Below are 72,089 nucleotides of genomic sequence, written 5' to 3' on the forward strand. Positions count from 1 at the left end.
CCCAGGCCTTGAAATATAATGAATAAAACATAAAAGGGATCCTTGATCAAGTAAATGTGGGGAAATGAGATTAAACAATGCTACTAATGTCTTTACATGAGGACTTCTCAGTGGGTTTAATATGATAATGTGAATTGTGAATCTCCACGGGAAGGATATAATATGCAGAATTTTCTTAATTTACCCCATACTGGAGCTTTGTTTTCATGAAGCACACTTGGGAAATGCTGCTTTAAAGAAAATCTACAGGAACAAAGTCATAAAATATAACCAAACCATTTTGGCACCTTAAAATACCAAAATATCAACTGTGTGCCAGCATGATAAAAAATAAAATGTTTCTCCTATCTATCCCATATAAAAAGGGAGGAATATAATAATATCAGTAAAATATCCAGTATTCATAAGCTATACTATATGTACTATACTACATAAAGTATACTTTATGTAAACCACTCAAGATTTTTTTCCAATATTCTTTTTGAAAAAATCTAATGATGGTGGAAAGTCCCCAAAAAGGTTTGTACTAGTCAGAAATTATACACGTATGACTACCTTATAATTTATTATGCCAGCTTTAAAGCAGACTTTAGAGACATTGGCACTCCATCCTTAGGTATAATTCCTATTTCTACACTGACTTGATTTAATTATAATGCAAGCTATTCATTTAAATATTGGAATGGACTTTCACCTCCAGTTTTCATAGAGTAATAGTTATTGGAATAGCTCTCATGTCATAAGCAACTATAAAAATAGGCAAAGTGTATAGAGCAAGTGTTTTCAGATTTACACAAATGTAATACAGAACAGTAATCATTAAGGCAGGGAAATCTATGAGTTGAGTCCCATAGCTGTCCCAGCTTTCAGCTTGGAGTCCATTTCCACCCTGCAGCATGAGCAGGCAAAGTCCATGGCAGACCTCCCTAAGGTGAGGAAGTAGAGATCTGACTTAAGGACTGTTAAGGTAACTATAAATTATAGAACATAGTACCAGAGAGAAAAAAGCTGTGTATAGAATGAGCCCCAAAATATCTGCATTTGCATCCCTTGGTATCTTTAGCCACTACTAAACTGTGCATGCTTGAGGAAAGATACCAAGAGATCTGTCCGGCAAGAGCAACTGAAAAAGCTCTGAGCTGAACAACTATTCCAGAGACTGTGTAGAGTTTGAGATCTTGGAGTTCTGACCACCAGAATGGAGAGATTTTGCTGACCACTATGATCATTTGGTTGATATGCTCTAATGGACCTGTCTTAGTTGTAGTACAACATTGTATCTAGAATAAGGATTATTTTAAAAGCTCCCTAACAAAATGTAACATTTTTGAATATTATGTTTTGAATGAAACATCTTTGAAAAAAGTCATTTAGGCTGAAGGAAAGGATTTACATCTGAGAATGCTAGTCCTGGTTTCTATACAGGCCTCAATAGAATCAAGCAGAATCATCAATAAATTAACTAACTGAATAAAACTCAAAACTATTTAAAGAAATAGCACATAAGTCAGACTCTCAACAGTATAGCATTCAGCTGTCTAGCATTTAATTAAAAAATACTAGATATGCAAATAGGCAGGACAATATGACCCATAAAAGAGAAAAGTAGGGGGAGCAGGGGAGAGAGTTGAGAAGCATGGAACTGATGGAATATTTTTTGCTCATTATCTCATCCAGGTCTGTGTTCTTGTCTCACGACCAGGAAGCAGCAAGCATGCAGACACCCGAAAAGTGAGAATCCTGGGAAGTGTTTTATTGAGTGATGAAACAGTTTTTAGTGGGAAGGGGGTGATCCCCTACCCAAAGGCAGGAGAGTTCTCAGTATGGCTGAGCCCAGGGCTTTTTATGGGCTCAGAATAGAGAATGTGTGCTGATTGGTTTGTGAATATGCGAAAAAGGTTAAAGCGAAGACACCACTCAAAGGTGGGCATTATGGTATAGAAAACCAATTAGGAAAGGCTAGGTACATGTAAAATAGGTGAAGGATGGAGATCAGTAAGAGGAAAGCATGCCAACTGGGAAGGTGGGTTCTCAATCTGGTCCGAGGATTTAAAATCCAAGACTGTTTCTGGCTTGAAGGCTGGATTTCACCAGGGACCCACCCCTATCTGCCTAGGCATTTGTCTGCCTCCTGCCTCTGTCAGAATGATGAACAGAAATAGACCTGGTGATAACAGAGATGTTGGAAATAGTAGACAAGAATTTTAAAATGATCTTACAAATTGGTTCAAGAACCTAAAGAACAAAAAATAAATATAATGGGGTATACCAAGTGAATGGATAAGGAAACTCAGTAGTAACAAAAAATAAAAGAATAAAAGAGAGGAATAAAAAAAAAATATCTGAAATTAAAAATGCACTGGGTGGGCTTTTCAGGAGTTTAAATATTGCAGAGGAAAACATTAATAACTCAAAGACAGGGCAGCAGAGTACTATACAATCTGAAGGACAAAAAGAGAAACGGCTGGGGAGAAAACAAAATGAACAAAACTTCAGTGCATCTATGAGAAAACATAACGTGATATAACACCTATGTAATTGGAGACCTGAAAGGAGTGCGAAACTGAGGCACGTCCCACCCATAGAGAATGAAAGAGAAAAAGAAAAAAATAACAAATAAATGTTGTCCCAAACATGATGAAAAATAGCAACTCAAGATGCCAGAAATATAACAAATCTCAGGCAGGATAAATGGAAGGAAAACCTCCTATGTAAACCATAGCCAAATTGCTGAAAACCAGAGATGAAGAAAACGTTAAAAGTTTATCCAGATGGGGGAAATAAGCACAGGAAGAAATACCAGCGAGAAGACAATAAATGACATTTTAAAAGTGCTGTTAACTGTGATTTTTATGTCCAATAAAAATATCTTTCAAAAATGGAGGCAAAATAAATAAACTTTCAAATAAATAAAAGCTAAGATTTTTTTATTACCACTGGATTTACTCTATAAGAAATATTTTTGAAAAATGTCATTTAGGCTCATGGAAAGGATTTACATCTGAGAATTGAGAATAAAGAGCTGTGAAATAATAGTAAATGTGTGGGTAAATATAAGATTTTTATTCCTCATTTTTAAATGTATCTAAAAGATAATGTTATTTTTAAAGCAAAAATAATAGCAATATATTTTGTGGTTTATGGTATATGTACATATTAAACGTAATACAACAATATTTAAAAGATGGGAGGGTTCACTGGAATTATACAATTATAAGGTTCTCAATTGTACATGAAGTGGTATAATATTAATACATGGTAAACTGTGATAAGTTAGGAGTGCATATTATAATCCCTAGAGCAAACACTAAAAGTAAAACACAAGAGGATAGCTGAGAAGACAATAGAGGAGATAAAAATGGATTGCTAAATTTCCTTAATGAGGCTTCCCGTTTCTTCACTAGGGGAATAATACATAACAAACAAAAATAGCAACGTAGACATCTTAAAGTGCTAATCCTGGTTTATATATAAATTTGCTATTGTGTCTTTTTTATTTTTGAGGCAGGAAGTGGTTGGAGTTTATGGGCATTATGTTTGTTTTTTTAATCTAAAATTATTTTCTGTTGCTTTTCAAAAGCATTTTTATTGAACTAATGTTATCATAATCCTAGAAACTATACTTAGCGATGAATGAACCAAACAGGTTGGGTATAAAGGGAAAGTTTTAGGACAAATGGACAGAATTTACCATATAAATCTCTACTTCAAATCTTGATCATACATTCAAATAGTCAATGGCCCATTGTGCTAAATACGACTTAAATTTTATTTTTAAATTTTGTTTAATCAAGTAACTACCATATTTCCATATTTCATTCCTTTGGATGATTAATGTGATCGGATGTCTCAAACATTTGTTTGTCCAGTCGAAGGACTGGAACCATTGTTGTTTTGTTTTGGCATTTTGACTGTTGCAGCACACACACAAAAACTGTATAAGCCACCTGTGGGTAATATTTACTTGGCTATAATTCCCCAGAAGTGGAAATTGGCTACCTTTACCAATTTGTCTACTGCATCACGTTTTCATCACATGCTTTCTCTTTTTCTCCACCATTTTATTCTTTGTAAATAAAGTTTATTTACCTTATTAGCACCAATGTACAGTGTCAGGTAATAGTCCTGAAATAATAAGAGCAGTAACAATGCAAAGACCATTCCGGAGAGAAGAAAGTGACCAAGAAACTTATCTCCAGGGAAAACTTGTATTGAACATGATTAAGCCCACCACCTATTGTAATAATGGTTTGTTAATCTTCTCAGTCCAAAGATACAACATCCAAAAAAGATTTCAGAGGTGATGGACTGGAGAAAAGAATGTCCATGAGATGCTGTCCAGTTCTGAAAAGAGAGCTTTTTGAAGAGTCATATAGCCAGGGCCATCAAAGAAAGATTAAGGAACAAGCAGCTAAAACCTTAGGGTTTTCCTAATTGCATAATCACCCGAGTCGTGTAGAGGTTGAATTACATAATTGCACAGTGAGACTTGACATTTCAAGACAGAGCATGCCATTCAAAAAGGGAAGAAGAGAGGGAGTTGGAGATAGAGTTCACAGGGAAACATCACTGCCTGGCCAAACACTGTATATATACCAGGGAAAGCAGGAAATTAAGCTCTTGCTGCTGAATACTAGCAGAGCTTTAATCACAGCTCCTGACTTCCTTTTTGCCAAGTGAACAGATCACCACAGCAGGATGTTTCTCTCCTTAGTGAACTTCAGAAAGTTAACTGAACTTTGGGTTTCTAGGGAGTTCTGGCAGTTACAGAAAGAAATATACAGATCACATAGATATATTCTATATACAGCTCCTTGCCACTATTAAGCCTCCCAATTGTGTTGAATATAATTGATGAGGTACTTAACATTTTGTACACTTTAGAAAATAAACTCATTTGTGTTCTCTCCTTCCTTTCCACATAATTGCTCTCTCTTTACCTTTTCTCTGTCTTCCAAATGGCCCTCTCTTCTGACCATATCACACTGCCAGTAAGTTGAAATAAGCCACAGTATGCGACTGTTTGGGATTTTAGGATCAAATTTCTTCTTTTCAGGGTCTTTGATTTTTTTGAATGTTTTATTTTCACCTGTGTATGCCATGGTGACTTAAAAAACCACATTATATGAAATGTGTTTAGATTATTTGACTTTCTTCCAACAAATTACTGTGAATCTTAAGGGTATAGGTAAATTATTAGTTCCCAAGAGAGAATTCAATTTAAAAAACCCCACTTTTCCTTTTTAATTAATACTGAAATACAACTTCTCTCAATTTACTCTCACTCCCAGTAGAAAAATCTTGAACAAAAATGAGCATCTGTTATTGTTGAATAATACCTGTAAACCATATTTTTCTCATTTGCTTCTGTGTTTTATGAGATTTAGGTTTTTAGACTTTTTCATAAGCATGTTTTATACCCAATAAATATTTAGTTGAGCAAAGACGATATTTTTTCTTAACGGGAGCTCATAATTATTGGTCTTTAAAGAATGAATTATTGGAGTCAACTTTACGTTGCTAATTTGAGAATCTCAACTGCTTTCAGTTAAATTTCTGAGCCAGACATCCTCAAACATACACACAGATACACCTAAAGCATCATAGGCATATCAGTTAAGATGCTTTTGCCTAACAGGCATATGAAAAGGTGCTCAACATCACTGATCAACAGAGAAATCAAACCAAAACTACAATGAGATATCATCTTACTCCAGTTAAGATGGCTTTTATCCAAAAGACAGGCAATCACAAATGCTAGTAAGGATGTGGAGTAAAGGGGACCCTCGTACACTGTTGTCAGGAATGTAAATTAGTTCAACCACTATGGAAGTATCTCAAAAATAAAAATAGAATGACCATGTGATTCAGCAATCCCACTGCTAGGCATATACCCAAAAGAAAATAAATGAATATATCAAAGAGATATCTTCATTTCCATGTTTACTGCAGCACTCACTATTCACAATAGCCAAGGCTTGGAAGCAACCCAGTGTCCATCAACAAACAAATGGATAAAGAAAACTTGCTACATATACACAATGGAGTACTATTCAGCCATAAAAAGTGTGAGATCTTGTCATTGGCAACAACATGGATGGATCTGGGGTTATGTTAAACTAGATAAGCCAGGCACGGAAACACAGATTTCACATGTTCTCATTTATGGGAACCAAAAATTAAAATAATTGAACTCATGGAGATAGAGAGTAGAATTATGTTTACCAGAGGCTGGGAAGGGTAATGGGGTGGGGGGAAAGGGGGAGGGGAAATAGTTAATGAGTACAAAAATAGAAAAAATGAATAAGATCTAGTATTTGGGAGTACAAAAGATGACTATAGTCAATCATAATTTAATTGTACATTTTAAAATAACTAAAAGTTATTTTAACTTTTAACAATCCAAATACTTGGATTGTTTGTAGCATAAAGGAAAAATGCTTGAGGTGATGGATACCTTATTTACCCTAGTGAAATTATTACATATTATATGCCTGTATCAAAAGATTCCATATATCCCATAAATACATACCCCTACTATGTACCCACAAAAATTTTAACATAATGTTTTGTTTTTGTTTAAAAAAAGTTGCTTTTGCCTGTGAAGGAAAATCCCAACTCAAACTGAGTTAAACAATAGAGGTAGGCCGGGCGCGGTGGCTCAAGCCTGTAATCCCAGCACTTTGGGAGGCCGAGACGGGCGGATCACAAGGTCAGGAGATCGAGACCATCCTGGCTAATATGGTGAAACCCCGTCTCTACTAAAAAATACAAAAAACTAGCCAGGCAAGGTGGCCCGAGGCCTTAGTCCCAGCTACTCGGGAGGCTGAGGCGGGAGAATGGCGTAAACCCGGGAGGCGGAGCTGCAGTGAGCTGAGATCGGGCCACTGCACTCCAGCCGCCTGGGCGACAGAGCGAGACTCCGTCTCAAAAAAAAAAAAAAAAAAACAATAGAGGTATTTACAGCATGAATATATGGAAGGAGTGAGGAAGTGCTGACTCTAGGCATAATTCCTCAGGCTTTAATCTCTGTTTCACTGTGACTTTCTTGAGTTGGTTCCCCTACTGGTAATGACAGATCATGCTGAAGTCATGAGTTAGATGACTGCCTCAGTACTATTATCATATTCAGATATGACAATGTCCAGAGAGGGGAGGAAGTGAGCATTTCTTATTGTTTCCTTTCTTAGTAGCACTAAGCCTATTTTCACGTGGACTTGATTAAGCTTCATGTCCCATTGTCGAGACATACTTCACATGCCCATTCCCAATACCTTCAATACCAGAAGGGATGGAATTATAATATTTGGCCTAACATGTCAGGATTTATTATTAGTCAGGATCAATAATAAGATCGATGTCTCCTGAATCACATAGAGAGAGGATGAATATTTTAAGAAATTCAGGGTTAACCTAGAGTTGGGCAGAGGAAGAGAGTAAATTTTGGGTAGATAACAAATAATGTTCTACAAATAAGACAAGAAAAAATAATCTGTGAATGTTATTCCATTCCATTTGAGAGGCAATCTTAGGTTTTTTATTTTTTTAGAGGGAAACATTGGGTTATAGAAGTTCTTTGCCTAACCTCATTATGAATTAAGCAAAACAGAAAATGCAAAGAGACAAGAGAAAGAGGAGAGTCATGTTGATACCATTTGAGCTCTGAATGCAACCAGGTCAAAAGTTAGCTTTAAATCTAGATTTCCACATAAGTTAAACAACAAATAATCTTTTTTTATTGGACTCTGTTTGAATCAGATTTCTGCCAATTGTAACCCACCCCCACCCAATTATTTCTAATGGACACAAGGTTTAAAAACAAATTATATTGTCCTTTAGAATGGGTCCCAGTACCTTGACTTTAGAACCAGGCTTAATGTGAATTGTATTATGGCAAAGTTCGAGTTTTTGCTCTAATATTGAGAGGCTTGTCATGATTTTCTAGAACTAAAATAGAAATAAGGCGTCTGTACTATTTTTGTATGTTTTTTGTGGGGGTGGGCAAAAGGGAAAATTTACCACAAGTTTAGAAACAGGAGTTGAATTTTCAGACTCAAATGGGGAGAACTGATCCAAGACAAATAACTAAATAAAGGTGAGGCTTAGCAAAACTAATGCTTATATTTATTGCTACGTGAGCAAAGGACACAATTGAGAATGAACCAAAAGAAGACATACCTGGAAGCATTCTAAGCCGGGATTCTGATGCTGAACTTGTTATGAATTTAGATGCTGACAGTTTTGAATGTGGACATGCTATTAATAAAACCATTTAAAGCATTCTAGACTAATGGAGCAGTGGAGAATTACCAACATAATCCAGATTTGATTTAAGAAAAATCATTCCGGCGGGGTGCGGTGGCTCACGCCTGTAATCCCAGCACTTTGGGAGGCCGAGGCGGGCAGATCACGAGGTCAGGAGATCGAGACCATCCTCGCTAACACAGTGAAACCCCGTCTCTACAAAAAATACAAAAAAAAATTAGCCGGGCGAGGTGGCGGGCGCCTGTAGTCCCAGCTACTCCGGAGACTGAGGCAGGAGAATGGCGGGAACCCGGGAGGCGGAGCTTGCAGTGAGCCGAGATCGCACCACTGCACTCCAGCCTGGGCGACAGAGCGAGACTCTGTCTCAAAAAAAAAAAAAAAGAAAGAAAGAAAAAGAAAAGGAAAAGGAAAAAAAAAAAAAAAAAAAATCATTCCGCAAAATTGTTTAAGATTAATTACAGTAGGAATAGACTACAGGTAAGAAAGCCAGTTAGGAGATTTGGGTTATTCCAGCCAAGCATGATAAAGGCTGACACACATACTTAACTGATATACCCATCATGCTTTAGGGGTATGTGTGCGCATGTTTGAAAGTGTATAGCTCAGAAAATTTAGCTGGAAGCAGTTGAGATTCCCAAGTTAGCAACTTAAAGTTGACTCCAATACTTTTTTTAAAAAAGGAGAAAATATCATAAGGGTAAAATTTATACAATTTATTGTAATGAGAAAAACATTCAAATTATTGCCAGATGATCCGGATTTTACTTCTGTTTCTAGTGATAACTATTGTGATCAAATGCATATGGACAAGAAATCGTTTGTAAATATCCATCAAGCTACCAAATTTTAAAATTCTTAAATTTTTATTTTTCCCTGCTTATTATGGTCTTTCAAATGGAGAGTAATTGTTATACTTCCTGCACAGAAAATATAACAAAGAACTCCAATATTATGGCCCAACTGCTTTCCATCTAGAGTGGAACAGCAGAGCAATTAAAGTCACCTCATGTTACAGTGGCAACTACAACTATTGAAAAACTTTCAGTGTACTAAGAATAAATGCTGCTAAAATAAAAATACTTAAAAGAAAAACATGTCGTTAAATGAGTTCATTACTACTACCATATTAATTTACATCTGTCAAATCTACAATCAGATGTATTCCACAGAAGCCAAATGTAATGTGACTCCATGGAGACTGTTATTTTTAAAAATATTTATTGTTTTTCTTTTTGTTCACATGTGAAATGAATAAGCTAGCAAAAAGCAACCCTGCCAAAATTAATCGAATAAAAACATGAGGGATGTGCCTTTTCCTGGCTTCTCATAAACTAAAAGCTGCCATCTGATCTTTAGAAACTTAGATATCATCAAATATGTGATAGGAAGTAGAAAGGGTTCTCCAGCATAAACTGGAAAGCCTTAATGACAGTAAAGAAACAGAGCATAATGAAAAGTTATGAAGAAAGCAGGAACAAAAGTATAAGCCAAGGGTCAAAGCACTCCATCAATATCTTGTGCGGTAAATGGAGGATACTTGTGTAATCTGTTCCATTTAAATTAATTTATTAAAATATTACTATTGTCTTCTTCAGAATAGTCATGCTTATTCTAATGAAGTTTTCACTGCTCACACAAATAAAAAATTAGTTTTGAAATTGTTTCCAATGCCTTCACCACATCCTTTTGAATGTCTACAGAAAAGGTCAATGATCTAAATATCTCATTCAAAGGGAAGGATGATCAGAATAGTCAAAAGGCAGAAGTCAAATATATACTACCTATAACACAATATAACAATAAAGACATTGAGTGAAAGTAAAATGATGGAAAACTTCTACTATGCAGCCATAAGCATAACAAAGCTGATACAGTTAAATTAATACACGGCAAAATAAATTTCCATACAAAGAGTATTATAAAAGATAAGTGGGAACTTTACTTAATGATAAAATTTCACAAGAAAGACACAGCAATTCTTAATATATAAGCACCTAATAAATAGGTGTTAAAGCTCAAGAAGCAAAAACTGATATAGCCAACAGGGAAAAGAGACACATTTGCACAATCAGGGATTAAACATCCATTTCTCATCCATTTCTTGACAAAACAAGCAGATACAAAAGTGGTGAGGATGTTGCAGATGTAACAACACTATCAATCAACTGGACCTAATTGTCATTTATAGAGCATTAAACCCTCAACTATTGAACACACTTGATTTTCAAAAGAAAGACTTTACATAGCTACTTTACCAAGATTGACCACATGCCAGGTCATAAAAAAGCCTCAATAAATTTCAAAAATAACATTTTACAAAGTACATTTTCTGACCAAAACACAATTAAATCAATACCAATAAGATACTAACCAAAAAATCCCCAAATATTTAAAAATTAATTCATTTATTTTAAAATAACCTGTGGATCTAGAAAAAAAATCAATTTAGAAAACATGTTAACTGAATGACAATGAAAACCCAACAAATCCAAATATAGTGGGTAAAGCTAAAGCAATACTTAGAGGAAAATACATAACTCGAAAGGTCTGTATTAGAAGAAAAGAAAGGTATAAAATCATGATCTAAGTTTCCATCATATGAAGTTAGAAAAAGAACAAGCTGCATCCAAAATACGTAGAATTCAGGAAATAATAAAAGATAAGAGCATACATCAATGAAATAAAAAACAAAAAGTAGATAAAATTAACAAAGCTAAATGTTGACTCTTGGAAAATATTTATAATATAGGTAAGCCCCTAGAAAAGTTATTTTACAAAAATCATGAATAACCAATGTCAGGCATGAAAGGAAGGACTTCATTACAGACACTAAAGGTTAATAAGGGAGTTTTATAAACAACTCTATGCCAGTAAGTGCAACAAAGCAGATGAAATAAATACATTTCTTGAAAAACATAGTTTACCAAAACATTCAAGATTTCCCTCAATATTACCTTAGGATAATATTCATCTTTAATGTAAGATTCGATTGTTACCTGAAGCACATCAGAGGAATAAGGATAATTATTATTGATACTAATATTTTATCTCAAAATAGTATGATGTTTATTAAATAAAAATACTGAATTTCTTATGAAACTCATTATGTGATTTCTAATTGAAACAAATTGTTTTGGTAATATTTAAACAATAGTATTATCAATGAAAAAAACACAGCATTTCAATGTGATTAGTTTAAGGACCATGACTTTTTTAGTCTGTTATGTTTTAATCATAATTATAATTTTGTAGTCATGAAACATGCACCATTTATTTCTATTTTTGCACTGAAAGTTCAGCTTTAATGTACAAACGTTCTCTGCAGAATTCTTAAAATAAATTCTTTCCTTTTGTCCTGAAACCTCCTTAAACTTCTGCTCTTCCCTTGTATCATCAGGCTTGGGGAATTAGTGATAACATACTAATTCACTGATACAAAAGATGCACATTCATGGACGGCAGATGTGTTTTTCTTTGCCATCCCAGTAATTTAAACACATAGAATGCACTTATGGAGTGTGCAGTCTTCAGCTTGTCACAGTTTTTACCATTTGTCAATGGTACATACAATCCGGTATGCCACACCCTTTAGTTAACTGCCTGGTATGTGTAGGTATTTGAGTTTGAAATAAGTTTCTTTCCATATCACTGCGCTGAAACTGATCACTCAAGTATTACTAATCAGCACCTATCAAATAAAATAGAATTTGCTTAGTCTTTATACTCAAGCATAACTCTACAACATTTAGCATTCTTTGACCATTCCCATCCTTTTGAAATAGTCTGGTGTGTATGTGTGTGTGTGTATACGCACGTGTGTGTGTGTATACATGTGTGTCATCCAATAAAAATCTCTTGGTTTGCCTTTTGTATTCATTTTATTTTTATTTGTTATTTTGAGACACTCTCGCTCTGTTGCCCAGGCTGGAGTGCAGTGGCGCGATCTTGGCTCACTGCAACTTCCGCCTCCTGGGTTCAAGCGATCTTTCACTTCTCAGCCTCCCAAGTAGGTGGTACTACAGGCACACACCACCATGATAAACTAATTTTTGTGTTTTTAGTAGAGGTGGCGTTTCACCACATTAGCCAGGATGGTCTTGAACTCCTGGCCTCAAGTGGTCTAGCCGCCTAGGCCTCCCAAAATGCTGGGATTACGGGCATGAACCACCGTGCCCAGCCAGCCTTTTGTATTAGTTTTCTAAGGATGCTGTAGCAAAGTACAAAAACTGGGTGACTTGAAACAATAGACATTTGTCTACAGTTCTGAAGGCTAGAGGTACAAAGGCAAGGTGTTAGCAGAGCCATGCTCTCTCTGATGGCTCCAGCGGTGAATTCTTCCTTGACCCTTGTAGCTTCTCGTATTTGCTGGCAAGTCTTAGAATTCTTTAGTTTGTAGATGTCTCATGTCCAGTCAAATGGTCATCTTTAAATTGTCTCCCTGTGTGTGTCTGTGTTTAATTTCCCCTTTGATGAGGACCTCAGTCATACTGGATCAAAACCTACCCTAATAACCTCATCTAAACCTAGTTTGATCCGTAAAAACCGTATTTCCAATAAAGGTCACACTCTTAAGGTACTGGGGGTTAGGACTTTAACCTATCTTTTTATGGAACACAATTCAATCCATAATATCATCCGTCTTTTTGCTACTCCTTTGTTCTGTTCCCTTTTTCTCCTTTTAATCCACGTAGGCATTCTCAAAGGGTGGGTCCTTGGCCCTCTGTGCTGATTTTCTACACTCTTTGTCCCGACAATAGCATGATTTCAAATATTTCCTCTGTGCTAACACTTGCTAATTCTCTACTTCCAGACTGTCTTTTGAGCTTCAGTCTTACATTTCAAGTTGCTTGCTAGAACTCTCCACCTGGATACCCCAGGAATCACAAACCCAATATATCCTCAGTCTAAACACAAACTTTTCCTTCTATTACTATTGTAAATTTGAAATCATATAGGTAAAATAGGAAGAAACCCTCTTCCTTTATACTCCACATCTGGAGAGTTACTCAGGACTTCAGAATTAACTTCTGTATAGCTAAGAGTTGCTATGAGCTTGGATTCAGGAGTAACATTATCTGGGTTAAAATCTTGGCTCAGACAATTGCTAAGTGTGATCTGGTGCCTTGGGATTCTTAAGTGCAAAATAGGGACAATATTATATACTTAATAGAGTTGTTTTGTGGAAACAATAAAATAATACATTAGTGCCCCTACAGAAGTGGCGCAACAGTAAATAATTGATTGTTGCGGCTGTAATAATTGTTAATAGTAAGAAAAAGTACCATATGCCACTTTATCTCTAGTCCCACTTCTTTTATTCTGTTTTCAGACTTCATTGTTATTCACCTGCAATTTATAGCTAACTTGTCTCCTTACCTCCAATCTCTCCACATTCTAATCCAGTCTGCAGACATCTTCCAGATTAATCACCCTGTACCATGGCTCTGTTCGTTCCCCAGGGCACTATCCTTCACTGACTCCCCATTGTCTACGAAATAAAAGTAAAACTTCTTAGATTGAAATAAAAGACCCTCTGGTCCCAAACCTGCTTTCCAACCTCATTTTCTACCACTCCCTTCATATATCAAATACTTCAACCAAACGGAGCTGTTTGACATTCTCCATACATGCTGCGTATTCTGACACCTGTGTGCTCCTATTTATGTAGCTCCCCTGCCTCAAACCCAGTCTTGCTCAAATCCCAACCAGTCTTGCCGGCCCAGATGAAATGCTGTCTGCTAGAAAAAGCTTTCCTTAATCATCTCAGCTAGAAGTAATCTTGCTCTATTTTAAAACCGAGTAGTGTCTCTCATTTACACATTCACCTCCCAAATACTTACTGAATGCAAATTATATATCAAAATTATATATCAAGCACTGAAGTAGGGACTGGGAAACAGTAGTAAAGAAAATGGACATGGCTCTTGTCTTCGTGGAGCTTGTGATCAGAGAGACATATATTAAATGAGTTAATTTAGAAGTGAGAATATAATTTTAATCTGTGATATCTACCATGAAGTACCAATTTTATATTAATTCCCTTATGTATCTTATTTCTCTATACATGACACCTGGATATTAGAACTATCTTTTGATCCTTTCTACCTACCAAAATATTTTGATTGTCAGAATTTAAATTGCTGTTATTATTGATAAGCTAATTTTGGTGCATTTTAATGACGGTAAATAGAAGTACAAAAGGGAGTCAAGTTGGAATTCTCTAGTCAATAAGAGAATAATGTAGACAGTTCTCCTATGAGTCATTTTTATTCTATAAAAAATATTTTATAGAATAAAAGAACAAAATTGCCAAATCAGCATATTGAAAAAGTTCTGGCAACATTTATGTAACTTGGCTCATATTGTTTAAATTGTTTGTGTCATAATTTGCTCATTTGTAGATGAAGGTGATCACATGGTTCAGTGGTCTTTCAAAAGTATGACTAAATGAAGTGGTCCATCTAACAGTACTATGAAATCTCTAAATAAAATCTTTACATGTTATTTTTGAAATTTTTACATTGGTTTTAGAAATAATAAGTTGAGAAGAAGCCTCTGGAATGTATGTCATGAGCTAACTTGATAGTATAATGGAGTCATCAATCTAAATATTTTATTGCTGATAAAGAAAGAAGGTGTAGGAATAGTCAGATCTCGAGATTACAGGTGACAGCACCCAGCTCAAACTAGTTTAAGTCTTTCAAAACAAGGGGTGGGGTGGGGCCAGCATTCAGGTTTTCCCCTCTTCTCTGTTTCTACTGGACAGATAGGGAGATTTAACTTTTCTTCTCTTTATTCCCTTAGGCTATGTAATTTCCAGGGAAAAGCGTTAACAATACTGGCATGGGTCTCATAATTGCACCTTTAATTGAGAGATGGGGCACTATGATGATCTAGGCCGAGTTCCCATGCCTATCTCTGTGCTAACACCTCTGTCGAAATAAAATAATTGGATTGGTGAGGAACAGCTCTCCAAATAGATGCAGAGGATTTATTCTAGAATGAGGGGTGGAAAACTGTGCTGTCAAAACCAATAGACATCTATAACATTGACTCATTTTCCATTTCATCTTCATATATTAAATACTTCAACCTAAGTAGACTATCTGACATTCTTCATACACACTGCATGTTTCAGCATCTGTGAGCTTTTGTGTTATTACCCTTCAAATATAGTTAAGTTCTGCCCTCGAGCATGGCTGAATTTCTTATCTAACAATTAATAAGGAGTGACTGCTACTTTTAGTTAGAATGTAGAAAGTTTCAAGATATGATCAAAATTGCACTAACAATGATAATTATCCAGACGCGCTAATAAGTCACAGCATTTTAGAAGCCCATCTCAGAGCAGAGAATACAAAGAAGTGTAAATGAACACAAATGCAAACAATAACAAATTACTCTTAAAAGGCAAAGACTCACAACTGAAAGAGATACCCTATGAGGAGAACTGGCCTTCTTGGAGTGTGAGACAGTGACTAATGAAAGCTCAGGCAAGGCATCAGAGCTAAGAGGAAGCCTCTTAAGACCACCAGGTTCTCACTGAATGTGAGGCAGTGGCTTCCAAAGAGTGGGGATGGGCAAGTGAACTGAGAGATATCCCACTGAGGTTCTCTGGGTCTTCATCAAGGGTAATCCCAAGGTCTTCCAAAGGTTGGCAGCAAGAACCAGGGTAAACAGTAGTCTTTCCAGGCACAGAATGCTGAGTGTGGGCCTGGAAGAAAAGAGCATTAACTTTCCAGTGAGCCTGAAAACATTTCAAACTAATAGTGGGCTGAAATGTATTTAAAGCTGCAACAAAGCCTACACCCAGTTCCGTTAAAGTTTAGATTGATTCAGCACCCCCAACACTATGACCTGACAGAGGAGACATGCCATTTTCTAAGAGTAAATATTAATGAAGCTTTACTTCAGTCTCTACTGCATATATATATGCAGAGAGAGAGAGCACATAGCATATAAACCAAAAATTATGAGGCAAGTGAAGAAACAAGAAAATGTGGACTGATGGTCAAAAGAGGAAACCATCAATAGAAGCAGACCCAGAAGTGGCCCAGATATTGGGCTTATCACACAACAATTTTACAGTACCTATGATAAATATATGGAAGGATCTAGTGATGATAAATATGTTAAAGGATTTAGTGGAAAAGATGAACAATGTGTACTAGCAAATGGAAATTTCAGCAGAGAGACCAAAACTGTATTAAAGAATAAAATGAAAATGCTAGAAATGTGAAATGAAATGTGGAAAATGAAAAATTTTTAATAGACTTACACAGCAGACTGGACTGAGAGTAAAAACAGATTTAGTGAACTAGTATGCAGAATAATGTAAACTTCCAAACTGAAAGCACATATAAATACCATATTAGTTTGCTAGGTCTACTGTAACAAAGTACCCTAGATGCGGTGATTTGAAAATCAGAAATTAATTTATTGCAATTCTGGAAACTAGAAGCCTGAGAACAAGGTGTTGGTAGGTTTGGCTGACTTTGAGGTCTCTCTCCTTGGCTTGTAGATGACTGTCTTCTCTCTGTGTCTTCACATGGTCTTCCTCCTATACATGTCTACATCCAAATTTCCTCTTCTTATAAGAACACCAATCATATTGCATAAGGACCTTCCCCAATGACCTAATTTTAACTTAATTACCTCTTTAAAGACACCATCTCAAAATATAGTCACCTCAGAAGGTACTGGAAGTTAGGAGTTCAACATATGAATTTTTGTTGAACATAATTCAGCTTAGACACATGGGAAAAATATCAATAGTCTAATATGCATGTAATTGGAATCTTAGAAGTAAAGACAGACAGTGGCATATAAGAAATATTTAAGGAAATTATGCGAGAAAATTTTCCAAGATTCATGAAAGCCATTTGTGTTAGGCCATTCTTGTATTGCTATAAAGGAATATGTGAGACTGGGTAATCTATAAAGAAAAGAGGTTTAATTGGCTCATGGTTCTGCAGACTGTACAAGCATGACACTGGCATCTGCTTGGCTTGTGGTGAGGGCCTCAGGAACCTTACAGTCATGGTGGAAGGCAATGGGGGAGCAGGTGCATCACATGGGGTGAAGACAGGAGTGGAGGTTGGGTGGGGGTGTCACATACTGCTGACCAAACAGATCTCATGAGAACTCACCACAGCACCACACAGATTGCACTAAACTGTTTATGAGAAATCTTCCCCCACAATCCGAACACCTCCCACCAGGTCTCACTTCCAACACTGGACATTACATCTCAACATGAGATTTGGAGGGGTATCTAAACTACATCAACATCAACATTCAGAGAATCCCCAAGCTGGATGAGTCCACCCAGACATGTCATTGTCAAATGGCTAAAAGCTGAAGATAAAGAAGTGATTTCCAAAGAAGTATCTATAAAGCGGAGGTGGGGTGGGTGATGCGTTTCATCAGGGAGAACACTTGGAAAAGTGACACAGGATGCCTACCTTCTTATCAGAAACAATGAAGACAGTGAATCAATATCATTAAAAAGCTGAAAGGGGACGGGGAAACTGTCAATTTAGAATCCCCAGTTCGCAAAATTATCCTTCAGAAATGAAGCTGGAATAAAATATTTCCAACAGACAAAAGATGGGAGAATTTGTCTCAAGAAAGCTGCACCACAAGAATTGTTAAAATAAAATCTTCAGGCCAAAATGAATTAATGGCAAATGGGGCCCAGGTCTGCAGAAGTCAGTGAAGAGCATCAGGAATAGAAAATACGGGGTAGGCTTAAAAGTTTTCTAATTATTTAATGTAATAACAATAGTGTGTTGTGGGTTTATACTACATGTAGAAATAAGCAAACGAAAAGCAAGTCATCCAACATCAAGGTTAATTCTTTCAGTACTAACCATCCTAGTTTCTATAAGGAAGATTTTATTGCAAACTACTGAGCATACATCTAGAGAAGATTTAGCCTTCAAAATTAGTCAAAAAGAAAAAAGGCATTCATTGGCCATGTCTTTATTTCCTTCTTTTAAAATGTCTCCCCATTTTCTATCCTCTCATTTTGCTTAAGCTGCACATATTGTATATAATATATAACCATATAGAATATTAGATTGCATATGTAAATAGACACATATATTCTATGAGCAGAAACAAACCGATACTTTAGAAAATGCCCTGTTCAATAAGAATTTAGGGGGAAAAAGGTATGAAAGCAACATCAACACCAGCTTGAGAGCAGAATTTGTGCACACGCAATTTGCTATAGAAGTCTTCTGTGGAAGCACTAAATTTCTTTGAATCAATTATCTCTCCCTGAGCCATGGGCTTTGCCTCGCCTTGGCGCAACAGAGGCCTCATCATCCTTCCTCTTACACTGGGCACTGATTATCAAACATCCTCTGTTGTGCTGCTTGAACTACCATCCAATTCCCCTGCAGTCAATCTCAAGTAAAACTGAAAGGCTATGTTAAAAGAGCACCAACCTTCAAAGTTGCATGTGGAAAATATTCATTTTCGCACTCTGTGATTGAAGTCAGAGATGTCTTACTGTCAGAATTCTCAAATGTCACTCCTTCTATGAGAGCATAGAGGCCATAGGAAGTGTGTGAAACTTTCCTTTTAAAAGAACTCCAAGTGAATACTTAGTGGCAACAGAAGGTGCCAGGTTGAAAAATGAAAGCAACAGGGCCTTGTGAAAAAACTGAACTCTAGGATCTCAGCTGGGATGGTGCTAATAATGATGACATCACTGCATAATGTGGCATTAATTTCCTGATTCCTATTTCTAAATTGGAGGGTAAAATGATGACCTGGCTCAGGGGTCACATGTTGAAAGACTTGATCGGTTAAGCACTATAAATTAAGAGATGATAACTGGCGCTGGTACCCAGGAGATTTGGCTTCCTGTTTCAGTTCTTTCATGATCTGTCTCTATGCCAGTAGGTATTTTATATCTCTGAGGTGCCATTCCCTTGTTGCAAAATGAGGGGTTGGAATTGATGAGGCCTGAGATTCTTTTCAAGGCGGAAATTTTATGAGTGAATGTTCTGAAGTCTCTTCGAGTAGGGTTAGTTTTCCATAGTAAGTTTTAAACAAAGCAAAAAAAAAAAAAGGCTTATGGTCAAAATTAACCTTGAAAATTCCAGGCTGTACACTAATTTACAATCTATTATTTTTATTTAATGTCAACACAGCCAGGTTTTTCTTCAGTGTCTATGGGAACACAAGTTAGGATAGTTGACTTGTGTTTAAGGACCTTATTGTGTGGAAAATGCTAATCTTTATATATTTAGTCCCCAAATATCATTTTTATGTGTCAAATTTGTGGTTTTGGAGTATAAAAGTAATTATTCATGGGTTTACTTCATTTAAGTTAATATGCAATGCTCTAATAACAAATCTGTAAACCTAGTTCTACCTTAAGCTTTTCAATTCAGCATATAAAAGTTATTATTCTATTTATAAGTACAACAAATTTTAGTAATTATCTTTAAGGAAGCGTTTGATTACTGTTTGATCCCACTTACAAATTTAGTTAATTAAACAATTTCAAACTTTTAAATTGCAAATATAAATTTAATATACTATATTTGATTTCCTTTTAATTACTTCAATTGTTGGATGAACCTTAACAAGAAGTAATGCTTATATGTTTTATAAATACAACTTTGTATAAATCAACTGAAAATTTGATTATTTTTAAGATATGCTCTATGTTCCAATACTTCATGGTAAGATATCAATTTTAAACACACATCCAAATTTATTTCTGAATTTTACATTTTAAAGTGGAACTGGAAGACTCTCTAGTTATTAGGTAAAAATCTTGCATGTGTTATAAATATAAGAAAAAACACAGTTATCTTAATACAAAACTACTCCTATTATAGTTTTTTTCTTCTAACTATTTTCTATATTTCATTGCAAATGAATATGCCTGAGGTTAAAAACAATACCCATTAAGAAGTTAATTATGTTACCTCATGCAATTTAGGGGCATATCTCTTCAGTCAGTTGAAATCAAATGAGTAAAAACATACTAAGCAATAGAGATATCTCGATATGCAGACATATATCCAGATGAGCAAACATCCATGTACTTGTGCAGATGTCTAGATGTGCAGTCCATCCTTGATCCCAATTGCTGAGCTGAGCCCCTTCCCACAGTCGTCTGTCTTCAACTCTACAACTTAGAAGAAAAGGTACTCACTGACTCCCCTTCCTTCAGTTTGAGACAATACTACCTAATTAACCTAATCATCTCAAAAATCAGCTATTCTACCCAGGCTACTACATTATTTGATTAAATTTGCACCCTTATGACTCTTAAGATGTTTAAATATTTGTCTATATAGTTCCAAAACTACATCTGAAATAATGGAATCTTGGATTTTTAAGAAATATTTTTCCTCACTGATCGGACCACATAACTTGGAAAGATACTTCAATAACTCCTGACTGATTCTGTGGGTCACACATTTTGACAGTCTGCCAAACACAGAGAAGACATTCTCACTATGAGAGCCCTGTTTTTAGACCGACCAAGGGAACATCCAATTCATACCATACTTACCCTGGCGACTGGGATGTATACCTACTGAAGGCATGGAAAACCAAGTCACCTGTGTCAGTTATTCTTTATTATTCTCTCTTTCTCTCCCCACCTCCCTTATCTAAAGCACATGAAGTTGAATCCTCATAAGATAAATGCACTTGTGATGCAGGTCCTTGATATCTTCTTTTACACGATGCTGTAGTTCCTAATGCTGTTCTAAGAACTGCAGGGCTTTAGAGAAAGACATGCACCCAGGCTTTTCCTCCAAAGGTTCAGCTTTACATGATCTCAGTTTGACCAAATAATCTATGTTTGTTTGTTTGTTTGTTAATGATATAAGAGCAATTCAAATAGAAGTTTAGAGTCACTAGTCAGGAGCCAGAAATTCTTCTACTGGTGTTTGGCAACTATCTAACTATACGACACTGTGCAGTTTGCTTTGCCTCTCTGGGCATAACATAATCATAGTAGACTTGAGGAAACTGAGAAGAAGGTGTCGTTATGATGTGAGCTCAATATCTTCTCCCAGTGTCTAAACTCCAAACTGATTGTAAGCAAGTGAATTAGGAAGTTATCTATCTCAGAGAGGAAATAAAAGCAGGGGATTGAATTGAAAAGGTATGGAAAGGTTAGGAAGAGTAAAAGAAGTTTAATGAGAGCAAAGAGCAGAGGGAGGTTGTGAGGAAGTTGATGTGACTCCAGGGCCAAAGATGATATCTCCCTCCAGGAGTCAAGAGGGCCAGAGGGGGACCCCATAGTCATCTAGTATGTCTATTCCAACATGAACCCAAGAACTGGGGAAACAATGCCAGGGTGGTCTGTGCCCCCACTAGGTTCACTGCAAGATGGAAACAGGCCAAGACTCTATTAATCTTCTAGCTTCCCCTCTAATTGGTGACCACAGCATTTAGGGTCCTCACAGATTAACATCAACTCAGCACCCACATCTAGTAATTCCCTGAAGATCTGAGTTCCCCCTTTCCCAGTACACAGTTAATCTGGTCAAGTAGACATAGGCTGCTTTACAGAAGGTCTATGGGAATATTTTCAGGGTATACTAAGGCCAAGTCACTTTTTACAAAAACCTAGTCTCTCTTTATCCTAAGAGATTCCCAATTCTGCTAATTGGTTCAGATTTGGGAATTAGGGAAGAGGCCATTATTCTCCATTATAGTGATTCCAGTAAGGTCTCTGTATTCCAGACCTAGATTTTTGGTGTACATACCTCAGTATCTGTGGGGCATTGGTTCCAAGATTCCCTGCAGATACCAAAATCCTCAGATACTCAAGCCCATTATGCAAAATGGTGTAGTATTTGCATATAGCCTCTGCATATCCTCCCACATATCTTAAATCATCTCTAGATTACTTATAATACTTAATATTATATAAATGATATATAAATAGTTGTTATACTGTATTCTTAAAATTTATATTATATTTTATTGTTTCTTTCAAATATTTTTGATCTGCAGCTGGTTGAATCTATGGATATAGAACTTACAAATATAGAGAGCCTGTACAGACATCAATACAATAGTTGGTTAACCAACTAATTCAGGGTTAGCAAATGCTTTTCTGTAATGGTCTTGACAGTAATTATCTTAGACATTTCAGACTATATGATCTCAGTTGCCATTGTAGTATTCAAACAGTCATAGGAAGCACACATATGAAAGGGTAAGAAAGTATTCCAATAAAACTTGATTTATAAAATAGATGGCATGTTGGATTTGGTCCTTGGGCCATAGATTTCCAACCTCTTATCTAATTTTATCTGAAGGACCTTTGATCAATTAGCCAGTACCAAGAATGCCTTCCTGACAAAACATTCTAACAAACACTCCAGGCCTGATGCCCATTGTTGTAACTGCATCCTCCTTGTCATTGGACCTCTGCCTCTTCCTTCTTACCACAGAAATCAGACAGCCCCTTTTAATGACATCCTTTTCCATCATAGTCTCCTGCAGAGGAGAGCCACCATGAAGCTATTCAAGGATCCTAGTTTTCCTGTCATTCAGGCTTTCTCAGTGCCATGGGGAATGAAGAATTGTCTAGACAATACCAGGGAACGTGGAAGCAAGTGAGTAGCACATGATAAATATACTGCAGTATTCCTATCTTCCACATCCTTGGATTTCTTTTTAAAAATTATTCCAGGGAAGTTCTGTCATCACAAATTCATTAAATACCTATCACTATTGAGTCAATGTTTTAATCAACCAAGGAAGCTGTGAGAGCCACTTCTGATCCATTATTTTGTCCTCTTTGGCATAAAAGATTATGTAACAGATCCAGGCGCATTGGCTTGCATCTGTAATCCCAGGTCCTTAGGAGCTTAAGGCCAGAGAATTGCTTGAGCTTTGCAGTTCAAGACCAGCCTGGGTAACATAATGAGAACCCTCAATCTCTAAAAACAAAACCAAACATATTATATAACTATAATTCCAGATTTCTTTGTTTATAACAACCTTGCCATCCTTTCCTACATATAATATCCAGGGTTTTGCTAATATAAATTATCTGAGCCTTCAGAATAATTCATTCAGTATATAGGCTGTCTTCTTCTAGGTCAAACTTTGCTTTTACATTCCTGGACCTACGGGGATCTAACTCTGTCTTTGGGCATGAAGGCAATGAATTGGAATGAGCATATATCTTGAAAATAATTGACATCTTGCAAAGTAACTGCTTCAGTTGAGCTCATTATAGTTTCTCAAAGCAAAGGAAGACTACTTTCCTCTTCCTTTAGAAACAAGGGCTAGATTCTTTGGAAAAGAAGGCTGAGAGGGATTAGGATTTTCAAAGTTTTTAGATTAATCTGTACCCACTCACAGACCTTCATTCCAATTTTCAGATTTCTAGTCCATATTAACCAATGCCCTGGTGCTTACATAAGAGACATGCTGAAGCTATGAAGTCAACTTATGTTGCAGTTCTGCAACTCATGGGATCAAATCTGGGGTCTCACTCTCAGCAGCACAGTTCTATGACCTCATGAGATACTCTATCAGCACCATTCACAGAACCTCTCCATCCATATTTTAAGGTGAGAATGTAAAGCCCAGAGATTGGCCCTTTCTGTCAGTAAGTTCTCTATTGTAGTCTGAAGCTACTCATCACCCCTCAGTCCCTGTAAACATGTTCACCATGAAACAGTCACTTGGCAACCTCAAGCTTACCCATTAAAAGGTACATCATCTCAGGCAATGACAGGGAATAATTTTAGTTACTGTTTTGCCACTGCATGACATGTACAAGTTTTCCATTTTCTACTGGCAGTGGGATTTCAACTGTATTTAGGCCCGAGCAAATTACATAACCAATTCCAGATGTATTTGTTTCTGGGGACACTCACTGATAATGCTGAATCAGTGAGTTTCCAATAAGGAAAACAGAAGCCTTTCTAGATATTTCAAGAAGAGGTTTAGCACAAGGAACTGTACATGAGGAACTGGAGAAGCAACAGAAAGAAGAAAAAGGGCTGGAGCAACAAAGGGACAGATTGGTAGCATGTGAAGTTCAAGGAGTTGCCCCGTGTCTGGCTGGAGCCCAGCAGCCTGCTGCTGACATGCTGGAGCAGCTGCTGATAGAGCTACACCTTTGCTGCTAAGGGAGCCTGCACTCCATGAGGTTGCTGAATTTGCCACCTATGTTGCTGCCTGTGGTCACATTCCTCTGCTGTCTGCTCCTGCTGTTGCTTCCAAAGTTGCTAAAATAAGAAGAAAAAAGGCTTCTCTTTTGCTTTGGTTTTTTTAATCTCCAAGTGATAACTCCCATTGGCAGACCCTAATAGGAAACCAGTTGATAGGGAGCTTGAAAAGAGTTTTCAGGCTTCTAGCCCCAGGGATAAAAAAGGATACTACCAAAGGGTAGGTGAGAAGCCAAGAGCAGACAATGTCAAGACTTAAAAGTAGTCTTCAGAAGTTGTATGCACTATACCTAGCTGCCTAAGATGCTAGAACAGCCTGTACTGTTTTATATGCGTTAACTATTGCTGGATTCTGTTATCTCAACATTTTTGCTTTCCACATGATATTACCAGTGACTTTTGTTTTATATGTGTAAACTAAACCTTTTGGCATTTCTTTTGTGTGGTAACTGAAGCAATGAATTCATTATACATCCTCTAGTTGGCTTTGTGGAATTCATTTTCCTATTGTAACCAATCACCACAAATCTTCAAATGACAGACTTCTTCACCATTTCAGTCCCCTGAGTCATTTATTATAGCTGCAAATGAATAGATTGCTTGGGGCCCAATTCTGCTGGTGATATGTGAAAGAGTTAGACTACTGAAAGTAAATCCCTCGCATACTGACTTAAAAAAAAAAAAATTGATCCTGTTTCTCTTTAGCTCTTTGCACTGTTAATCAAAGCTAATTAAAATGCAGTAGATTTTTAAAAAACATAGCACCAAATTGGTCTTTTGTAATGGAGAATATGTAGCTGTCTATACAGGAATTAAGTGTGTGTGGTCCAAAAATATAATCTTACACCATTCCAATATTCTCACTTTAGCCTGAATTTGTTAGCTGCCTAATATATACAAATAAATTTTCTATTTTCTAGAGGATTTTAAGAATTACAGGGCATATTTTCTGACCTTAGAAGCCTATAATTAATTTTGAAAGGCAAAAATGTACAAAAAGTGGTCATAATAAAATATAAAAATAGCTGGTATTTCCTGATATCAGGGGAGGTCCTCAAACGCTAGTGGGACCCTGACCATGGCTAGTGTCTAGGCTCTTGAAAACATCTCAAGAAGGAATCCAAGGATGAGTCAGAAAATTGTGAAAGTATGGAGATTTACTGCAAAGAGAAAAGTATACAAGAAAAGCAAATGCAGGTATACTCAAAAGAATGAATCACATGATAGAGTTTGGGGCTGCTACTTTTATGGGTTTCTTTAACCAAGGGGTGGAATATTCATGAATATAGGGGAAACGTGAAGATTTCTCAGAACTGTGGTGCTACCCAATTTTACACCAAATATGGATGTTCCCAGAAGTGTTATGATGCTGGTGGGTATGTGATTTAGTATGTTAATGAGCATATAATGAGGTCCTAGGTGACACTTAGGACAAATCCAGCCCCATATTGGGTCCAGTGGGTCTTAGCCAGTTTGGCCCACATCCTGTTTTTCTGGGTCTTATCAGCCCCTAGCCTCTGCAGTGATTTCAATAGAATTTTTTTGTTAGGTATGTGAAACTGCTGCCTGGAATTATAATAGCTTCATGAGAACTTAATGTATTACCACCATTCAACACTTGCTCCTCCACCAAACCCCACTTTAGTAGCTCTGACCCCTTGAATCCCTGAGATTATATTGCACAGAGAGAAACCCATGTGGTGCACAAAATCTTAGGATATTTCATTGGATACATGTTTTGCTTCCTCTGGCCCTACTAAAAAATATAATCTTTCTCTTAAATTTATGTGTTAAATTATTTTTCTAAAATTATTATATTTTCTCTGAACCCCACCTTCAATTCAGGCTCTTCCAGCACGCACCTTCATAACCCACCGTTTTAGTTTGTTAGGACTGCCATAGCAAAGTGCCAAATACTGGGTAGCTTAACACAGACATTTGTTGTTTTACAGCCTTGGAGCCTAGAAGTCTGAGATCCAGGTGTTAGAAAAAGCATGCTCTCTTTGAAGGCTCTAGGGGAGAATTCATGCTTGCCTCTTCCAGCTCCTGGTCTTTGTGACAACCCTTGCCATTTCTTTACTTGTAGATGCATCACTCTAATCACATGAGCTCCTTCTTCCTGTGTCTTCACATGGTATATTAGACTGTTCCCATGCTACTCTTAAAGACATATCCAAGACTGGGTAATTTATAAAGGAAACGGGCTTAATGAACTCAGAGTTCCACATGGCTGGGGAGGCATCACCCTTAAGGCAGAAGACAAAGGAAGAGCAAAGACACATCTTACATGGCAGCAGGCAAGAGAGCATGTGCAGGGGAATTCCCCTTTATAAAATCATCAGATCTCTAGAGACTTATTCACTATCATGAGACAAGCACAGGAAAACACCCACCCCTATGATTCAATTATCGCCCACAGGGTCCCTCCCATGACATGTGGAGATTATTACAATTCAAGGTGAGATTTGGGTGGGGACACAGAGCCAAACTGTGTCACATGGCATTCTCTCTCTTTATAATAATGTCCAAAGTGTCTGTCTATGTCCAAATTTCATAAGGACACAGGTCATATTGGCATAGGTCCACCCTCACGACCTAATTTAAAGTTGATTACCTCTGTGAAACCATATCTTTCAATAAGGTCACACTGTAAAGTACTGTGGGTTAGGATTTCACATATCATTTTGGGAAAGACAAATTCAACCCATAACATTACCTTCCAAAATAAGCACTCAAAACTGTAATATTCTCATGGTCTTTGTCATTTTGATATACTGCACCACCAAAAGAGAAGTCTAGAACACAAAAGGAAGAAGATCTAGGCAGATTAAATATTTTTTTCTACTTGTCAAGCTGGATATTCAGCAAAGCTTACCCTGATTCTAATCATTCTCTTTGTAATCACCCTCATTCACAAAGTGATTGTTATTGATATTAAGTAGCAGGAAAGTCAAAAGAGATGGAAGTGAGCCCTCTCTCCTTTCTAGCCTACCCATTATAGCTGTCTCAATTATGAGCAGCCAACTCTCACTTAACAAAAGTATCTACGAAAAGGAGCTCCACCTAATTCTAGTCCCACAATCTCTTCCATAAAGCAATGACAAGAAGCAGGAAAGGTGAAGTAAAACAGATTTACAAATGTGAATGTTATCGGTTCATTGAACAAACATGATTGGTAGGATATAACCATATAGCAACTTCAAGTCTCACTTTTGATTTAAATTTGCTCAGTGGATTTACTTCTTCTCTTGCCCTTCTCTGAAAATGTAGTTAGGCACCACAATTTTTCTGCTTATTCTTGGTTAATGAAAAACCCTATGGTCACTTAAAGTTAGTGAACGCAGACTTCATTCAGAAATTGGAATGAACATCCTCTTACAGTAACACAAATGCTACATTTGACTAAAGTTAAAACTTCCCTTTTCCAGAATGAATATTTTATGGGAGGAAAAAATTATTATCTTACTGATAAATTTAAGAAGTGGTTTTGTGTTTCCTGGTTCTCCAGAAATTTAAAACTGTATTTTTCTCTTACAAGGTGTTATTGTGAACTCTTTACAGAAACCCTCCTCTGCCCTACCACTGACCTTTCTCACCAGCAGATTCTTTGAAACTGGAAGTCCAGCCTGTCTTTTATTGTGTCTTAGAATCAATATGTGATTCCTACAGTTTTATTGATGAGCAACACTTCCCATTCTAACTGCCCCTATACAATCCTTTCGGACACCCATGGTGGTTCTCATACACATGGATCCCCTCTGATCTGTAGGACAAATCACATATTCATTACTTCAACACACCAAGAAGGCAGGCTCTTCTACACCATCACCTCTCTTTGGTCTATCAGTTAGCAATAGCCATTCCCATTTGTCAGCCTTTAGATATCTCATATATGACTCCAACCCCAATTCTCATAGTCCCTAAGCATAAGGGGCACATATCAAGCTCCCTAAATTGGTCTTATTGAAGCATCTCTTCATTAAGCACAAAATGAGAGTCACTTCACCTCGTGCCTCTCACTGGTGTGGGTGGGACTCATCAAAGACCAATTGCTCTCCAAAACTCAAGTCACAAATGCACCTGGTACTTTCATACATTTGAATGGATAAAAGGATTTAGTCTGGTCTCACAGATTCACAAAAGTTTATTTTGGAAAATAAGCATCTTTATTTAACACCTCACTTTGGAATCTGCTATTGATTTATAAGCTTTTTGGCTGAAGTTTCCTTCTTCATATCCTGCTATACTCCTATACTATATACTGTAGAGACTATACTAAAGGGACTCTATACTATTGAGACTACATCACTGGGAGAAGGAGATGCAAGAATAGTGGCCAACAAATTCTTGAACTTGTAGGCTCAGCATTTTCATTTTCTTTGCCATCCACAACTTTCCCACTTTATTTCACACTTAGTTGCTGACTCAAACACCTTTCAAACTCTACCCCATCCCTCCCATAAGATACGGGTCTCAAGAGCCCCCATAAGATGCAGGTCACAAAAGCTCATGACTGTCTGTATCTGGTTACTACCAATATTTATTTGAACGTTGATATGTCTTTTAGTATCAACAGCACAATGAGGGAGTCATTTCATAAAGGACAATGAGGGGGTCTCTTCTTTTTTAGTTGAGACTTTTACCACTCTGTCTTTGGCTGACTCTATATTCATGATCATGAGTTTGGATTCGTTACACCTCTGCCTCATATAGTTCCTATGTCTTAATATGTCTTTTGATCAAGTCAGAGAAGTATCATGAGTTGGCAGTTGGCATAATCTTCACTTGCTACAATAAAGGGGTGATTTTCCTATAGAGAGTTTTATAACCACTAAAAGTTAATTTGCGTTGTATTATTACCATATGTCAACAATTCTAAACAGTGCTGTGTGGATTGAATTGTGTCCCTGAAAAAGATATGTTGAAATTCTAATTCTCGGTACCTCAGAATGTGACATTTGAAAATAGGATTATTACAGATGTAATTAGTTAAGATGATGTCATATGGAAGTAGGGTGGGCCCCTCATCCAGTATATGTGTTCTTAAAATAAAACAGCTATGTGAAGACACAAAGATACAGAGAGAATGCCATGTGATGATGGAGGCAGAAATTGGAGCAGTACATCTACAAGTCAACAGAATCTAAGTACTGCTGGCTTTCGCTAGAAGCTAGGAGAGAGGCATGAAACAGATTCTTCTTCAGAGCCCTTAGAAAGAATCAGCCCTGCCAATAACACCTTGATTTCAGGTTTCTAGCCTCCAGAACTGTAAGACAATATATATCTGTTGTTTCAAGCCATGCAGTTTGCTGTACTTTGTTACAGCAGTCCTAGAAAACTTATACAAATGATGATGATAAAATACTCCTCCTTGTCTCCTAAAAAATCACGAATTTAGTTGCTACTGTAACAAAAAAGTTAGTAAATATTTATAAATTGTGCAACTAAGTATATTTTATTTCTGAACCTAATAAAGTTCCCTAATGCTTTCCCTTCTGATTGAAACTTCACATTGGGTTTGGATAGGAAGGCTAAAGATGGAAGAGAAATTTGACAAACAGGAAACAGCAAGTAGACCATTGGAAAGTCATGCATGTGATGTGCTAGTGATGTTTTTTTTTTTTGAGACAGAGTCTCACTCTGCCGCCCAGGCTGGAGTGCAGTGGCCGGATGATGTTTTAAAGAAGTAAATTAGCTTATGATACACAGCCTGGCATTTATATTATGATGTCTCGTCCCCACCAACCATAAGCATGGTAAGAATATCTGTAGCTTGTCTTCTCCAGTTTTTGCTCTGCCTTATCATGCACTTCTGCATGTTAATTTCCATCCCCAGTTCCCCACTTCATAAACTCCTGGATAAAATCAGGTTCTGCTTTAACTTACTACCTTCATGTCTAAGAATCTATGAACAGTCAGTCTGGACCACCATAGAGCGATGCCAGCGTGACTCAAAATGTCACATGAAGTTTTCTGATGCCAGAGAGAACAATTTCTCACATGAGTTACTGCAATTTATAAATCACCAGTTTGCAAAATAAAACAGAACAATTTTAACAATAAAAAAGAACAAAATGTAAATTAAATTTTTATTTTTCTGGGTTTTCTCTTTCATTCCAGTGGCCACTTTTGGCCAGCAAACACCATTTGCCCCATAGTTTTCCCCACATTCAAAATACCTAGAATGGATATTATGCATTCCCAACCTGTCAGCCTTGGCTGAATTACAGAGTGCTCAATTATGCTCTAATCAAATAGCTGCCCAATGCAGGCCACGTAATGACTTCCTGATTATCTGCCTTTAAATGATGAATGAAATGAATATGTAACATTCTGTTCAAATATAGCATACTTAGCATGCCAAATGAAAACTGATTTTGTGCTCCTCTCTGTGAAAAACGTATATTTTATTGTAATTCAGTTCAATGGTTGTTCGGTTGCTTGTTTTCTAGTCATCAAGATAAACATTGAATGAGCTATCTAGGAGAACATTAGTCTTCATATTTGCTTTCCAACAGATGCTAAAGGTGTTAAATATTGTTTAGATTATTAACGTTCCTCTCTTTACATTGTCTCTTTGGAAAAAAATAACAAGGTCATATTTTTATGAACAATTCTTATTGGCAATGTTCCACTACATTGGTGAAAAAAACCCTAAAATCCAAAAAAAAAAAAGGGGGCACACAAATTGCCATGATAATGTATTGCAAAGACAACATTAAAATATAAATAAATTATTTATTGTCAAGAGTGCTTTTCATAAAGCAGCAATTTATGATATTAACACTGAAAAAGGGTACATACTTCAAAACTTGATTGTATGTCTTCTCTATAATAAGATAGTATGCATGACTATAATAGTTCGTTCTATGAGCTTTTCTTCCCAATTTTACTCTCAATATACTGATTTTCAAAAACCAACTCAAGAACTTGTATGGGTGAATTCATTGTATGTAATATTTACTTTTAAGAAATAACTTTTCCCTCTTGAGAGAGAGACAGGACAGGCAGACAAGTTAGAAGAGGTAGGGAAAGAAGAACTGTGGAAGGAAAAGAAAAAAGAAGGGAGGCAGAGAGGAAGGGAGGAATTAAAGGAAGGAAGGAAGGTTTTTTTTATCCTTTCTAGCTACTATATTTTTAATGTTGCAAAATTAAATTAATTGTTGCTTAAGCAGTGGTCTTAGAAAAGGTTTTCAGACCGGGTGCAGTGGCTCACGCCTGTAATCTCAGCACTTTGGGAGGCAAAGGTGGGCAGATCAGCTGAGCACAGGAGTTCAAGACCAGCCTGACCAACAAGGTGAAACCCCGTCTCTGTTAACTACGAAAAATACAAAGAAAATTACCCAGGCGTGGTGGCACGTGCCTGTAATCCCAGCTACTAGGGAGGCTGAGGCAGGAGAATCACTTGAACCCAGGAGGTGGAGGCTGCAGTGAGCCAAGGTTATGCCACTGCACTCGAGCCTGGGCAACAGAGTGAGACCCTGTCTCAAAAAATAAAAAAAAAAAAAGTTTTCAATAATACATATCCTGGATCAGCTTTCAATGAAAGGATGTCTGAGATTAACAAGACAGCGTCATCTAACATCTTTTGAAATTTTTCCTTAATTACCCCTTTATGGGAAAAAAACTTAATTAAAACAGAAAAAAATTAAGAATTTTTACATATATTTATTTCAAGATATTAATTGATTTAGCACTTTCCTCAGAATATATTTATTTCCCCTTTATCCTCCCTTTTCCTTTTTCCTCCCCTTTCTCTCTCCTCCTTCCCTTTTCCCTAGCCTTCCTTTCCCCCTTCTCCTTCTCTTCTTCTTCTTTCTTTCTGTTTTTTTTTTTTTGTTTTTTTTTTTTTTTTGAGACAGTCTTGCTGTGTCACCCAGGCTGGAGTGTAGTGGCTCAATCTCAGCTCACTGCAACCTTCGCCTCCCAGGTTCCAGTGATTTTCCTGCCTCAGCCTCTCAAGTAATTGGGACTACAGGCGCTCACCACCATGGTTGGCTAGTTTTTGTATTTTTAGTAGAGACAGGATTTTGCCATGTTGGACAGGCTGGTCTCGATCTCCTGACCTCAGGTGATCCACCCACCTCGACCTCCCAAGGTTCTGGGATTACAGGCGTGAGTCACCGCACTGGGCCTCTTCTTCTTTCTTTTCCTCTTCTTCTTAGCCCAACTTATCCAGATCTTCCTCTTCTTTCCTTCTCCTCTTACTCCTCCTTCTCTTCTTTTTCACGTCCTCTGCTCATTTTTTTTTCTTTTTCCAATATGTTCTCTTGTATTTCTAGCTATAAAAAATGAACTAGCAGCCCCATGGATAAACATTGAGTGAGCTATCTAGGAGAACATTAGTCTTCATATTTGCTTTTCAACAGATGCCAAAGGTGTTAAATATTGTTTAGATTATTAGTTTTCCTCTCTTTATATTGTCTCATTGGAAAAAAATAACAAGGTCATATTTTTATGAATAATTCTTATTGGCAATGTTCCACTATATTGGTGAAAAAAACCCCTAAAATAAAAAAAAATAAAAAAAAAAAAGAAGCACACAAATTGCCATGATAATGTATTACAAAGACAACATTAAAATATAAATAAATTATTTATTGTCAAGAGTGGATAAAGCCACTCTTAAGAGAGAGTGATAAAGGCATGGATAAAGCCAGAACACCCAAACATATACATACATTCACACACACTTAGATGCACAGTTGCTGAGCTTGCATTAAAATCTTCTGAATATGAACCTTTAGTGTATTTTTAAGTCACTTGTAAAAAAATTGTTAAATGCACCCCCTTCTGAGAATTTGCAATTGCAACACCAAAACCTTTTAAATTGGTGGGTGGGATTAAAAATTTTATTATTAAAAAACAATCTTATGTTTTTCTTTTATTTGGAGATAACATATGTGTCTGTGTGTGTTTATAATATATATGCAAAAAATATATATTTGTAAAGTATCTTTATCATAGCTATAGCAAACACAAAATCCAAAATTGGAATTAAAATAATCTTGTAACTAGGCACTTAAAATGTCATAATATAGTTGTATAATATTGTATTATGGAAACACAATTTCAGTAACAACTGTATCCAATCCGATTTTTCATTAGAAAATGTACTGCATTTCATTGATTAGAAAGTCTATATATTTTATCATTGCTAAAATTTTTAGAGGTGTACCTTATGATTGATGGGTGGCATGTGATAGTTAAATTGGCAGTGTTCATTCTTCTTTAGTAATATGTACATCTTTCATTTAATAGAATATAGCACTAACCATGCTAATAATATATTTAATGAGAATAAACCAGTTTGTACAATTATATAAATATTCATAAAATATTTTAAATTTATATTTTTTAAAAGCACACTCTGTACCTCTTATTCTGAAAGGTTTTATAATGTTTAAAATATATTGAACATTATTAAATGCATATAATGCATAAATAAATATTTATAGAAAAAATGTGTATCACAAAAAGTTTTGTGGATAGGACCATAGCTCCAGCCAGTGTACCCCATTGCTTAATGCTATTTCCCTTGCACAGATCTAGTTAATCAAGAGAAATCAAGGAAAGGAAAATACTTAGAGATAGGAATCTATGTCCTTTGTGTAGGCTGGGCCTAACTTTGTGGGAGACAGCTTTTAAGATAACAGCAATGGTCCCTTTTTAAGATGGTTGTGGCCACATGGGATTTTATTTTATTATTATTCAAATTATATGTATATGTTTTACATACTTTTTATGTGCAATATATTAAAATACTTACCAATATGTACATATTTAACAATATATTTTCTTTTTTTTTTTTTTTTGAGACGGAGTCTTGCTCTGTCACCCAGGCTGGAGTGCAGTGGCCGGATCTCAGCTCACTGCAAGCTCCGCCTCCCGGGTTTACGCCATTCTCCTGCCTCAGCCTCCCGAGTAGCTGGGACTACAGGCGCCCGCCACCTCGCCCGGCTAAGTTTTTGTATTTTTAGTAGAGACGGGGTTTCACTGTGTTAGCCAGGATGGTCTCGATCTCCTGACCTCGTGATCCGCCCGTCTCGGCCTCCCAAAGTGCTGGGATTACAGGCTTGAGCCACCGCGCCCGGCCCTAACAATATATTTTCATAAACTCTTTGCTTAAATATGCCATAACATTTAAGGCACAATGATTTTGATATTTCTCTGTTTTGCTTCTTGCTAATGGTGCCAAGCACAGTTCTATGGTGCTAGAGATAAAAGAGTGGAAAACCCTGAACCCTCTTGTCTAAGAGCTTACATTCTGTTGGGAGAGACAAACAATGAAGAAGTAAACAAGTTATTGTTATGATTGATAAAGGCTATGAAGAAAATAGAATCAGGGTAATGTGATAGAGTCGGCTGGGGTTTGGGTTTCCATATAGTTAGGGTGATCATAGAAGGCCTAAGGCTACAGTGATCTCTAAAGTGATGCTGATTGGTTCTCCAAAATATATCCCAAATCTGTCCTCTCCTATTCCTCTCCCAAGTAAGATGATGTTGTGTCTTAGAGCGCAAAGGCAGCCTGTTCACTGACATCCCTGCTACCAAAATACCTACACCTACAGTCCCTCATTCTCCACACAGATCCTTTGAGTCAGGAGATTTCAGGTTTCATGGGACTTCCTCCCTTATTTTCCTCATATCCATCTGCCTTCTCAGCTGTGGTTGGTGAAGTTTAGGTGTAACATGTGCTACTAACCCAAGTGCATTCTGATTACACAGAACAACAAAAAATTACATCTTCCACTCAACGAGCTGGGAGCTTCAATTCTGAGATCTACTGCCTTCAAAGGCAAATCTCCATGACCCTTTAAGAGGCTGCTGGGTTATGTAATCTAGACTGCAGCTTTTGAATGTTCTGATAGAATAATTACCTATGTATTAAGAATGGGAATGGGGTAATCTTATGTTTGCTCTGACATTTTGGCTTTAGATATGTTTGTTGTTTTCTGAAGTGATTGCTAATGAAAAATATAGGTATCTAATTTTTAATCAACAAGCTTTCCTTGACATCCTGCTTCCTGATGTGAGGCAGCACAGTAAATGGTGATGGGTTTCCTCCAACCTATTACTGGAAGGAGAGGGCAAGTTGAAATTGCTCAGCAATAACAATTTCTATTTCAAACCATGTCCTTTTTATTCTTTCATAAATTTCTCAGAGTTCCAGGCCTCTATCTATTGAAAACAGACTTGTGTCTATAAGGTTTTCTTTTGAGTAGACGAATTATCATCTTTTGTTTAACAAAGCTAAATGGAAGGCAAAAAAATGAAGGGAAAGCATTTCTAAGCAGTATTTAGCTGTGCACTTACAGCTGAAATCTGAAGCTCCTCTAATACAAAAGTATTACCTGCAGGCTAAGATATCTATGTTGTACAACTGCAAACAGCAGTTGAGGTCTTTGTTTCTATTTGTCGACTCACAAACTCCTGAGAAACGTGTTGGTTCCAACAAAGACAGCTGTCTAGCTTAGGTGTCTTAACTCCTAGGTCTTTTTCCCAGCTCTGCCCCTGAAACCCAGACTGGCCACGGGCAGGAGTGGGCAGTTTGGCTTTAGGAGTGTGACAGCTCTTCCTACCACACTAAGCTTCTTAGCATTTCATTTGTATTATTATGAAAATCCACGGCCTCCAATTTCCTCTCTCCTGGCCCTTTGTACCTAACACCCTGATGATGTACCCTTTTTCTTTTTCTTTTTTTTTTTTTTGGCGATGGAGTCTCACTCTGTCGCCCATGCTGGAGTGCAGTGGTGTGATCTGGGCTCACTGTAACCTCTGCCTCCCGGGTTCAAGCAATTCTCCTGCCTCAGCCTCCCGAGTAGCTGGGGCTACAGGTGCACACCACCACGCCTGGCTAGTTTTTTGTATTTTAGTAGAGATCGGGTTTCACCTTGTTGCTCAGGCTGGTCTTGAACTCCTGAGCTTAGGCAATCCACCCACCTTGGCCTCCCAAAGTGTTGGGATTACAGGCGTGAGCCACTGTGCCGGGCAATGTGCCCTTTTCCTAAGTATTAATGGATTCACTCGGACTTTCAAAGCCCAAAATCTAGTCATGCCTTTTTAAGGAGATTGGTGACAATGCTTATGGACTCCTCTTTTGCTGCTTCTTTCCACATTGATGGAATAGTGAAAAAGATAATTAATACATTAATCCAAATTAAATATTTAAATTTTTAAAATTTATATTAAAATAACGTTCAGTAAATAAATTTATAATTTACCGTAATAATGGCCACTCTTCCTTGAGCTTCCCCAACTTGCTGCCTTGCTAAGTGCTTTATACATTCAATTTAATGCACTGTTATGATTATGCTATGTATGAATGTATGTGTATGTGTAGACATATTATTCTGATGACATAGTACCTTATGATTTAAAGCATTATGTTATGCTGATGAAAATATATAGACAATAATGTATACATAAAATAACTTAATGCATCTTGTTATCATTCACATTTTCTTTTTGGTAAAATAGGAAAAACGCCTATCTCCCAGAGCTGTAATCTTAATACTGAGATATTACTTGTTCAAAGTGCCTGGCATATAGGTACAGTTCTACCTCAATAGAGCTATTATTGCTATGATTTTGCTCTTGTGGTTCTATCATTCTTAATTCATAGATGAGGAAACTAAGTTTCATAGAAATTAACTTGCTTCAAAAGTTCATGTATAGGACAGGGCTCAGATTTGAATTCAGAACTGAAATCCTAGTTTACATGTCCTTTTTCTTTCCACTTTACATCTCAGCATTTTGATTGTTTTGTTTCACTGAGGCATGTGCCCTTTTGATTGCATTCTTTGCCTTAAAAATGCTGTGTTTTCGTTTATTTTTCTTTCGCTATTCCACTTGTTTCTTTCCTAGCACTGTATTTGATATTTCCCAATGACTATGCCACTCACCAGCGTAACCCCTGGGTGTGTGAAGGGGGGATAAGATTAGGAAATAACCTAGGAAGCTTCTCCTTTACCTCACCTTACCTGATTTCTTACCTCCTATCCCTATCTGAGGATTTTGCATTTATCTTGTCTTATATTTACCAAAATGCATGTTCTTATTTAAGTTGCAATTGTAGAAAACATACAGTCTTACAATTCTATCAAACACGGGACAAAAATTTTTTTTTAATTTTTGTTGTTTTCATGGTTATCAATAAAACTGCAATGAGATATGATTACCACAAATGCCAGAGGACTCAGGGCTAGGACTGGAATGAAGTAAATGAGGTGCCTATGCAGAAAAATATAAGGAGACCCTTTCTCTCAATTTCATGAACGTGGACGGTCCACACCTCTGAGTGAGTGTCTCCTTAAATTTTGAACCACTGGAGCTCCACTTGCCTCTGGCCGAGGCACTGAAAGAATTCTCCAGGAATTTTTTATTTTATTTTATTTTTTAACTAGAATAAAAGGTTTGTTCCATTACTCCCGGATTCAGAAGAAGGACACTTCATTATTTTGGCTTTTTCTTAATTATGGACTTAACTGGTGGCCTTCCTGGAATTTGCTATGGTATGAGAACAAGTTCAAAATTAGGCAATGCTCTAGTAAAGGCCAGGTGTTAAAAGTATCATAAACAGCTCTCTAAAGATTGGAAAATGAATATTTAACTAGATGACTACATTTGATTTCCTTCATTCATTTTTTATTATTTCAGTGAAAACCTTCATGATGGAAATCACATTGACAGGATTTTAATATCTTCTGGTAAATGAAACCTGCTATTCTAATGGGTTTAGTATTTCTTTACAATGCCATTTGGTAAACTCTGATGACCAGTAATTTTCTCCATAGTTACAACTTAGGGAATTCTGTGCAGATTGTACATCATGGATACAAAATATGTCTTACGAGGTTGATAATTATGATGAAACTAGTTATATTAATTAGGTCCTGTTTACAAAGAGTGTGATGATTTTTTTTAAGAAGGAGAAAAAATAGCCTCAACTGCAGAAGCTTTAAGTGCTTAATTATTGTTATTTTCTTTTCAGAAGCGAAGGGAACGATCATGCTCATCAAAACAAAGTTCTGCAGAGGGTTTTAGGTTCCTGTTTGAAAAGCTAGGCCCAAGAAGCAAAGCTCTTTGGAGCTAATATTCATTAAAAATTAGCAGTTAGTACAGTTACCTTGGAAATAGTGGCCAAAACATCTGCTTTTTCATTTCCATTGTGTTTCTCTTGTGATTGTAGTTCTGGAAACTCTAATGCAGATAGAGTGAGAAATATTTTAGAGCTCCAACATCAGATTTTGCTAAATAGATATTTTCCAATTATCACAATTGACAGTTTTCATCTGATTGCCTGTCAGAACTCAGACGAAAGTCCCAAAGCAATTCAGGAACCTGATAAAATCATCAGGTGTCTCTACACTTGTGTATAGTCCTAAATATTTGCCTTGTCACCTTCATTCTCAGGTTTATACTTGGAGAAGGCCGAAATGTAATTTTCTTGTGTTTATTGTTTTAATTTGTGCTACCAACATTAAAAGAAATTCACAAGTGTGTTATGGTGGCATGTTGTAAATTCTCTTAAGATTCTCATGTAAGATTGAACCCAGTAGAAAGACTTACTCATGAGATAGTTGACTTAGAGTAAGGTGTCCTGTTTTGCAGTTTTCACAATGTTTGCCCATTGCATTTCTTTTCAGTGAATTGAATTAAGTCCAAACCTAAGACAAATAATGACTTCTGATTATCTGTCTAAATGATGAAATGACATGAATACAGCCGCTCAACAGAGAGACAGACAAATAGCTTGTGTGACCTTTGGGAATAAAGCAAAACTATTAAAAGCAGAAGTTTTTTTTTTTTTTTTTTTTTTTTAAGTATTTTCTCTTTACTTCCGTATCATGTTTGTTAATGGTTACAGTGACACACGTTGCATTTCAGAATTTGCTCGAATCCTCATGGAAGCAGCAACTGAAACAGAAGAAAAATGGCTCTATCGGGTTAATCTAGGATTTCCAAACTGGGTTTAGATCAAAAAAGAAGTCCAAGGTTTTCCAGTGAATGGGGATCTTGGTTTTATTCATATAAAGCTCTTCCATCACCCACTCCAGCACGATGCTTCTGAAATGCAGAAACCTGTCACTTCTGAGATAAACCCACTAATCCACCTATGTCCTTGGCATTCTCTGTGTTCGGTGGGCAGATCTTTGTGGTGTGGATATTTCCTATCACTTATTCTCGGTGCTACCTTTGTGTCATAAGCTGATAGCTTTAGCTGGTGCTTTTCCTCTCTTCCAGATTCAACGAAGACTTCCAGACGGCTCTGCATGGTGTTTAGAGAGCAGCCCCCTGTTGAAGCTCTTCTGTAAGTAATCCCCAGGAATGACAGCACATGTGTCATAAAACTAAAGAGTCACTACTGTGTTCACCCAATCAAAGTATTGAATTCTTGTTTCTAAGTGAATATGCAAATCGACAGTAACTTCATTTGTTATTTTACTTGTTCTTAGTCAGAATTGTAACCTTTCTTGCTACTCACATACATGAAAAAAAAAAAAAATGCATGTACTTATCAAAATACAAACAGCTGCTTTTCTCTCCTCCCAGGCTAAGTTAGTTACCCGGGTCCCTCATTACACTCTCAACTTGCCACTTATCATAATTCTCCTTACTCATCAGTTTCATCTCTAGTCCAGGAGCTGCTTGCTGATAAGACAGTGTCTTGTTCTCATATTCATTTTTTAACCCCCCATTGTCTGATGTACAGCTGCTTAAGGGAAGTTATTTAAATGACTGAATAAACAAATGATAACAGAAAACTTTTAAAAAAATTATATCAATATCCATGAGCAGACCTAGATATAAAATCTACCATCTATGACGCTGTCGAGTTTCAATTTTGTGTGTTCAGTTTTTACTAGTGTGATCTTTTTCTTTGATTTTCAATCTAAGCCATCATCATGACTTGGCTACACTATCAGATGAGCCTGTGTCGAGGTTCCCTTTTGCTTCGTTGCATCTATTGCCCTGGACCAGGAAGGGCTATCATGGAGGGAGCCCTGATGTGTTCTAATGAGCCTCTGTTTCAGAGCTGGTAGCTCTCACCCTGAGAGTTCTTCCTGTCACCTAGCGTGTTTCAGCCTAAGTGTTAGCCAGTTGGTGAATGAGACTTTGGAAAACTTCCAAGCCATAGTTAATTATGTGCTTTCTCGAAACTTGACTGTCCTTGCCATCTTCATGGATGCCTTCTCTCTATTTAGTAAGCAGTTTGTTTTGCTTTTTTTGGACATCTAACCCTATTTACAGTTTTCTTTTATAAAATAGAAACGTGCCATAGTACTGAGGCAAATTATACATTGCATTAGATTTGTTCAAGCTCCAAAAAGGCAGTGAGATAACATATGTAACAGCAGTCTGAAAAGTCTAAAAACTCTTACAACTAATGTATTATTTTTTATTAGTATTTTCTTTTTAATAAATGGCTGAGAATGTCTAGTTTTTAAACCTGTAACATTAGACATTTCTGTGTGTTTTTTTGTGTGTGTATGAGGATTTAATTAGATTTTCTATTTTTTTTAACACAAAATAGGTTGCTTGTACGTATGTATGCTTTCTACAGATTTATAGCTCCGTGTGTGTGTGTGTGTGTGTGTGTGTGTGTGTGTGTGTGTGTTTTCTTGGTGTTTCAGTTCTTTCCTTTCATTCTGGTTTTGCTTATTCATGCCTACAGAGGATAAACTTTATGATAAAACTGATACTTCAACTTAAAAAATGACAAGTCTGTGGGATTTTCGGGGGGGAAGGGTGGATGAGCAGGAAAAAGAACAAGCTGAGGAAAAATTAAATAGTTCCCAAAGAGCATTTTACGTTCTGAAATATAATCCCAAAGGAAACTGCTATAATGTAAAAGAGTTAGGATAAGAACTCTTGATGTTAGATACATATAAGCTATGGTCAGAGGAGGTAAGAAATTGATGAGTTACAGATAATATCAGCTGCTGTCTTGGAAAAAATCTCATGAGTGAATTCTGAAATGGAGTCCTCTGTTGGACATATACTTTAGCAGCCTCAATATTATTGATCTATTGAAGACAAAGTGGAAAACGTTCTGATCGGTATGCTAAGAAGAGTGTGCTTCCTGGGGAAGGCAGTCTCATGCTCCTAACTTTTCATTGCAATTCTGAAGCCCACCTGGGAAGACAGGTTTGAATTATTAAATAAACTGAGCTTTCTAGACTTGAAGCGAAATTTTCAATATTCTTCAAATTTTACAACATCTTGTTTGTTAATACACATTTCCCCCTCCTGTTTAGAGACAGAAAGAAAAATAAATCATGCAGGAGTGAGAAACATTATCCATGACACTAAAATTCAGTTGAATATATTAAGGTATAATTTAGGTTTTAGACAAGTCTTAAGAATTGGTTGCAGAATTTGAATGGCTGGCCTGCTATTTTATATTATGTCAATCCCAAAATAATCCACAGAGAAAATTAATGTTGTTGTTAATATTTTAAATCTTTTTGGCTAGATATGCTGGTATAATGATAATTAAGTTTTCAACTCATACATGGAGTCTTTTCACTTAAAACATCCTGTTTTCTTGTTATGACATGAATTTAATCTATTTTAAATCCAGGAATAAAGTACAAAATATAGCATAGAGGAATAAGTGTTTCACTTTCTTGGAAGATATTCCAGCTATTAAGGTGAGGGTTTTGGAAAAACACAGGCCTCAGATAATTCCTGACTTTTCTAACCATGTAATCTGGGCAAGCTATTTAACATCTTCAAATTATGGTCTCCCAACCTGTAAAATGGGAATAAAAATTGAATCCATCTGATGAGTTCGTTATAAAAATTGAACCAGAAAACATGCGGAAAACATGTAGCAGTGTCTGAAATACTCTAAATATGTTGGATATTCACATTGTCTATATAGGACAAAGTAAAAAAGATAAAAAATTGTTTGACTCAAATACTATGAAGCCTTGCTCAGTCAGTAAGATATGTCCAAAATAGAACCTTCTTTCTTTTATGGTGATAAGTCTGTAAACATATTTTGATCCCACTTTTCTTTGGGTTGGAAGTCAGGCCTGGCATCACATAAGTTCCAAGAGAGATAGAGGTGTGACGAGGTCTCCTTTCTGCTTTCACTGGAGTGCTCATTAGTGCCTGCTAATGAGAAAAGCTTAGGTCGGAAGCCAAAGAGAATATACCCTCAGTGTGGGAAATGGGAGAGGTCAAAAGGCCAAGTTGGGAAACCAGGGACCCAGGTCAAATCATGATGGTGGAAAACCCAGTGTCAAGAATTAGGTGGCCACAAGCAGAAGGTGCACCTTCGCAGAGAAGAGAAATGAGCACATTGTCACGGCTGGAATGAATTAAACCAGTGTGTTCCTTGACACCAATCAGAATATCATTAGAAGGGTCTCCTCTGGAGTTCAGGCAAAAAATTAATCTGAGGCATAAAAATGTTTTGATGCTAGATAATAGAAAAATATTGTTTTCAAAGCAGTATGCCTATATTACATGAAAATATTTGTCAAATGGAATGGGAAGTAGAGGTAGGATCATGTTACAAATCGTAGTTGAACTCAAAAGATCCTGGTTTAAGATAGATAGGTATTCTTTGGTGTACCCATGAATGCTTATAGGCCTTGCAAAAACAGATCCCTCAGTTCATGTCTGGGTTTAATTCACTCACTCATTCTTCATTCATTTTTTCACTCATTCCTTATTTTATTCTGTTAGATAACATGATCATGCTATGATCTTTTTCTGTGAACTTTTTTATTTTCACCTTCATAAGCTGACATATTTCTTCTGCTTTATTTCTGTTTTTTCTTGTAGCCAAGACAGAGAAATAGGTTCCCTATTCACAAACCATGTGATCACTGGTATTGGGTATATCTTTGTGCTATCACGCTTGCCCTCTGAAATCCAGTTCTTCTCCACTCAACAATCAGAAAGATATCTGTAAAACATGCACCCTGAGGTGCTGTCTGCTCTGCAGCTTAACACCTGTCATTCACTTTCCCATGGTCTCAGAAGAAAATATAGACTTATCTTCCTAGGCCCTAGACATACCTGCATGATTCTACTCTTGCCTGATTCTTGATCCCCATAGCCTACCCCTCTCCTGCTTGCTAACCACTCTCCACACAGCATGAATGAGTCTCTGTCTCTTCCTGGAATATTCCAGCTCTTCCTCAACCTAAGATGTCTGTGTCTGTCTGCTCTTGGCCTGTGCTTCCCACAGTGGACTTGTTGTCATCCTTCATTCATAGCTCAGACATCTCATAATTAGAGAAGACTTTTTTGAGTAGCGTATGTTAGTCATCACCCCATTTATTGTTTTTATAATAGCATCTATCACAATGTATTATTTTTGTTTATTGATTTAATTACTTTATTATGGTCTCTTTTGATCCCATTAGCAAGTAAACTCCATGAGATTAAAGATTTTTTCTGTTTGCATTGTGACTCTATCCCTACAAGTCAGGAAAAAAAAAATGATTGGGAGATGGTAGGTGATCAATAATATTTTTTTAACAAATGAGTGAATAAACCAACAGTCTTGTTGTCTCATTACTGTCCTTGCTCATGATCTTCCTTCATGCTTTGCGTTATTCCATGTTTATTGAGGACCTGTCATGTGAAAGGAAGTTGGATGCTGGGGACATACAGATTAATAATCACTTGGATTCCTTCCCTTTATGGTGGGGTTAACACATGGGTAGCTGCTTGCCTTGGTGAATCTCTGGAATGCTAAGTAAACAAAAATTCTGGGGCTGTGTCTCAACTCATGAAAGGATGCCAGCAGCATAAAGAGGGAAGAGAAAATACTCATGTCAGACGTACCACACCTGCTTACCAAAGTAACAAATAAGCACATTTGCAAAATTTTTTTTGTAGGAAAAAAATGACCTTTTGTTAGTTCCTCTTATGTGCCATGCCACCTTTAGCCATAGAACATTTTTGCACACATGAAAATGACTCTGCTCCCTCACCCCCTCATGCCATTTTCCCCTCTCACTCCTCCACAGGGTCCCTTCACCTAGTGGTCATCCTTCCTGTCCCAAAGAGCTCTTCTTCAGGGATTCATCCTTTGACCACCTCCCCACCCTCCCAAGACTAGCTAATTCTGTCCTACACTTTTCATGGCCCTCTGGACTTCCTGTTTAAAGCACTTAGTGACTGTACATGTATCTGTGTCATTCATTGGTGAATGCCTGTCTCTCTAGGTGGACTGTAAACTCCATGAGGTCAATTCTGTTTTTATTTTGCTCACTATGTCTAATACCAATGATATGGGCTCACACCATGTGTTTCCCTTGAAGACTCCTTGTTAATAGAATATTATATTCATCCTGAAGCACCAAATCTAGCACATTTTTTTTTTTTTTTTTGAGACAGAGTCTTGCTCTGTCGCCCAGGCTGGGGTGCAATGGCCGGATCTCAGCTCACTGCAAGCTCCACCTCCTGGGTTTACGCCATTCTCCTGCCTCAGCCTCCTGAGTAGCTGGGACCATAGGCGCCCGCCACCTCGCCCGGCTAGTTTTTTGTATTTTTTGGTAGAGATGGGGTTTCACCGTGTTAGCCAGGATGGTCTCGATCTCCTGACCTCGTGATCCACCCGTCTCGGCCTCCCAAAGTGCTGGGATTACAGGCTTGAGCCACCGCGCCCGGCCTAACACATTTTTTAACATTGCCCTTAATGATTTTGATACATTCTTTCTGCTGTGGTTTTGTGCTTGTAGCTAGAGATTTTAATTTCATCAAGTAAACAATTTTTTAAATCTGTAATAATAAATGGTTATGAAACAGTGAGAAAAACACAATGATAAATATATATTTTTACCATACAGCAACAGGTGAAATTGGTTTAGGCCCAGAAAGTTCCTACCTGTTGCTAAAAAGTGTTGGAAGTATCATTCAACTACTTTTGCTTATATTATTCACTATTAGTTCAATTTCTTTCACATCTTGTATCACGGATATTAGCAATTAAAATTTTCCTTTCCAGAGAGAAAGCACTGTATAAACAGATTTTCCCCCTCATGCCAACTTGTGTCTTCCCTCTCTCAAAATGTTTTAAGCATAAAAAATGCTTTTGTAGCAATTGAGTGATTTGGTTCACTTATCAGCTGATTTTTTCCAGCTTTTTTTTCCTAAAGTAGAATCCAAAGGCCCCTTCTCACTTTTTTTTTAATGTGAATACGTGACTAGGAGCAAGCTACTTACACTTTCAGAGCGAGCTACTTACATTTATAACCTTGAGGTTGCCTTTGATCCTAAATCAGCTTTTAATTACCATTGTAGTTACATTGGGCGAAAAAAATGATTCTATTATTTCCAGAACACAGCAAGGATGTGACCAATACTATCTCATGAGTACAGTTATTTTAAGGCTTTTATTACTAATTATAGTTGGTTTATTATAATTCATTGTTCACTGGCCTTTCTAGCTATTTACTTAAGGTTCTACTCAGCATTACAGCTGCAGAAGCAGCTGCTATTCCTCTGAGATTGTACGATTTCATGAAAGTAACAGGCCTCCTATTTGGAAGAGGGTGTAATTGGACTCAAGGGAGACACTTCACTTGGTGTCCCCTGGAATAAACTACAAGAGGGTGCATTATTCCCGACTCCAAGGAGAGGTTAAGCATGTAAAGAGGATGGTAGATGAACCCTTTAACCATTATAAACAGACATGGAAGCAATGAAATAGTTCATTTATCTATTATTCATTTGGCTAGCTATCCAGATCCAGTTTTCCCTGTGTATTAGATTCTCACATATAAATACATTTTCCTGATCGCTCAATTTCTAGTCAGGCCTCATTTCTTCTTTCGCAAGTGAGAAATAGAAGGTCTTTTAGGTTCCTATGCAATTTATTTATTCTGTAGACACTATTGAGCACCTACTAAGGACCTAGAACAAATTTTGCAACTCATGTAAACATTTTTTAGCAAGCAGACACAAAAATGGAGCATTCAGTCTTTTTCTATAAACTCGGGTAATTCGTACTCTCTGGCTATTAGGTACTTTGACAACTGGCCACATGAAAGTTTTCAACAATATTCTGATAGCATGATCCACTAGTTTTCTAATTGAATCAGATAACAGAATCCTTCAGACTGTGGGGCAAGGTGGGCAAGTGTAGAATGCCATGGACTAAATGTATTTCTCTAAATGTGTTAGGTTTCAAGAGTGGACTGATTCACCAGGGTTTACCCTGTTTATACAAGGACAAGATTTTTAGCCACCCCCATATTTTAAACTCCACACTTCACTCTTCAAATTCACCTTATCCTAGTTAGTAAGTCCTCTAGTAAAGATTTAGACAGGGATATTTAAAATGCATGTCTTAGCCATCTGTAGATCCCTGCTTGAAATCTTCAAATGCTAGCTATCCTTCATTGGACTATGCATTTCTGATTAGACTAGATTAAATGTGGACTAACTTTTCCAAGAGAATGAATTCAGTGCACAGGTCACTGTATCCCACTGTCTATCCTGATGTATTTTAAAGTAAATTATAGGCAGTAAATTATAGTAAAGGGAAGCTGGCATCTCACTCCGTGCCTGGATACTTGCTGAGTTACAGAATCAGCAGTCTTGCCACAGGGTTTCAATGGGCGCAGAGCCAAGTAAGAGGCGGAGATCTTGGGAGAGCATCCCACACATGGAAACCACATACCAGCCAAGGCTACAGCAGCAGTCAGACTATAGCACGCCAGAATGTGACAGAAAGTATGTCTTCACCAGAATCAGTGGAATTGTTTCATTAAATAAGCCCTAATATCTCTCTCATCTCTTCCTCTAGACTTTAACTCTAGAAAGCTAGAACTAGAAGAAGGTAAGAGGAGAGCCAAAATTTAAACAACCAACAACAGATACAACCTGACTTTTTCATCCCACCTGCCTCCAATTTCGGACCCTAAGTTGGAGGTTTAGTTAGTGACAGACTGAGGATCAATGTTCAGTTGGATGGTTCAGAAGAGTAAAATGGTCTGAAATAAATTTGCTTGCTTGTAAGGTTTTTGTTTGTTTTACTGTGATCAAACATACATAAAATTTACCATTTAACATTTTTATGTGTACAGTTCAATGGCATAAGAACAGTCACTCATCATTGTGCAACCATCACCACAATCTCCAGAACTTTTTTATCTTCCCAAACTGAAACTTAATACCCAATAAACACTAACTTCCCATTACCCCCATGTCTGTCAACCACCCTTGTGCTCTCTGTCTCTATGAATGTGACTATTCCAAGTATTTTATATAGTTGGAATCATATAGTATTTGTTCTTTCATGGCTGATTTATTTTACTTAGCATAATGTCTTCAAGGTTCACCCATGTTGTAGTATGTGTCAGGATTTCCTTCCTTTTAAAGATGAAATAATGTTCCATTGCATGTATAGTTCACATTTCTTTTTACCCACTTGTTGAATACTTGGATTGTTTATATGTTTTGGTTATCATGAATAATACTGTTAGAAACATTAGTGTACCAAAATCAGTTTGAGTCCCTGGTTTCAATTCTTTGGTTGCATACCTAAAAGTGGAATTGCTGGATTATATAGTAATTCCAGGTTTATTATTTTTTTTTCTTGAAGAGCCACCATTCTGTTTTCAAAAAGGGCTGCACCATTTTACATACCCTACAGAAATACACATGGATTCCATTTTCTCTACATCCTCATCAACACCTGTTGTTTTCTATTGTTGTTTTGTTTGTTTTTATGACTGTTCCCATGGGTGTAAAGTGGTATCTCATTATGGTTTTGATTTGCATTTTTCTAATGATTAGGGAAATGATATTGAGCATCATTTTATGTGTTTATTGGCCATTTCTATTATTTTTTTATTTTTGAAAAATATTCCCATTCAAGTCTTTTGTCCATTTTTAAGTTGGATTTTGTTGGTGTTTTTGAGTTGTAAGAGTTCTTCATATATCTTAGATATTAATCATTTCTCAGATACATGATTTGCAAAAACTTTCTCCCATTCTGTAAATTGCCTTTTCACTCTGTTGATAGTGTCCTTTGATGCACAAAAGCCTTTAGTTTTGATGATGTCCAGTTTATGTCTTTTGTCTTTTGTTGTCTGTGCTTTTGGCGTCACATTCAAGGAGTAATTGCAAATCCGGTGTCATAAATCTTTCCCATTATGTTTTCTTCTAAGAATTCTATAGTTTTAGCTGTTAATGTTTAGGTCTGTGATCTACTTTGAGTTAATTTGTGCATATGGTATAAGGTAAGAGTTTAATTTCATTGTTTTGTATGTGGATATCCAGTTTCCCAACATTGTTTGTTGAAAAGACTGTTCTTTTCCCATTAAGTGGTCTTCATGCCCTTATTGAAAACTTACTTATCAGTATATATGAGAGTTTATTTCTGGGCTCTGTATTTTATTCTATTAGTCTATATGAATGTCTTTATGCCAGCACCACACTATTTTGCTGTTTGTTTTTTAGTACATGACTGAAGAAAACAGCTATGGAATTTGCCCAACATATATGTTATATAATGGGAAAATGGGAAGAAAATATTGGGTAGTAAGAATCAAGCCAGTGATATGAAAAAGTAAAAGTTATCTTTAAAAATAAAAATTAATTTTAATATATCAACAAGTTAGAACTGTTTGTATTGGTTAGCTTTTTATCACTGAAACTGCAAAGCAAACATAAACCACAGTGGCAGACATTAAACACAGTTGGCACACAGCTCTGCTGGTTGACTTGGAACAGGCTATTCTAGGCTAGGCTGGGCTGGTTTGGCTGTGGTGGCTCTGTTCCATGTGTCTCTCATCCTTCTCCTGAAACCAGAGGGCCAGGTATTGTGGGGGCCAAGGGAAAACTTCCCCTTCACCCTCTGAAATTTCACTAACAATTCAACTGCAAGAGGCAGATTCACCATGGATAAAACAGGCAAACATTATTTTAATGTGCATAATGTGGGAGAATCACAGGGGAATGACTGTCCAATAACCCAGTGGGGTACAGAAATGTATATACCCTTCTTGATAGGGAAGGGGAGAGATGGGGAATGTAGACAATTTTTTTGAGGGGCAGCAAATTGTTATTAGGAAAAAAGAATGGACCTGCAAGACAGAAATTAACTTGTAATTGAAGCTCTTTGGAATTTATATGAGCTCCAGAAACAGGCATCATCTTGGGAAAAAGTCCATCCAGGTGTAATTGCATTGCTCAGTCTTCTTTCCTTGGTAGGTAGAGATTTCAGGGAGGGGATGGAAAGCAGTTGTGTTCCTCTTTGGGGGCCCAATTTCTGAGTAGATAGGGGAACTTCAGAGAATAGCCTTATCCTGTGCTTTGGGAGAGAGGCAAAGGTTGAAAGACAGGGGTGGAGGGCACAGTCAGAGACACCTTGAGGCTGCTTCTTTACTTTACTCATAATTTGGGGTAAAATATTCTGGTTTCCTTCAGCATGATCTTCTTATGAGACATCAAAACCATAAGAGGCCAAATAGAAACAAAGGATCCTTTTAAGGTCTCAGTTTAGAACTGTCACATTGCAATTTCTGCCTCATTCTGTTGGTCACAGCAAATCCCATGGATGAACCCACTGTTAGCAGTTAAAGAAAGTATTCTGTCTCATTAACTGGAAAAGTAACAAGTTACCCTGCAAAGGGAGTGAATGTAAGTCACCTAGACCAAGGTCCTTGTAGTTTCAAAGTCAAAACTTAACTCTCTTTTTACTCTGTATTTCATTTATACATTTCCTTTATTGGAGAATAGACTATAAAGTCTAATTAAAGGTAGGGAGGGGAATTTAAACAAAACAAAAATTTCTTTTTTCTTTGGTATACATGTTTGGATTCATTTTCGTTAAAGGTATAAATGCTGCCACGTCACTGCACACATGCCTGGTTTCCTTACTATTGAGAACTACTTGAGGCCAGATCCCATGCCCTATTATCATAAAAAGTACACTTGACGGTTTGAAAACATGGCCTTAAACTGCACAGGTCCACTTATACACTTGTTTTTCTTTTTCTTTTTTTTTTTCTTTTCTTTTTTTGAGATGGAGTCTTGCTCTCTTGCCAGGCTGGAGTGCAGTGGCACAATCTGGGCTCACTGCAACCTCTAACTCCCTGGTTCAAGCGATTCTTCTGCCTCAGCCTCCCAAGTAGCTGGGATTATAGGCATGCACCACCACGCCCAGCTAAGTTTTGTATTTTTTTAGTAGAGACAGGGGTTCACCATGTTGGCCAGGATGGTCTCGGTCTCCTGACCTCATGATCTGCCCACCTCGGCCTCCCAAAGTGCTGGGATTACAGCAGTGAGCCACCACGCCTGGGCTTGTTTTTCTTTTTCAATAAAAGTTACATCAATGTGCCTGGCTCTCCTGCCTCCCCTTCCACCTTCTCCACGCTTTTCGTCCCCGCCCCCCCGAGACAGCCAGACCAGTCCTTGTCTTCTCCTCCTCAGCCAACTTAACATGAAGTCAACAAGGAGGAAGACCTTCATGATGACCCATTTCCACTTAATGAGTAGTAAATACATGTTCTCTTTCTTATGATATTCTTAATAACATTTTCTTTACTTTAGCCTACTTTTAAAAATAAGAATACAGTGCGTAATATATATAACATCCAAAATATGTGTTAATTGACTGTTTAAATTATCAGTAAGGCTTCTGTCAATGGTAAGCTATTAGTAGTTAAGCTTTCAAAAGTTGTACATGAATTTTCAGCTGCACAGAGGCCAGCAACCCTTACTCCTGCACTGTTTAGGAGTTAACTATACTATGGCTAATAAGCAATATTTATAAGGCATTTACCATGTGCCAGGCCTTGTGCTAAATGCAGTAAAAATTATTTTAAATCAGCCTGAAGCAAATAATAGAATCCTCATTTCACACATGAGAAACAAAGGCACAAGGAAACTTAATTACTGGACAAATTCACACAGCTTCCTTACTTGGGAGCCAGTTCTGAGTAGTAGATCTGTAAGTGCACAGAGAGGGAAGGGCTGCCATGATTCAGTGTCATGGGACACTATTGTTGTCAACTGTCCCAAAATAAATGTTCCAAAGGTTAAAAAAAATACATTTCTCAGAAATAGCAGAGAACAAAAAAGTACATCAAAGCAATTATAAACAAAGCAAAATAAATCAATTCTATTTGATTCTCAACTTTATAAAAAATTCACAAATTATCTAATGGTATAAAAGTAATAAAAAGTACAGACTCTACATCTTGGAGAGGGACCTACCACTATGATGGGCACTACTAAGAGACCCGCCTCCCAGCTTTTTCTTTTAGTTATATTTTATTCTTTTTTTTTTGTATTCCACCTAAGATTTGGGTGCTTAGTAAATTTTGATTGAAGGAATAAATGTGATACATAATTTAAATGATTAAGACATGCTCTTATATTAAGGTATACAAAATATCTCTTATGATCTAAAGTCTTCACATTTTTCTTTCATTAAAACAAAGTTTCAATAGCTTCACACTGAGTTATAATCAAATCTTTGGATACAGGTGCATCTTGTTTTGCCTAGGTTCGTGACTTAAAGACTTTTAAAAAATGGTTCGGAGTTGAGACCCAAAAATCCACACAAAGAATCAACAAAACCAAAAATTGGTTATTTAAAAGTATACACAAAATGGAAAGACCACTAGCTAGATTACAAAGAATAAAAAGAGAGAAGGTCCAAATAAGCACAATCAGAAATGACAAATACGATAACTGATCCCTCAGAAATACAAAAGATCCTCAGAGAATGTTGTGAACACTTCTATGAACACAAACTAGAAAATCTAGAAGAAATGGATAAATTCCTGGAAACACACAACCTCCCAAGACTGAATCAGGAAGAAGTTGTAACACTGAATAGACCAATATTGAGTTCCAAAATTGAATAATCAATAAAAAGCCTATCAACCAAAAAAAGCCCTGGATCAGAGAGATTCACAGCTAAATTCTACTAGACATACAAGAAAAGAGCTCGTACCAATTCTACTAAAACTATTTCAAAAAATCAAGAAGGAAGAACTCCTTTTAACTCATTCTATGAAGCCAGCACTACCCTGATAACAGCCTGGCAAGGACACAATGAAAAAAGAAAACTACGGACCAATATCCCCAATGAACACAGATGCAGAATTCCTCAACAAAATATTAGCCAACCAAATCCAGTAGGACATCATAAAGTCAATTCATTACAATCAAATGGGCTTCATTTTTGAGATGCAAGGTTGTTTCAACATACACAAAACAATAAGTGTAATTCATCACATAAACAGAATTAAAAACAAAACCATATGATCATCTCAATAGACACAGAAAAAGCCGTTGATAAAAATCCAGCATCTCTTCCTGATAAAAACCCTCAACAATTAGGCATAGAAGGAACATACCTCAAAGTCATAAGAACTGTCTATAACATGCCCACAGCCAACATCATACTGAATGGGGAAAAGCTAGCAGCATTCCCCTTGAAAACTGGAACAAGACAACGATTCCCACTTTCACTACTCCTACTCAACATAGTACTGGAAGTCCTAGCCAGAGCAATCAGTCAAGAAAAAGAAATAAAAGGTATCCAAGCAGACAAAGAAGAACTCAAACTCTCTCTTTGTTGATGATATAATTCCATACCTAGAAAACCCTAAAGACTCTGCCAAAAAGCTTCTGAAACCAATAAACAACTTCAATAATGTTTCAGTATACAAAGTCATTGTGCAGAAATCAGTAGCATTTCTACATACCAGTAAGATTCAAGCTGACAGCCAAATTAAGAATGCAATCCCACTTACAATAGCCACACACCAAAAATGAAATACCTAGAAATACATCTTATCAGGGAAGTGAAATATCTCTACAAGGAGAACTACAAAGCACTGCTGAAAGAATTCATAGATGACACAGAAAAATGAAAAAACATTCCATACTTATGAACTGGAACAATCAATATCACTAAAGTGACCATACTACCCAAAGTAATCCACAGATTCACAGCTATTCTTATCAGACTACCAATGTCATTTTTCACAGAACTAGAAAAAAGTATTCCAGAATTCACATGAAACCAAAAGAGTCAGACTAGCCAAAGAAATCCTAATAGACCAAAGCCAGAGACATCACATTACTTGACTACACTATAAAGCTACAGTAACCAAAACAGCATGGTACTGGTACGCAAACATTCACATAGACAAATGGAGAAAATAGAGAACACAGAAACAAAGCTGCACACCTAAAACCATCTGATATTTGACAAAGTTGAGAAAAATAAGCAATGGAAAAAGGACTCTTTATTCAATCAGTAATGCTAGGATAGCTGGGTAGCTATATGTAGAGAAATAAAACTAGATCCCTTCCTTTCACCACATACAAAAATTAACTAAAGGTAAATGAAAGATTTCCATGTAAGACCTCAAACTATAATAATTCTAGAAGAAAACCTAGGAAACACCATTCTGGTCACTGGCTTTGAAAAATAATTTATGACTAAGTCCTCAAAAGCAATTGCAACAAAAACAAAAATTGACAAGTGAGACCCAATTAAAATTAAGGAGCCTTTGCATAGCAAAAGAAACTATCAATAGAGCCAACAGACAACCTACAGAATGGGAGAACATATTCACATACTATGCATTCAACAAAGATAATATCCAGAATCTATAAGAAACTTGAATAATTGAACAAACAAAAAATAACCCCATTAAAAAGTGGGCAAAAGACATGAACGGACATTTCTCAAAAGAAGATATACAAGCAGCCAAAAAAAGTGAAAAAATGCTCATCTTCACTAATTATCAGAAAAATTCAAATCAAAACCATAATGAGATCAACTCATACCAATGAGACTGGCTTTTATTAAAAAAATCAAAAAACAACAGATGATGGTGAGTCTGTGGAGAAAAGGGAATGCTTATACACTGCTAGTGGGAATGTAAACTAGTTCAGGTCCTGTGGAAAGCAGTTTGGAGATTTCTCAAAGAACTTAAAAAAGAACTGTCATTCCACCCAGCAATCCCATTACTGAGTATATATCTGAAATAAAAGAAATCATTCTACCAAAAAGACACATGTACTCATATGTTCATCGCAGCACTATTCACAATAGCAAAGACTTGTAATCAACCTAGGTGCCCATCGATGGTGGATTGCATAAGGAAAATGTGATACATACTAACTATGGAATATTATGCAGTCATTAAAAAGATTAAAATCATGTCCTTTGCAGCATGGAAGCAGCTGGAAGCTATTATCCTATGTGAATTAATGCAGAAACAGAAAATCCAGTACCACATGTTTTTACTTATAAGTGAGAGCTAAGCATTGGGCACTCAGGAACACAAAGATAGCAACAATAAACACTGGAGACAACTAGAGGGGGGAAGGTTGAAAACTAATTGTTGAGTACTATGCTCACTATAAGTGTGATGGGATCATCCATATCCCAAACTTCAGCATCATGCAATATACCCATGTTACAAACTTGCACATTTGTCTTCTGAATCTAAAATAAAAGTTGAAGTTATAAAACATAATGGCACTGTGACTGTTTTTACACAGGGTATATGTATTTGTATTCAGAATAAGATATAAGAATTATAACATTTATTATGAAAATAATATGATGACAAAGAATTAGGTGGTCTGAATGATTAATTTCATATGCCCAGACATGGTACAAATTTAAATGATATTAATGCTTTCTTCATAGTCAATATTTGCATTTTTAATAGTGAAAATCTGTTAAAAAATCAAATGAATCATGATCCTTAAATGATGACCAATAGAGGAGTGTTTTTAAAGGGACTTTGAGGACTAGCTACACATCTCTTGATCGAGGTCAAAATTCTGCACACTGGGATATTTGAGGTCCAAATCAGCCACCCAGCTTTCTAGCATGTTTGAACGTTAGCAATCATTATACTCAGAACCAATGGGCATCTAGAGCTGTTCTTTATTTAGAATTGCCTTTAGTTTCAGAGGAGAAACAGGAGCCTCCCTTAAGCTTTTAACGGATATTTTATGATGGGAATTATTTACACAGTGATTCTTTCTGAATTGGTATTCTTCCATCTCTAGAAAAATAGTGGCTTTAAAAATTAAATCAGAGAAATAGAAATAATTCTAAACATTATTAAATCCTGAACAAAATCCTATTAAAACCATCAAAGGGTATTAGTTTTGGAAGTGATCATGATTACAAAATTCTTCATGAGACTCACTTTTTATTTTGCAAAGGAGAAGAGTACCACCAGCAAATCGGTGCCCTGAGCTGAATGCAAAACAACTGGTTAATATTTTTCCATATATTGAAAATTAATCACTGAATTTATTCCAGAAGAGATATTAATTTTGTAAAGAAATTTTCTCTGGATAGATAGAACTAATTACCCCGCTCCCAACCACATACACATGTGCGCGCGCGCGCACACACACACACACACCCCCCCCCCCAAAGGTTCCTTTATTCTTCCTTGTGGAATAAAATGCAAAGCCTTTGAAAACTGACAGTCACACTGTTTTAAAGGCGCAATGTGGTGATCCTAACCTTCCTGATCTTCGAAAGGCAAACAACAAAGCTTATTAGAATTGTATCTAAAACAAGGATAAATAGACTTTAGAAGGAACCTAGCAAACAGACTCCTATAAGTAAATTGCGTGAACTGTGTGATATTTATTTCGACCTTGTTTCCGTGGTTATTCTTCATTTCCCAGCATTGTCTATGTCCTAAATAGTATAGAATAGGAGAAGAGTGTTGCTGTTTTAACAATAATGGAATTATGCAGGCTGGCCTCAGGAGCACCATGTTTTATAAAGTTGACTTTGAGTGCTTGATTTAAAACAAACTTTTTGAAAAAAATATACAGCCAAGCTTGGTCTCCTCCCATCCAGGTATTTATTGTAGTTTCATTCGATTCGGGTACCTAAAGTTTTCTACTTTAGTCAGTCCTACCTTAGACAATAACCCAAACACCAGAACTAATTCTCCATCTCTTCCTATGTCTACCCCTGCAGAACTTAAGTGACTTGTAATTGACCTTTATTCTCTTTGTGCTGGTGGTGCCATTATAACATAAGTCCCTTGTGTTTCAGGTATATAATTGTGTGTCACACTCCTTCTGTGAAAACAAAAAAACTTCAGTAATTTATATTGCCTCAAAGCCCAAACTCCTTAGTAAGATCTTCAGGCAAATGGTCACAACATTCACAGAAAATTCTTCTACACCTAGACATATTTTGCAGATCCCGCCCATTCACAGATTCCATATAAAATGTCACCTCTTCTTAGAAGTCTGCCCTAGATTCCCTAGGTAGAGTTAATCGCTCTCTACCATATCTTTTGCTCTGGTAATACTGTGTACATAATTGCTGTACTTATTTATTTGCAGATATTATTTTTCCCACTAGATATTGTAACTGTTCAAAATATGGCTACATAATGTACATATTTATTTATCTTGTCATTAGCCCCCCAACTGAAAACATATTAAATACTTGAAATCACACTTAATAAATATTCATTGAGCAATTATAATTAAATGTTTGGTTTTATTCATTTGCTTTTTTGTCTGTTTTCAAGCTCTCACACTTGAAGTTCTAAGGCATGACCATCCATATATATTTTGTTCACCACTGTGAACCATGCCCAGTATAATATTAATACCTTGAACATAGCTTGCAAAAGGAGCTTTTAGGAAATGAACACATTATATGCTGAAGATGACAATGGCCAATAATACATATGAGAGTTCCTAAAACACAAAATTCTTTAACTCAAAGAATGAACCTCTATTCATACATATTTCAGCACCATAGAAAATATGGCTTTAAGATACAGCTGTGATTTTCAAAATGTGGGTTGTGACTCATATGTATTTGACATGCTATCAATTTAGTTGACTCTGACTGGCATTTTAAAAAAGAAAAATGAAATTGGATTGTTTTAGTTTTCTACTGCTGTGTAACAAATTACCACAATGAGCAGCTTAAAACATTACTTTCTTATCTCACAGTTTCCATGGATCAGGTGTTGGGGCACAGGTTGGCTGAGTCCTCTGTTCAGAGTCTTACAAGCATTCAAATAAAGTATTGGCCTAGGATGGGTCCTACCTTAGGCTTGAGGTCTTCTTTGAAGCTCATGTGGTTGGAGCCAGACTTCATGTTCTTCAGAACTAATAATACCTTGCTTCCTCAATACCAGCAGGAAAGAATCTGCCACTTCTACATGGCTTCCATCTCCAGACCTTCTTTTCAAGGGGTCACCAGCTTAGGTCAGGCCCACTAGCGATAATCTCCCTTTCGATTAGCCTCAACTCAACTGATTAGCAACTAGAGAATTTAATCACATCTGAAAAAGATCCCATCACCTTTTCATAAAGCAACCTAATCAAGGGGTAGTATCTGATCATACTCACAGTTATTGTCCCCACTCAAGGAGAGGGCATTACACAAGAGCATGACTCTTTGGGAGTCATTTTAGAATTCCGCCTACCACAAAGATGTAAGGATAAGTATTGTTTCATTAGATGTTTGCTTTAATAATATATGTACATGTATGTGTGCTGGCCATGTGTTTATGTATGTACGTATGTGTATGTGTGAGCAGTGAGTCACCATGCAAAATATGTTTTGCACAGTGGGTCACTCAAAATCATTTGAAAATCACTGGGCTCAAGGATACATTTACAAAGTATCTCATGTTCCCAAAAGAAAGGAAGTGCATACTTCAACCATAGACAATGCTAAGTAGCTTTAGAAATTTATTACCTAATATTCATTGCTGGCTATAGTAATTTTTGGATTCATTAATTCAATCAACTGATGATCATTAAACACATATTATATGCAAGGCTTTGCATTAAGCAACAAAGACCATTAATTTCTTGAGATCAGAAGTCATTATGAAAGATACTATGTGTATCTAAATAAACTACCAGATTAATACCAGCAGAAACTAGGAAGAAAGTACTCAGAAATTTTGAAGAAGAAAAAATGTTAAGAGTTCATATTTTAAAGAGATTTTAGTATTACCTTGCCTGATAAAGGACCACATTTCCTTTCCAGTTTTCCAAGATGAAAACTCATAATTCAACAATAGGAGAAATATGACAAGTAGTTAATAAGGGAAGAAAGGAAAAGGATTAAAGAAGAATAATGTATAAAGGAGTCAGTGTCTGGAATATGTTTCTCACACAATTTAAAGAAATAAATTTATTCAGCAATTAAAAGATAAAGTGCTTTTCTAATTTTTTTTATTTTCATAGTTTTATTACACACTTCAGAGGAGTCACTTCCAGTCTCAGAGACGGGGACTACCACCCACTCAAGTTACTATCAATAAGACTTACAAGTCATTGCATTTGCTGAGATGGAATTGGTTTGGAACAAACAAAACCTCCAAATCAAGCACAAATTCTGTTGTCATCTGTCTCTGCCACCAAGCAGAAGCCAGTGGCAGTAAGGCAATCATACACGTTATATTTTGATTATTATTTGAACATGCAGAATTCCCAAAATGCTTATAAATGAATGCCAATTTTCCTATTTTCCTAAACCAAGGCATATATTGGCTAGCTACTTTTACTACGATGTACTACCCATTCTTAATGCACTGAAATACCATTGTACTTCAAAATTTAGGTTGAAGGTGTAATACCTTCTGTCTTGTCTTCTAATATGTTCTATATCATCTATGGAAAAGGACTGCTGTGTCTTTAACATTGAGGTAATGAGTACAAATAAATGTTTTTTCTTTGTACCTTGAGACTTTCTGTTTCCAAATGAGCTCAGATTCAAGGTTAATGCTCAACAATAATTTCCTGGGCAGTTAGATAAGGTTATGTTCAGTTTAATGGTTGTGAACCAATTGTCAGAGGACTGGCTGTCCACAATTGCCATAAAGTGCCCTTTCTTTGCTTATCGCCTTAAAATTTCTATCAAAGTCATTGTCTTCCATGATCTTTGGCATTTCTCCCAACATGTCAATAGTATTTTTCTTTTAAGGATCTCAGAGAACTTAATAAATGTGTCTCACTCTCTATTTTATTAATGTTGTCGATTAGGTTTATGGATTCATAATTTGGGCTCGTGAAATATTTGTTTCCATTGAGACAGAAAACCCAAGAGATTAATTAAACCCTCTATCCTCACTCTTCCTTCATGTTCCACCTCTATTAGTAAAAACAAGCATGGAATGCAAAACAAAAAAAAAGAATTATAGTTGTTACTAATTGATTGTTTTTCAGAAATCATATGCAGTGTATAATTACCCCAAATTATGTTAAAATCCACAATTTTTATATGAAATGAAAAAGGAAGTACAAGCTTCATCTATAAAGGAATCTGCATATTATAAATTCTATTAAATCTAACGAAGTACGTAGGATGACAACCTTGAAATACTTGAGTCAAACCCTTTATCTCCTGTCCATGAGTTCTGTAAAGATAGCTAACAATAAATTGTTTACTCATTTTTCTGTAATAGAGATTTCAGTTCTCTATTTGTGCAGCTTTTCTTAGTGATGTTGCAGCTATTTCCACTTCTGTGTGTATTAATGCAAAAAGAGTTCAAGGGCAGATGTCCTTCAGATAATTCAAAATACATGTTATAGTTGACAAAAGTTCAGTTTCAAATGAAAAACCTGCACTTAGTACAGAGTGACATTTAATTTAGATGTTCAGCAGTATGGGTTATTGGTTCTAGGGGTTATACCTTGACCAGTAATGAGTGCAGAAGTGACATATGACTGATGTTATTGTTTGCAAATTATTATATTGCCAGTGAAGGTAACTATTAAAGACAATCAAATATAGCCAAGCTGTATAGTGAAATCATTACTTTCTGCAAATATCTTGTGATTTATTCAAAAGCCTTTGCATTATGAAGCACCAAAGAATTTGAGAGACGATCCACCATAATCCAAGGAGGTTGTGACCTCATAGATTAAATGGGATGATGAGTTTCTATTGTCACAATGACACCGCCTTAAGACACAGCCTTGGCAGTATATGCTTAGCTTGATAGGATTACAGCAATGAATGGATTTACATAACATTTGAAATGTTAGTATATGATCTTTGTCAAATAAAATATTGATTTATCAGAGATTGATTTGCTGTTGAAAATATTCATTTCTAGTGTAGAATAAAATTCTGAAAAACATTCATCTTATTAATAGCTCTTGCTCTCCAAATATTTTTAAAGGGCAGTTTCTATTTGGCCAGGCTCCACTTCCATCAATCTCTGGGCTCATAGTATATTCCAATTCCTTACTATGATAATATTCTCTTACCATTCCACCCCCTTTCCTCTCTCTCCTTGACAATTGCATTCCACAGAACAATTTAGCAAGAATGGTGATTGGCAACCTCAAAAATGATTCAGATATCTCAGATTTTCAGATATCCATTACTAGTATAAGTGAGCTCTTATCTGAGGTTCATCAAGACTGAGTAGCTTACTCATCAAAGTAAGTCAAAAAAGAAAGAAATGCCTTCGATTCTCCAGTCCACCATTTCACTAGAAGGATTAATGGTGTGTTTAAATTTTCAGTTTTCCAAAGATACTCTTTCATTGTTTCCTATCCTACCACAGTGCTGAGTTTGTATTTAAATGTTTCATTTTGTGCATTTCAAGCTGTCAGGCTGAAGAAATACCAATAAGTGTGTTAGGTTTAGATAATCGAAAATTCCCTTTACTCAGCTTCTTAGTCTATATTTATCTGTCTGGCTGTGAAATCTATTCCAAGAGTATTCATCTACCACCCAAATCTATTCACCAAACATCAAGACTCATCAGTGAGATGGAATAATGCCATTTAATTAGTCTTTGATATACAGCTTAATTAGGTCTTAATAAGGGGTAGTGCATCCTAAAATCAATTATCTTGCTCTTTTTAATAAGAGCAACTAATTAGTAGGAAAATCACCACAGTTCTCTTTTTATCCTGAAGCTTTCCATGGTGCTAGGAAGAAGGTTATGAAGAAGAAAATAATACCCTCCAAACTATCTGGAAAAACTGTCATATTGAACCCAAAAGGATATATTCAAAATAGTTGCAATACGTTAGAAATATTTTACAGAAAATGCAGTGCTACCAACTCAGCATCCTTGTATATTGCATATTTTTTTAGGTCATGCAATAAAGAAAAGTCAAGTGCTTTCCTAAGTGTGTGTAGCTCTTCCTTTTGCATTGTTGATAGGTGTTCTAGACGTAAGTTCACTGTGACTCTGTCTACAGTGGTCAGGGTGCCACATTTACAATGAGTCATCTGTGTTAACTGACGCCTAGTTTACTCCTTCCTTGGAAGTACCCCTATGAACTGTTGAAGACAATTACCACAAGAGTGGCTATGTGTACCAGGTCTTAGAGTTTTTCTGTTGGTATTTTGTTTGTTTCTCCCAACATAGTAAATTTTACTTACCTGTACAAAAGAATGGCTTTTCATGATAATTATGAATCACTCAACAAATATATATTCAACTTTTTCTATGAATTAGGTCCTGCTCAAGTCACTGGAATTTGGATATGATTAAAACAGACAAGGGCCTTGCTCTCGTAGAGCTAACATTTTAATGAAATGAGATAAAGGGAAATTAATACAAAGGCAAATGTATAAGACAATTTCAGAGTGGTAAGTGTTATAAATGCAATCAAGAATGGTAGCATGGTAGAGAGGGACAGGGTACAGAAGATATATTTCAAAGGTGAAGGCAGAGGAAGGGTTTCTGAGGAGGTACATTCAGACTGAGACCAGAAGGAGGAGAAGGAGATGATCAGGGGAAGATGTAGTAGAAGAGAGAAAATAAAGGCCTTGAGTCATGGATAAACTTAATGTTTTTGAAGAATATAAAAAATGGCACTGTGGCTGGAAACCAGCAATGGAGGGGGGCAGGGGGAAGAAATGAGGTAATATGGTAGCAAAAAATCAAATCAGGATGAGTCTACTGGACTATGGCAAAGAATCAGGATATTATTCAGAGTTAATAAGATGTTCACTGGGGGAATATTGTGATTGATCTAACTTACAAATTTTCAAAACCAATATGAATATTAATTATAGAATCTAGGTGGTGCATATACAGGTTTTTACTATACAATTATTTGAACTTTTCTGTATGTTTGCAAATTTTCCTAACAAAATGCTGGGGACAGGGAAATCAATATGGCTATGGAAGTAGAATAAGTAGAAGCAGTGAGTGGTCCAAGCATTAAATAATGGTAGTTTAAACTGGAATTTTAGTAGGAGAAATAAAGAGAGACTCCCTGCCCTCAAATTTTAAAAATTCTGTTAAAATGAAAGTCAAATAATGTTGTTCCTCTGGAAAAAATATTCTAATTATGATTTTATTGAACTTTATGAATCAAATTGGCTGGGTGTAGTGGCTCACACCTGTGATCTCAGCACTTTAGGAGGTCGAGGCAGGCAGATAACTTGAGGCCAGGAATTCGAGACCAGCCTGGCTAACATGGTGAAACACCATCGCCATCTCTACTAAAAATACTAAAAACTAGCCAGGCATGATGGTGGGCACCTGTAATCCTAGTTGCTTGGGAGGCTGACACAAGAGAACTGCTTGAACCTGGGAGGTGGAGGTTGCAATGAGCCGAAATAGCACCATTGCACTCCAGCCTGGGCAACAGAGCCAGACTCCATCTCAAAAACAACAACAAAATGCAAAATTAAAGTTCTTCTCTTGGTCTAGGGCCACCCACTCACCCAGTGGAAGAGAAATCTATAAATAGAAACACTTCCCTTGGCAAGCCTGACAAGAGCTGGAAGAGTGCTTCGTGGGGGCAAGATTGAGGCTGTGGAGTGGACTCTGTACTCTGCTCCATTACATATGAAATGAAGCAGCTCTGCATGATCTGCCCAGCTGCATGGGACTCATTTTAATTCAGGCATGCTTAAGGATACAATAAGGAATGTGGAAGCCAGGTTCAGCCTTAGCTTAGTTCCCTTTGGGAAATTCAGTCACCTCAGCAGGTGGCCAGCTTCCAGGGAAATCCTTCAGAGAGTCGATTAATAACAGCTGCTTGACGCTAACTACTTCTTGGGAGCACATACTTCATAAAAGGGACAACAAATGAGCGACCTTTTTGAAGAGCCTAGTAATCAAGCTCAAGAAGGTACAGGTCATGGTCTTTTTGCTTGGCCCCAATACAGTCATGTAAAATTGATACTTAATAAGAACAACTCTGTGATGATAAGGGTGTCTATACCAGGAGGAACAAACACATTTTGAAAAGTTCCTTTGGTACTTAAAACTCTTGGCATTCTCTCACTCTTGCTGGCCTCAGCAGGATGCAATCTAAAGAGGCACAAATACACACATGTCTTGGGCATACGTCACAATTGAGGAGTCCTTACCAGACTAAGTCCTTCAATAAGTGTAACCCATATTTTTACCTTGAGTCATCTGAGATAGCATAACGATCTCTCTCTCTCTCTCTCTTTTTTTTTTTTTTTTTTTTTTTGAGATGGAGTCTCACTCTGTTGCACAGGCTGGAGTGCAGTGGCGTGATCTCAGCTCACTGCAACCTCCACCTCCCAGGTTCAAGCAATTATTGTGCCTCAACCTCCAGAGCAACTGGGACTACAGGCATGCACCACCATGCCCGGCTAATTTTTGTATTTTTAGTAGAGACGGGGTTTCACCATGTTGGACAGGCTGGTCTCAAACTCCTGACCTCAGTTGATCCTCCTGTCTCAGCCTCCCAAAGTGCTGGGATTACAGGTGTGAGCTACTGTGCTCAGCCACTATTTCTCTCATAGAATTCATTTGATCCTGCTAGGAAGACTTAAGGAAGCAAAAAGTCAAAAAGAGACCTGTTAAGCCATAAAGGAAGTGCTGGAATTTTAGGTAGTTATTCAAAGTTCAAGAGTCTGTATCATAATGATGTACACATGTGTTCCTGCTTCTGTCTCCCTCCTTTAATATTGCATCTTTTTGTCTTGCCTTCCCATCATAGCCATTGATCACAGAACACCACTACTATTTAACAAGTTTAACATGCTCTGTGCCTCTTTGTTTTGCCTCTTCAATGTGTTAGTCATGCTTCTTCAAGGGAAGAATTATTCTGAAGGCCAGTGTCCCTCATGAGACCTAGTAAATGTTTACCTTGCTTTGATAGTTAATTCTGATTCAAAGATTGATCCTGATAGTTCAAGTTCAGGCTTAGCACCTTTGAGAGTAGAAGCTGCTGCATGGGAAAAGCAATAGAGCTACTGTGGAATAAACTACTTTGGAGATACCATACAATAGAACAACAGATGTTCTGGCTTCATTTATTCCAAACACAATGAGATTTGGATAGGGAAAGTGAAGGGGTTGAGTAGGGAGGAGGAGAGGACCTATCATTGAAAGAAATGGATAAAAAGCTCCAAGTCTTCCTAAGAAAAAGATTGGATTGAACACAGCAGTTACTGTTTCAAAAGGAGCTAGATATCTAACCTAAGCAAAGCAAAGGATTTAGGGAGAATTCTTAATGAAGTTTAAAATTAGAAGATTATCAGAATGAGGTTTACAATGAGCAAGTTTAGGTTTATTAGAATCCTGCCAACATATACACACAAACCACACTCAAGCTAAGGGCCTCATAGAGCTCAGCTCCACAAAGGATTGATGGGTGGGTGGATGGATGGATGGACGGATGGATAAATATATAGGTAAAGGGCACCCTTATGATAGAACGAGCAAACACATTTTTTGACCCAAAATGCCACTATTGGTACATTTCAGAGAAGAAAGTCAGAATTCCTCTTCAATATTGTAGCCATATGCAGGAAACAGAGATTTATGCCAAAAGTCTCCAACCTCATCTCTTTCCAGGTGACTTGGTGAAATGTCACATTTGCTTTGTCCAAAGTAAGCCAAAGAACTGCTAATACTGGCAATTCTGGATAATCAACACCTATTAAGTGCCTAGAGAAACTTGGCCCCAATCACAAGCATGTGAAGGCCCTCCATTGGCTAAGGCCTTAATCATTGGCTCTGGCTCGCTGCTGCCTCTGGTTCTAAAGTCTCAACACTCAGTCTCAATGAGGGCCTCAAGAATCACCCGTTCTGCCCCAGTTATCACTTTATTATAAGTTTTCATACTCATTGGATTATTTTATAACTGTATGTCCTATAATAGATGGATAGAGGATGCTATTAAATATAAAGAATTTCCTGCAACATTTCAAACTTGAGCTCCTTCATTTTCCTTTCTTTTTGACCCTGGATGAAGAGTTAAGTTCTCTGAGCCTCAGTTTCCTCATGGATTGTGATGAGAAATGAACAAATGCTTATAAAACTCTTAGCACAATGTTTGGCAACACTAAACCCTCAAATGGTTATTACCATTATTTTAAGGTTTGTAAAATGAGTTTCCCTCTCTTTTGTATTACTATATTCTGTAACTAAATATAATGTTAAGTGTTTAGGTACCCTGCTTTTTTTTTTTTTTTTTTTTTTTGTATTACCTACAGAAAACACTTTTTTCCTCTTCCTATTATCTTCCATTATAAATTGTACTATTTTCATATAATTTTTTTCAATGCCCACACATAAACCTTGAAAGTTAGTAGAGAGCAGTACTTTTGCTGTAAACTTCTCTTGCTACTCCCACACCATGTTGTTACAACTAAACATATTAGTATCATATTTCCCTACAATTCAGTGAGTTAACACACTATGATAGTATTCAAGTCCAAGGAATTTTGCCATTATGACCAATAACTAAATAGTTTTAGTTATATATTTTGGCCTCTGTGAATTGACAAATGAAACAATTTGATGCAAGAATAAAATACGTGTTGATGACAGTGATGACAGAAAGCAAAAGAATGTCTCTGCCATCAGTTTATTGCCTTCTGTGTAGAGATCTATGAAGAACAGAAGCAAAGGAAGCCTATATGGCTCATGTCTATACAGTTCATGGAGCCATTTATGACTTCTTTTGCTATTCTCTTTAATTGATTCCTTATTCAGCAAATAGAACCAAGATACAATTAACCTTGCGAATAGTTCTTTAGGGGTGTACATATTCAGATTTGATTGGGTCTCATTTGGGTCACTATCATTGACCTGAAGGTCAAAAAGAGCATGCTGGCTGCTTTGGGGTAAGTAATATTGAATTAAATCTCTTCAGAGACTAGTTTAAAGCCTGGAAAAGTCTTCTGGCTTAAACAGTGAGAGATAATTGGAGAGTCTTGTGGTATCAAGTGTTTGAGTGCAAATTAATATTTTGGTGGGATTGCTTGCTGTATGTTTTTAAAGGATTCCCATTGAAAGTCAGTTTAGTTTATACACAAGCCTCGCAGTTATCTATTTAGAACAGTTGCAAGTAGCAGTTACAGCACTAATTGCTGGACGACCATGCTTTCAGAATGCGAAAACCAGGTTATGTTTTTATGACACTTTGAACAAGTATTACATGACTCAGGGTGTTTCAAAAGTTAAATGCCTTCTGAAGACATATGTTTAATTGAAATCCCAGAGAGCAATTATTTCCATTTTTCTTTTCTTTTGAGATAAAGATTTTCTCCTTGGTTGCTGAAGAACCAGTCATGAAACTCGGGGTTTGGAGAGCAGATAAAGGAAGGGCAAGAGGAATCTCTGTGGAAATTAGGCACAAAGTTGCTATAAACTACTCCATAGTGGATTTCTTGACACTCTTGTCCCCATAGTCACCCACCTCTTCTTTTCTGCATTCCAATTCTTCTCACTTGGTAACGGTTTCAACTTACTAAGCCAGATAGTTCCTCTGGTCGCTTGCTTGATCCCAACATGTATTTTAACTTTAAAAAATTTATATTACTCGAGATAATACTTTAGATACAAAACACTCAGAAAGGGCCATTTCTAAGTCCATTTATTTTCTCATGATCCATATTAAAACTAGAGGCTTGTTTTTACATAATTTTAGAGGTGGAATATTTAGTCCTGAGTTATGTGTTATTCATTAAGTATTACAGGTTGGATACTTAGGGCCTATGATCTTATCAAGTGACTTAAGGAATGCTTGAGACATGGACAAACTGTTGTATCTCAAAAATATTGGGGGGGGAATTGAATGCAATATTTAATATAATGTCCATAACACAGCATATCCACTCCGTTAAGTGTTATGTTTAGTACTATCAAAATTTCATAACATTTAAAAACAATTTACAGGTTAGGTAGCTTTCTATAAAAATTCCTAAGAACGTGCAATGACTATAGAATCACTGCCACTCATAAATTAAGTTAGTGACACGTAGCCAAATAAGTTTAAAAACAACATTATAAACAATAATTATTCACCAATTAAAAATCATTTTAATGTCAAACGTGGATGCTTGTGAATATCTTCAATATGATGTCAGGTATTGCCTCTAAAAATACGAGCACCTAGGATCTCTAAGAAAGATTAAAAGCAGTCCTGTAATCCTCAGCAAATGACAATGTTCTCTACTTAACTCTTAGCATAAAATATGTGTGTTAAGAATTGAAAGCAGGATCTCAAAGAGATATTTCCACACTCATGTGAACAGCAGCATGATGCACAATAGCCAAAAGGTGGAAACAATCCAAGTGTCCATTGAGAGATGAGTGGATAAACAAAATGTGGTATATACATATGGTGGAATAGTAGTTAACCTTCAAAAAGAAAGGAATCCTGGTGCATACTATAACATGAATTAATCTGGGGGACATTATGCTAAGTGAAACAAGCCAGGCACAAAAAGACAAATACTATGTGATTACACTTATATGAAGGTTCTAAGATCATCAAATTTTATAAAAACAGAAAGTAGAACAATGGTTGTGAGGGGCTGGAAAAAGGGAAGTGGGGAGTTGTTTAATAGATACAGAGTTTCCATTTTGCAAGATAAAAAAGTATGAAGACCTGTTTTACTGAACTATACACTTAAAAATGGTTAAGATAGAAAATTGTACGTTATGTTATTTTACTACAATTTGAAAAAAAATTGCATTTTAATAAGTTATTGAGTCCTCTATTCCTTGGATTGTGCTTTATACAAGAATACTTTGATAAATGCAATGGGTTTTCTTCTCTTGTTTATATAACTTTTTCTAATATAATAGAAAGTAAAACTATAAAAAAGTAACATTATTTCTCGAACTCGAGCCATTTAAAACCAATTTTAAATTAAAAAGAAAAATAATTAAAATGTATGACATAAATCATTTTGTTATATGTTTACTCAAATATATATAAGTATATATGTAAATATATATATGTAAAATATCCACAAAAAATAGTATTTTAACTTTTGGACAATCATAAAGTGAACAAAAATTAGAAATGTCACTCTTTCCTATTACATTTGTTTCCTTCAATGACGTGAAGTCTTAAAGGAAGCAAAAAAATTAGTAATGATGCTATTCTGTTTTCTTTCCTTGAATTACAAGCAAATTTCTGTATATGGCAATGCAGGGATGTTTGTAGACCTTCACTTGGGAGAAATGTATCATTTCTATATTAAACCTGTTCCATGTTCTTTTCTCATTAACACACAGCAATAAAAATAGTATGACATGCCCAACATAATTAAAAATGCAAATGCAAATCAACATTTAAATTGTGCCATAGCACTAACTTATAAATGCTCAACCACATGATTTAGAATATGCTGATATTTATTGTTTTAAATTATTATTGAAATGGAAACATAAACTCAAAACATTTTCAAAAAGAATTCTAAGACACTCTCTGAGAATACCAGTTTAGGAAACCCTAAGTTTTAACACAGTATAAGACAAAGTATAATAGAGATATATACAATGTGATGTTGGAATACGAGGCAATTAATTCTGCTAAAGTGGATCAAGGAAGACTACAGAGAGAGACTGTCAATTAACATTTAAATTGGACTTTGTGAGCTAAGTACGAAATGCCAGTGGGATAAACATTTGTGTGTTGCCTGAGCAGGAAATTCCAACAGAGGTGGTAACTTAAGCAAAGGCCAAAACATGAGAAAGAATGTGGTGTATTTGAGGGAACAATGTGTGGGATATTTGAAAGGGTAGAGCTGGAACTACCAAAAGTTCCAACTATTTAATTACTATTAAACTTTGGTTATTAACAATGGGGCACCATGTGAGATTATTAAATTTTAGAGAAAAGGTGGATCATATTTGTGTTTTAGAGGTACACTGAAAGTGAGCTACATGAGGACACATTTTGTAGCAATGAAAACATCTGTCATCCAGAGTCGCCAATAAACCTAACAGGTTTGTCAAGGCTGAACGTAAATTAACCTAAAGGCAATTATTTTGTTTAATGTTGAGGAAATAATGAAAATATTTTTCTCTTAAAGAGGCACTAAAATCATAAAAGTGTGGATTGCTGTTATCTAGTTTTTGGAAAATAGTAAATATTCCATAAAAGACTCTTTAATAAGATGGAGTTTCAAACTAAAAGGACGGAGAGGAAGAGTCTTCTCCTATTTTTAAATATACTTCAAAGGAGAATAGGTCACTGGAAAGTGGACATGGGAGAGTTGAGGAATGCAACCTTTTAAGACTCCCAGTGCTGCATTTTCCCTACTGGGTATGATTCATGCTTCCTTCAAGAACCGAAGTGAGAGAAGATTTATCTTTTTCTGATAAGCCAAGTTGAGAAAAGTGCAGGCATGAGAACTTAGGGGGGTCCTAAGAGATTGATTTTGGTTACAACTTGAATTGGAAAGAGAACAGGTCAAAGAAAGATTCTCACTCATTCTTCAGTGTGATGAGCCATCACTTAGAGAGACGCTGAAACATTCATTAAAAACATGTTGCTAGCCTAACCTCCTGGATAGCCAGACAATTTCAATTCACTATATCAAAAATCGAACTTATAAACTTTCTCCCTCAAACATTGTTTCTCTTTCTGTATTTTCTGAATTAGTAAACAGAATGCCTATTTCCTACTGACTTCCCTCCTGGTTGCTGACACTATAACGCTTAGGAAGCCAGGGAGTCATCATAGAATCTTTCCTCTCACAAATTTTCTTGCCAATTTTTCTCACTTCTATATTTATGGAATTCACTTATTCTGTTCTATGTCCACTGCAATCAGGTCCCTCCATTTAATTCCTGATGATCTCTAGTCTCTATTCTTACTACATTATTGTGTCCAGGCTTTTCTTCTCAGTTTATCCTTCACAAATCTACAATAATTATATTTCTACCTAAAATATAATCATTCCCTTGCAGTATATTGGAACAACATGGTTTCAATCTCCTAGTCACAGAACGAGTGTAAGTATTGATCACAGTACTTACTGACTGAAGGTTATTATTTTCTCAAGTTGGCTTATAAGGAAGTATTATTGAGCTTCTGTGCCTCAGTTTTACTCACAATAAAGTTGTAAGGATTCATTAACACAACAATGCATGATGCATAGGAAATGATCAACAGCATTGTTACTTTCTTTATTAATTTCCTTCTGGCTTCCCATTTCCATCTTGAGAAAATCCAACAGGATAGTCAAAGTCTTTGTAATCTGTCCACTACCTTCCATTCAAACCTCATCTCCTAAGATGTTAGGAACCACGAACTCCAGACATAAGGCACCACTTCTGTTTTACCGAATGAACTATACTTACTTATCCCTCCAGGCCTTTGCACATGCAGTTCTCTTTAAGGGAAATGCCTTTTTCTCCTGTCAAAATAATTTAATTTCTAATTTCCTTCTTCATTCATATTAGGGGGTGCTCTCACGGAGTTCCTGAACCCCATCAGAACATAGTGGCACTTATGTCTAGTCCTGAAATACACTATGCATACTTCTATTGTGACAGCTATTACACAGTTTCGTTTCTCATTTGCCTCATCAATAGGCCAAAATCCCTAAGGCCAGGATTCTAGGCCTTATTCACTCCCAAAATTTCCAGATGGGACCAAATATAAAATTGGTCATGGATTAAATTGGATAAAATTGACATGGATTACTTAATAGCATTCCAAAATTTGAAGAGATCCTCAGAAGTCTCTCTGTCGATTTGAACCTATTTCAGTGATATAATAGCAACAATTTACACAATGTGACACTGGAAAATTTATAAACATATGTAAGTTATTTTAAATGAATGCCATTATTTTTATATTTTGCCTGTTTTTCAACTTTAGACTCTAACTTGCTCACTGGACCCAGTTGATAGTTTGAGCTAGCTAAATATAACTGACAGTGTATCTTGTTTTTCTTTATTTATTTTTTTTGAGATGGAATCTTACTCTGTTTCCCAGGCTAGCATGCAGTGGCTCAGTCTCAGCTCTCTGCAGCTTCCGCCTCCCGGGTTCGAGCAATTCTTCGGCTCAGCCTCCCGAGTAGCTGGGATTACAGGCGCCCACCACCATGCCTGGCTAATTTTTGTATTTTTAGTAGAGACGGAGTTTTACTATCTTAGCCAGGCTGGTCTCGAACTCCTGACCTCAAGTTATCCACTCGCCGCGGCCTCCCAAAATTCTGGGATTACAGGCATGAACCACCACGCCCAAACCAACAATGTACATTGTTTTTAAATGGGAAAAGTTGGCCATACATTTCAAAAAGTTGGAGGCCAAAAAATATATGAACACAAAGGAAATTTAGATCAGAGTTCTCCTGGAAGCCAGCTAAAGAAGCCAAAATGCTCTGGTAACTGCAACAATTGAGATTAGGTAAACTAATTCTACAGTTTTCCTTTGTAGAAACAGTCTATTATTGCTTTGGTT

Source organism: Papio anubis, chromosome 5, assembly GCF_008728515.1.
Source record: "Papio anubis isolate 15944 chromosome 5, Panubis1.0, whole genome shotgun sequence".
In the NCBI taxonomy this organism is placed as follows: Eukaryota; Metazoa; Chordata; class Mammalia; order Primates; family Cercopithecidae; genus Papio; species Papio anubis.